Source organism: Protopterus annectens, chromosome 7.part0 (assembly GCF_019279795.1).
Source record: "Protopterus annectens isolate FY-2018-M chromosome 7.part0, PAN1.0, whole genome shotgun sequence".
Classification (NCBI taxonomy): Eukaryota; Metazoa; Chordata; order Ceratodontiformes; family Protopteridae; genus Protopterus; species Protopterus annectens.
Genome location: NC_056739.1, coordinates 1,344,143,323 through 1,344,215,411, shown reverse-complemented (window position 1 = coordinate 1,344,215,411; position 72,089 = coordinate 1,344,143,323).

The window sequence follows — 72,089 nt, the reverse complement described above, 5'->3', positions numbered from 1 at the left end:
CTTACTGATGTCTAATTCATTTTTTTATACTTTATGTATTTGTTAACAAGGTAAACCCAGTTGAAACAAGTATCCCTTTTCAGGGCTGACCTTGGACCACTGCCTAATTCAGTCAGTTGCTTAGTGTGACACAGTTTGCAGCCTAGATCTCAACTTCTTTGCTCAAGATTCTGTGATAATGACAAAAATAATGATATAAGGATCTGGTCTTGAGGATCAGCGGGATACAATCCTTACTGCCCTCTGAATTTCCAAGGTTTGTCTAGTAGTACGGGCATTGGAGGGACCAGATTGGGATCAGGATGTTTCGACTGACATCTAGGTCTGCTCGGGAAATGAAGCATTTAAAAGGAATGTATTTGCACTACAGAAATAGAAAATGCATAGTGTATACATAAAGAGTATACCTTGCTCAGGGTCTATCAGAATGAAGACTGCATACTGGTGCTCTAGGTAGGTATTTTACATTAGATTCTAGTTCAGTACAGTGTGCACAGACCAATGATAGACACACCAGTTAAAAGTGTGCAGTGCAACTGACTTTTGTTTCAATGATTCTTCACATCCAGGTACCACTTTCATGAGCAGCTAGCATCAGTATACGTATAGAATGGTAATTTTTCAATAATATTAAAATTCAAGGGCTTGTTATAAGAAAATACCAACAATTAAACATAAAAGCAAGTTCAGAAAACAGTAACAACACTACTGATCTCTTAGTACAATAAGATTAAATTACTTAATTTTTTTTTTTTTTGGCATATCAGGCCCAGTTCAAGAATGAATAAATCTCATAAATACAGCTGTTGTATATAAAAGCATGATGGTACATAAACATTAAAATATAAAAAAAAACATACCCATGGTTTGAATTAATAACCTAATTGTTCTCTTTCTCTCTCTTGTTGCGACTTGCAAAAATATTAGATTTCAGATAACCAAACATGTTTATGCAGTATGCCTGATTTGAAACAATAACAATAGAGCAGACTTGCTTCACACTTAAATGATTCAATATGACTAATGCTTGCTTTGTTTGTTTTAGCACAGAGCAAATATCTGAATTGTTTGTTTTCTAAACGTGAGAACATTACTATTGCAAGGATTGTTGCACACAGTACACAACTGGGTCAGTACTAGCCCTGTACTGTATCCACTCAGTTTTAGATAATTACTAAGAATAGAAACAATATTACTGAATGTAGTCTATGTCAAAGTTCTTAATTTGTATGCAACTTGTAAATGTACTGTTGATAACCCTACATGTTGCCTGGTTGCATTTATATATTATTACATTTCTATTTGTTCTAAGACTGCATAAAACAGTGAACATATTTTGGTACTGTGTTATATTTGTAACACTTTCATTCAGATGGGATAAGCTTTATGTATGCTGAGCGTGTTTTCTTTAACACATATATATGTAATGTGAGTTGCTGGTGTTCTTGTATACATACTTATACTACACTGTTTTTACTTACTGGTTAATTCCATGAATGTTTTCTAAGTGATGGTGTTATATTGTGCTTATCAGTGTAGTGCCATGGTTTGATAATTTGCTCAGTGCAGGTGAATATTTACACTGCATTACTGTAGTTCTCTCAGTATACTTCCTGCTAAAACTACTTTGAGCTTATATACATACACTTTCTGTCACTCTACTCTTATATTTCCCCTGTATTCTCTTACTTATTCTGGTCCTTCCTCCATCTCAGTTTTGCATAATAAGTACTAACTTTATTCCATCAATATAATTTTCAAGATTAGTAGAGTTTTTTTTTTCCTTTCATTTTAACGCCTGCAGTCACTACATCTGACCTGACTGTACTACATCTATGCATACACTTCTGTTTGTTGTTTCCTTCTTCCCTATTTCTATTAAATGTTTAGCCCCATTCCCAACTCTCTTTCACCCTCTCATGGTGCTTTGCAGCGTATCCATTTATAATCACAACCCTCCCTAACAGTACCTATATATTCCACATTATATCATTTTCTTTTCCTAAATAAACCCTCATTTATTTTTATTTTGACTACATTGTTATTCTTTAGCCTTTAACACTTCTCTATTCCTTGCGTCCCAGAGAAGATACAAGGAGAACTTACCTCTCCTCTTTATATAAAATATTTTCTCTTCTTTATACAAAAATACTCCTCTCCTGGTATCTTCCCTGGAATGCAAGGAATTATCTTTGTGTTCACTGTGATAGGTGGGGCCAAGATTATTTCAGCTTTCAGATTCCACCATCACTGAATCTCCTACTGCCCTGCAACTTCTTGTTTCCTTCTTCATTGCTACTTCTCCACTACGTGACATCCATAAAATATAGATTCATGTACTTAATTATGCTACTGTGCAGCTTCTCCTCTGTCCTGCTCATCCTTCTGTGCCATCTTTCATCCTACCACTACTCAACAATATGTAGCAGCATCTCTCTAACTCTGTTCCAACCACCTATCTATGCTTCCTTCTTACACTCTCCACATATTCCACCAAACCTATTTAATAGTGCCCTCATCTTTATTTGAAATATAGGTTAATTGCACTTCATCTCAAACCAAAACAAAGTACAAGAATCCTCTTCAAAAAACAAATACGCATAATTCCACAGTATACTAAAATCATTCTAGGAGGAGATATACACCCTAATCTTGGCTCCACCTATCAAAGTGAACACAAAGATGATTCTCTCCCACACACTTCTATAATCCAACATCAGCCAATCCCCAACCCTGATGATCTAATTTTTACTGCAATAAATCTTAGAAATATAAGAAATAAAGCTGCAGGACTACATGCCTGAATTGCCCAACATAAGCCTGATATTCTTGCTGTAACTGAAACTTGGCTTAAACCCAGCATAAATGACTCCAAAGTGAAGAAAAGTGGTGGTATTGCTTTAATATTTCTCAATACCTACCACAGTTCCCCTTAAAGCAAGGAAGGGATCTACTTTTAAATTTCAAATTCTCGTATAATCAAAGTTCACTGTACCGAGACAAAACCTCCTTAAGAACAAAACACTGAAACTGCTAAATACCGAACCTTAAAATATTGAAAAACAAAATGATAAACCACCACATACCCAAGACCCCAAAAATATGCTATTTACGGGGGGGGGGCCTACACCCCCTTCAAATTAAATATACCAACTCCGAGATCACACTACATCCAGGAAAACAGAAAACTACTAATACACAACTAAAATACATTCTGGCACTGGTATTAACACTACTTTACTTTTACCGATTTTTGCAAGGTTGGCGGGATTTAACCATAATGTATACTGTACATCCAAAAAGTTACTAAACTAAAATAAAGCCACATTGTCTCAACTAAATGCTAAAGAACTTAAAACTACAAGACTGACACTCCACAACTAGTTTACAAGCAATTTCGCCCAACAGTGTAGCTGTACAGAATATAGCAGTACACACACTACAATTCACCACTTTAACACAAACTCCTGACTCACCATAAAAAATAAATCATTTTAAGTATCCAATACTACCTAAACATAAACAAAATCTTTACCTGTAAAACACATAACAATTAAGTACTACCACTACTTTTATAATTTACACATTAAACTTACAAAAACCTAAACCTCGTCACTGACACCAGTAACTGCAAACTCCACAAACATTTTTTTTTTATGTACATACAAGAATACTTAAAGAGACAGAACACTATTTCATTGCTTACCAATATACTTTAACATTACAATTCGGTATTCTAACCCTTACTATATTAAATTTCCAGTGAACTGATCTTTCAAGATTATCGTCTCAATATTTTGATATTCAGTCTACTAGTAATATGGTATTTAGAAGTAGACCCACTGGAAGATATCATACATTGGATATCCATAGCATTACCACAAGAAAAAAATGTACTAGGCGATATGAATGACAATTGGTTGGATATAAACTTTTAGCTCCCTTACATCTACTATGAATGTATATGATTTCATGAAACTAGTTAATACACAACACATTACAGCAAGACACCAAATTCTCTATTAGACTGGATTCTAGTATCAGAACATAGCAAATACTCTATTACAGGTACAATGTCAGACTCTCTTAGTAACCAGTTTCCAGTCTACACAACTAGAGCATCCAGATAAACAGCATGTTTATAAAACAAGATGTAACCTTTCCATGTTTAACCCAGAAATGTTCATTACTACACTATCTTCTTTAACTAGAACTTCCTAAAAATCCTCCCCTTAGATGATGCTGTAATTGAACTGAAAGCAACTTTTCAAAATATCCTAAATAGTCTTGTACCTCCTGAAAGGAAGAGAATGAAAACAAATAATGCAATTTGGCTATCCAAAAAGAGTAGAATGCTAATGCAGAATAGAGAAAAAGCATGGAAAGAATGGCAAAAATATAAAACACCTCAATACCTTGAAAACTCGAGAATACATCACAATCATACCAAAAAGCAAATAAATGAAAACAAAAAATATAATATAATAAGTTTTAGAATAATATTAAACATGACCCTAAAAAAATTGGACATCCATTGTAGATCAATATGTGTTTATGTACCTTTAAGAAGCTATCCAAGGACTTGCACAAGTGTATAAATACTGAGCATGTGCAAGCCTGACTGCCATTTTGTAGTAAGCTGTTGAGATGTAAGCATGTATGTATGTAAGGTCTGTCTGTTAATCAGTTTGTTATATTTTATTATGCTGTTATCCATCCCCATGTGTTTCCATACAGTAAAGCATCTTAACAAACTAGTATGCCTTCTTGTCATATATGTTAGAGAGGGCCGAGTGAGATCCATTAAAGAAATTTTACATCCTAGCCAAAACTTTAACCCAAATTCCTCTCCTGATAACTCGCCACTCAAAACTGCAATACAGTTTAACTCCTATTTTATAGATAATATAACATCTCTAACTAAGAATTCCTCAACATCTCATCCAAACCCAGCCCAACAGCCACATATCACCACATCCACTTTCACCTTCAAGCCTATGCCTATATTCTATATAAAACTACTCTTAAACAAACTCAAATCATGCTCTACTTCAGCTGATGACCTTCCAAGTGAGTACCTAAAAATAGCAGCCAGTGTTATTGTCTATCCTTAGTCCTTATAAATATGTCAGTCCAGTAATCCCACATTCCCTCTCTCTGAAAACAGTCACACATTATCCCTCTGCACAAAGGAAAACATTCAACAGACATTAATAAATTTAAACCTATAGCAATCATCTCTCCTTGCCAAAATACTTGAAAAATGTATTCAAAAACAATTGCTAGACTATCTCCTGCAGGAAGAACTCTTTTCTCCTACACAATATGGCTTCCGTCCTTCCCATAGTACTAGCAATGCCCTTCTAACTTATACAGATACTGTCAATAAAGCTAGAGATAATGACAAACTAGTGTCTTCCTTATTTCTAAACTTATCTAAAGCCTTTGACACAGTTTGTCACAGCAAACTTCTACTTCAAATGTCCTCACTAGGTCTTTCTCAGCCCACCCTTCTGTGGTTCAAAAGCTACCTCTGCAATAGTCAGTCAGTAAAATGGCACTCTACACTTTCTTCTTACCTCCCAGTCACCACCAGTGTACCTGCCACTAGGATCTATCCTTGGTCCACTCCTCTTTAACATTTTCACCAACACCATATATACTTCCATACAATAGACCACCCTAATACATTATGTAGATGATTCCATTCTCATTTACACATCTGACAACATGGATGCTGTACAGAGCCAAAAACTTTCTCAATGAAACAACTTAAGCTACATTTGCCACTAGTTATAGGTTCATAGGTTCATAGGTGTGTACTAGGCTAATGGCCCTGGAGCCTTTACAGGCCTAGCCCATAGGATTACCCTGACATTGTGCCACCCAACCTTAGTTCACAGTGCCTCTGATGAGTATACCCACTGGGGTGATCCCCAGGGTGAAATTTCTATTTCTCATCCATGCATCAAGATTTCTCTTGAAGAGGGCTAGTGAGGTGCTCTGTTTGACATGTATGGGAAGTCTATTCCATAGCATGACAAGTCTGTGGGTTATGAACCTGTCCCTCCAGCATGTTCTGTTAATTGTGATAATGAGGTAGAGGTCTTTGGAGTGTGTGGTGCGGAGGGACTGGGATTTCTTTAGATGTAGTATTTCTAACAGAGCTGGGTCAGACATGGCTTTGTAAGTCAAGCAGAGATCGCCTCTAAGTAGGCGATATGAGATAGAGAATAGTTGGAGGTTTTCAGTCTGTCCATATAGGACAAGTGTTTAAGGCCTAGGATCCTCTTTGTGAGGTACTTTTGTGGCCTCTCCAGTTGTTCCAGGTGTCTAGTGAGGTACATACCAAATGGGGCATTGTACTTGATGATTGGTCTAATGAGGGAAGAGTACAGGGAGACAATGACCTCTTTCTTCCTGGATGCAAAACCCTTAGTACTGAGATGTGCCACATAGAAGGTCTTTCTGACCACAGTGGCAATGTGGTGATCAAAAGAGAGGTTGCTCTCAACCTGTTACCAGATCTCTTATAACACCTTCTGTGTTTAGTGGACTACCATTGATGTGATAATTCAATGGAACTGGGTTTTTCCCAAAGGGGATGACAACACATTTTTTGGCATTGAGCTTAAGGCCATGGTTCTGACACCAGTCTTGGTCTCAGTGAGGCCTTTCTGTAGGATGTCAACATCACTCTGGGATTTAATAATAGCTGCCAACTTGCAATCGTCTGCGAACTTTGTCAGCCAGAGTCCCTTTGTGTTGGCCTGAACTTCAGAGAAGTAGATACCAAACAGGAGAGGACCCAGGACCGAACCCTGTGGAACTCCACTCGTGGTGGCCGGCAGTCTATTTTGGAGTCAGCTACTTTCACACTGTGCATTCTATCTGTGAGCCAGTTCGCAACCCACCTACTGATATAGGGGTTGATGTCTAGCTTAATGAGTTTTTCTATGATTCCAGAGTGGGGAAAAGTATCAAAGGCCTTGGCCAGATCAAGGTAGGTTGTATGAACCACCTTGCCTTCATCCACAGCTCTGGTGACTGACTCAAAGAAGTCAACCAAGTTGAGCAGGTATGATCTACCCTTCTCAAAACCAAACTGTGTGGGATCCAGAGTTTGGAGATTCCCTATATCCTTGCTTATTAGGTCCATGATGATATGTTCCATAGCTTTGCATATCAAACTCATCAGGCTAATGGGGCCATAGTTCCCAGGATCTGTAATCGCTCTTCCTTTGTGAAGAGGGATGACTGTAGCAGTGCGCCATTCAGTAAGGATAAAGCCTGAGGTGAGGCTGTGATTGAACAGGGCACACAGGTGAGGTGCCAGTTCACTCTATAGTTCATGTGGAATGCAGCCAGGGATATTGTTAGGTCCAATAGAAGCATATTCTTGACCTTGGACAGTGCTCTTTTAACCTGTGTAGCAGTAATACTGGGTGCCTGGCAATCTACTAGTATTGTGATTGGTTCTTTGGGGGGGAGGGGTAAAGCTGGCACTGAATCTGTCGGCCAGTATATTGGCAATATCTTTTGACTCGGTATATAGGAGGTACCATTGTGCAGTAGCTCAGAGCAAATCTGGGTATTGCCCTGGAGATTCTTTGCATAACTATAGAAGGCCTTGTGGTTGTCTTTACTATCTGCTGTAGTCCTGTTTTCATAGCTAGCTTTAGAGGATTTGATGAGGGATCTCAACTTTTTGTTGAGGCTGATAAGGGAGTTTTTCCAGTCTTGGGACTTCACCTTATTCTGCATCAGTTTCCTCCTTCTGTTTTAGAGTTTGTTTATGGCAGAGGATCACCAGACTGACTTTCCTTTTTTGGTTCTATTGGGTATGGTGAGATCCATGCATTTGTGTATGTGTTCATACAGCACATTGGTGTATGATTTGGTGATCATTCAGCTATCCTCCATTTGCATGGGTGCTGTGAATTTAGCCACCTCTGTTTTTAAAAGCCCAAAGTTAGCTTTGGAGACATTTTTCATGGTGGTTGCCTTTGTAGGGGGTGTAGGAGAGATGTGTATTTCCAAGGTGATTAGTTTCTGGTTGGATCTAACCAGGGAGGAGTTGACTATTGGTGTAGAGCAATGGTCACCCATGTTAGTAATGACTAGGTCAAGGATGTTGCTACCTCTAGTGGGGGTAAGAATGAGCTGATCCAGGGCATTGGAATTAATGAATTCCAGGAAACGTTGGGCAAGTGTATTGGTACATGAGTAGTTTTCCCAGTTAATGGAGTGGTAGTTGAAGTTGCCCTGTATGAGAGTGTTAGGCTGGACCCTGATGTTTTCCAGGGTGCTTAGGAATGTGGAGTGTGAGTCTTGGGACATGGTTGGGGACCTATAGCAGGCTACGACCTGAATTGCTGTCTTACCAATGTTAGCTGCACCTGAAGTATCTCTAATGTGTTAGGTTGGGCTACCAATCTGGAGATGTGCACATCCTTTATGAATATAGAAACACCACCGCCTTTGGAGCGTTGGTCCAAGTTCTGTTGCCGAAATGTGTAGAATATGTTATAGCCTGGTAGTGCAGGGGTACTTTCTGCTGCTTTAAACCAGGTCTCTGTTACAGCACAAATGTCGATGTTCTCCATTTTAAGGCATGCTTTGAGTGAATGCATTTTGAGAGTTAGACTTCTAGCATTAAGCAGCATGACCCACAGACTGCATTTGTTTGTGGCTGTTAGGTGGTAATTTGGTCTTTGGAACACTGTCTAAAAAGGCACTATAGGGGTGGCAAGAGCCTTGGCCAGTATCCAGAAGTCCAGGGGTTACAGATGCAAGCCATCTCTGGCAAAGCATTGGGGTCTGTCAATCATGTCATCCCAGGCAGACAGATACTGGATTTCCTTAGAATGACATCAGAAACTTAGCCAACTGTTGAAATCAAACATTTTCTGCTTGTATTATGGTATCATTCTGGGTGATGGTAGGATGCTCCTTAGGGCTAGGGTCATACCTGCCTGTGCTACATAATCAGAGAGCTCCTCCATGTCTCTTTTTATGTAGTCCAGGGAGGTATGTCTCAGGTCATTCACACCCACATGTACAAAGACAGAGTCATATTTGTACCTGTTGTTGAGGGTCCTGTTATTTGGCGGATCCTGGCACCTGACAGGCAGCTGACTGTTACTTTCTCCTTATTCACCCTAGTGAGTGGGACATCAGTGTACCTCACTATCAAGTCAACTACGATTAGTGTGTTGGGCATGCTGTTTTGCCTTAGGGGCTTTGGTTGAGTGGCACACAGTTTAGGAGAGTTATGTGTCTAATGATTAGCGTTGTGTTGTGGTGGTTGAGTGTGTTTCTGTTGTTTGGGTAGATTTTTATTGAGAGCCTCTGTGAAGGTGGATGTGTGGTTTGCGTTTTTATGTGAAGGCAGTGCTGGTGTGTGTTCTGGAGAGCTATGTGTTCCATGTGGTGTGGTGCAAGTGCTGATCTTCTCCTCTTGCCAGCTATTCCGGTCTTGGCTGGAGAGTGTGTGGCTTCCAGTTTGGATATATAAGTGCATCTCTCGCAAGTCTGTTAGGAGGTAAGAGGAGAGGGTTGTCAGTGTACATGAGGCAGTTGCTACATTGCCTCAGGATGCCCAAGTTTACCAGGTTAATAGGAGAAAGCACAGGGAACTGACCTTCAGACATGCCTGGAGGGGAGGGCATTAATAATAATTAATAAGTACTGGAGCTGTTTCCTTGTAGAACGTTTAGTGCTGGTAGCACTTTGTGTGCTACAATAATTGCTACAAGAAGTCTGGTAAAGTGCTAGACTAATAAGCTAGTAAAAGTGCAGGAGAGGAGAGAACTAGCATATCTAAGGTAAAAAATTGAAGAGCAGACTTTGGCACCGCTCAGATGCTTACAAACAGTCCTGGATACAGCAAATCTGTATCTGGACTAGACTAGTTACAGGAAAGGCAGGAAACAAACTCAAATGTTGGCTTTTAATCAAGAAAGTTGAAAGAGATGGAAAATTGCCCAAATGGTCAATAAACTACAATTTCTGGGCCAGAAACCAATCCTCTTGTGGTAGATAGGCCACCTAGTGCTTACCACTCTCACTGATAAGTTAGAAGGCTTCCCTCCAACCACTCTTATTTTTTGACACTCCCATCCTTACTAACCTCCAGGCTTCACAAAAATAAAAACTTGAGCAATGTTATAACAAAGTTGATAAATTTGCAGCAAATACCCCTTTCAGAACCCACCACTGTATAGCACAGAAAAGCCTAATTTGGTTAGAACTGTCACATCAACTAACATTTACACAACTTCTTACCACCTATAAAATTATCCAGCATCCATCTGCCTGTTCAGCACTAAAAAATATTCTAAGCAACTATGTTCCCAGATGGTCACTGTGATCCAGTGACCAAAAACACCTGTTTGTCTACAAAACCTAGCACATTTTCCGGGTATTGTCTCTACTCATACAAGGTTGCTAAGGCCTGGAAGTCGGTCAGGTCAATACTCTCCCTCCCATCTTCCAAAACCACTCTGAAAGACTTCCTAGCTAAAATTTGGCTCTGTTCTTGCTAAAATCCAAGATAAAGTATATTCCTAAATGTGAACAAGTATATTTTCATCCCTTATACTTCCTTAATCTCCTTTCTTCACTTACTTCCTTACTGCTGTCTAATTCTTTCCTGACTTTCTCTATAGATATACCATAAGCCTTTTTCCCTCACTTCATATTGCTGTTCCTATTTGTATTAAACTAATTTACCTTTAATTTCTCTACAAATTGCATAAAATTTCTCTAAATATTAAAAGATTGTCATATAGCTTGTATCGATTTTTAACCAATGTTTTTATATCATGTCTAATATGTTATAATTATTTAAACTGCAAATGTTTTTGTTTTCTTTTTGAAAATTTCAAATTATTGTTCTTAAAATGTTTTATAATAATTTGGAGCTTTCCTCTCCAGGCCTCCACTGAAAATGGGATTCTACACAGTCGGCTTTTCCCAGTCAATCAATCAATCAATAAATAAATATTGCTTTTAACTGTAACTCTTCCCTGATTTTATATATATATATATATATATATATATATATATATATATATATATATATATATATATATATATAATTTACAATAATACTCCAGGTTATATTAGTCCTTACTCATTCTAAGCTATGTGGGTAGAGTTTGAGAAAGGGCAGATATGACCAGAACACTAATCTAATTAATAAAATAACTGAGATATAAAACAATTGTGTATAATTGTACCAAAATATGCCTTTAGATAGAAGAGGTACTCCCAATCACTCGAATATGCATATAAAACGTAAACCAAAGTCAGTGTAGAGTGGTGGAGCACAACAGATCAAATAACCAGGAACACACCAGCTGTACGTAAGGCTTTAATCCACAGTATCGCAAACCACAAGTATAAAACACAGAATGCTGCAGCTGATAAGCGCTTTCACCCAAAAAATGAGCTTCTTCAGATCAACCTGTGTTTTATACTTGTGGTTTGCGATACTGTGGATTAAAGCCTTACGTACAGCTGGTGTGTTCCTGGTTATTTGATCTGTTGTGCTCCACCACTCTACACTGACTTTGGTTTACGTTTTAATTGTGTATAATTATTCTGGTACTTACCCTCTTCACATATAATCACATCCTTTGCTTGTGCCTTGAGATATATCAGATGACATGTTGTTGATGTGTACCCACATCTGGTAACATCTTATTGTTTAAGCAAAACTTCTTAGATTATTAAATATTTCCACAAACAATACATTTTTAAAGTTACACCAATTAACCTATGTAGCATAATTTAAATTTGTAGTGGCCTGACTGCTTCTCATCATCTGTCATGGTGATACACTTTAGTATCTTTTGTAATTATATCCATGTAAAGTGCTTACTATCAGACATGATTTTGTTCTATTACAATAAAAAAGTTTTCTATGATGGTGAATAAAAAGAGTGCAAGGATGGGTATTAATATCCAATATATTTACAGACATTTTATGGTAAAGTTAGAGCTGCTAATTTAATTAATAACTGAAAGAAAATATTAAATAGTATGAAGAAGGCAAATGTGATGGGTGGCACAATATACTTAAAGAATAATATACACTGAAACAAAGAAAGGATATAGCTTATCAAACACATCTTGAAGGAAATAGGTTTTGGGGGAATTTAATAAAGCCTACATGTTTTTTTTCTGTGTAGGCATTGTGCCATGCTGCTAACATGCGCATGAACATTTTTTGATTCATTAAGTGTTGCTGATCAGCATGCATGAGTGCACCAACACAGAAACTGCTGTAGCATGCAAATCACCTCATAAGCAGGTGAATCTTATGCAAATGAGGCAGGTAGAGTGATCCAGCAAGCAGAATAACAGCTCTGCAGACCCTGTGTCAGTGTCCATAGTATACACAGAAAAATTCCATGTACAGGACTTTAGACAGTCAAAATGGGGCTGTATAAATGTAGGTAGATAGACAGAAATGGCACAGCACACACAGATATGAGCAAAACTATCCTCTGTGTGTTCCAAAAGTGACAGTAAATATATTAAAATAAATTATTTTTTTTAATAATCTGTAAGCAGCGTGCAAACGTGTTATAAAAAAACTCTGGAAAAATCAAATATTAATATCACGAGACAGAAATGTTTTACAGGACCTTGCGTGCAGTATCTACAATGGTGCACTGGTGCTGTTGCTAACAAGGAAGGGCTTGGAAGCATGTAGTATCCAGGTTGTGAGCATGGATCCCAATGCAAATGAGGTGGAGTTACTGAATAGCATAATGGGGTAACCCTGTCCACATATCCCCTCCGTGTAGGCAGAGAACCATGTTGGTGTCCACAGAGGAGGTAGCTGACATCAAGAGAGGGTGTGTCCAATAACTTCTAAGCTGATTGGAGCTTAGCTGTGCTTGTTTGTCTGACACACAATTGTTTGTCTGTAGTTAGTAGAATGTATTGATGTCAACATTCAATAAAGCACCAAAAATCCACAAATGTGTGAGAAACAGCCCAAACATATGAGGCAAAACGCTGGACATTCTGTGAAAATCAGGACATTTGAGAGGTATGTAGACTGTCAGCCTGTTGCTGGTGTAACATTACCAATCCCAGTCACATATTTAGTACAGCAGACAGCTGGGGAATGCTGTGGATATTTTGAGTGAAGTGCAGTACTGCAGAAATAGGGGCAGATGTTAATGTCTGTAACGAACAAAATCCTGGACTGGAATACAGGTAAGTGTGGCCTGGAGTCAGATTATAAGTACTGACAGTCCCAATGGGCATGCCTGTACACTTAGTAAAAATGAACGCAATTCTCTTGGCCCTTAATTGAAATGACCTATTATGTATAAATGTCTATACAGGCAGACATATACGTATAAATATCCATCTATCTGTATCTGTCTCTCATTTATATATATATATATATATATATATATATATATATATATATATATATAAAAATGATATATAGACTCCTCCATATATCTACAGAACACATATACATAACATACACACACACACACATAGCTACATTTATACATACATCCCTGTTATATACAGAAATATGCATGTGGATGTTTGCATTGTCTGAAATACCCTAATAATAGTGAGTAAACTGCACTATCACATGGCCATAATTTTGCTCAAAGGATCCAAAGTAAGGGCACAACAGTACATAATCCTCTTACCTATAGACCCCTATGCCTGCTGGATGTCACAATTGACAGACACAGGTGAGCAGGTGGTGTAATGTTTAATGGTGTAAATGCACATATGGACAGGGCACATTGTCCATGACCACAGTGTGACTCTCTAACTGCAAGCAGCCACATATGACCATATTGGTAACTGTGCACACATAGCTAGGATAACATTAGTTATCTCACTGCTAGGCTACTAGATGCAGATAACAGTATGAACCTATATCATTCTGCAAACCACAGATGCTGTTCAACACAAGCCTAGTTTGTGTAATGCACAAGTACTGTGCCTGTCATCATATATACAACAGACTGAACCTGTGGCATGTGCAATAAGTACTGTGATCTATAGTGTAAAAGCCTAGATAGGTAGGGGTTCTAATCTCACTCCAAGCTACTTGGTGCACGTGTGTGTGTGTGTGTGTGTGTGTGTGTGTGTGTGTGTGTGTGTGTGTGTGCGCATGTGTGTGTGTGTGTGTATATATATATATATATATATATATATATATATATATATATATATATATATACATATACCCCTGCAAAACAACTGCCATGCCCTCATGGGCTATCCACTTGCAATGGTTATGCACTTTTTGGCCCATAACTTGCTGCTGGCTTCTACACTGCCCTATTCTACAAGGCTTGATTTTGTCAGCCACCTTAAAACTACCAGCTGACAGTGCAATAGCAAGACTTAAGCTGTGGCACGTGTAATAAATACTGTGATCTGTTGTGTGGAATACCTAGATAGGTAGGGGTTCTAATCTCACTCCAGGCTAATATATATATATATATATATATATATATATATATATATATATATATATATATATACACACCCCTGCAAAACAACTGCCATGTCCTCTTGGGCTATCCACCTGCAATGATAATGCACTTTTTGGCCCCTAACTTGCTTCTGGCTTCTATACTCTGTCCTATTCTACAAGGCCTGATGATGTCAGCGACCTTAAGTCTACCAGCTAAGAGTTTAGGAGCAAGACTTAAGCCATGGCACATGTGATAAATACTGTGATCTATGGTGTGTATTACTAGATCGATATGTGTTCTAATCTCACTGCTGGCTACCTGGTGCATGTGCGTGTGTGTATACCACTGCAAAACAACTGCCATGCCCTCATGGGCTATACACCTGCAATGGTTATGCACTTTTTGGCCCCTAACTTGCTGCTGGCTTCTACCCTGCCTTATTCTATAAGGCTTGATGATGTCAGCCACCTTAAGACTACCAACTGAGAGTGTAGTAACAAGACTTACGTCATGGCTCATGCAATAAGTAGTGTGATCTATAGGGTATAAACCTAGATAGGTAGGTGTTCTAATCCCACTCTGCCCAACATAGTGCATGTGTATATCCATATAGCATACGTATGATAACCTTTGTAAAGTAGACATGGGTAGGGTTTTGCATCAATTTATTTGCAGCATGTGGTGCCCCCCCAAATGACTGACTACAGCAAGGCTTGCTGACATCAACAAGCATTATATATTCTAAACCAATAGTACTATACTGAGCCAGAAGATATAGCAAACCTCCTGGCTGATAAATTTATCTCCAACTTTACCCCTCTCTCTCCCTTAACCTTCCCTCAGGAATTATCATCAAATATAACTCTCCCTACTATCACTAGGGAACAGGTCTTTAATGCTCTCTCTAAGACCAAGAACACTGCATCAATGAGCTCAGACAATATCCCTGGATGCCTTTTAAATAGCATGAAACATGACATATCAGGGCCTCTGGAATTATTATTTAACTGTAGCCTCCAAACAGGTTTCATGTCTCATGAATGGAGAGAGACAACAGTCATCCCCTCTGCACAAAGATGGGCCATCTGCAGACTCTTGAAAATACAGAATCATAAGTCTCATTAGTCTTGAATTATCATGGAGATGATCAATAGAGATATAGTAAACCTCCAGACACTGGACCCAACCCAGTTTGGTTTCGTCAAGGACAGATCATGCCTACTTAACCTGGTGGACTTCTTTGAGAAGGTTGTGAAAGCAATGGATGAGTACAAAATTGTTCACACTGCCTACCCTGACCTGGCCAAGACATTTGACACAAAACCCCACTCGGGCATTGTTGACAAATTCAAGAGATTAGGTACAAACCTACACGTCACCTGGTGGATAACCAGCTGGCTCACAGACAGGACCCAGGAAGTTAGAATTGGGGAGTCTACCTCAACAAAGAGGCCAGTCACAAGAGGAATCCCTCAGGGATCAGTTCTTGGACTGCTTCTATTTTGCATTTAATTCTCAGAAGTCAAGGCCAATGTCAACAGTTTCTAGCTGACTAAATTTGCAGATGTTTGCAAATTAGGAGGTATCATTGAATCTCAAAATGAATCAAATGTTCTCCAGGATAGGGCTGACACACACAAACAGCTGGTGTGAGACCCATGGACTAAAACTAAATGCCAAATAATGACTAATAGTATCCTTTGGGAAGTCATCCATCCATGGTCACTATCATATTGACAACACACCCCTTAGAGTTGACCCAGCAATCAGAGACTTGGGGACACACATACATAGTAATCTAGACTTTGATCATCACATGTCTACAGTGGTGAGGAAATCATTCTGTGTTGCACAACTTATAAACAAAGGTATGGCATCTAAGTCCAAGGAAGTCATTGTGCCACTATATTCGGCATTCATGCATTCATCAGACCTATCATTGAGTACAATGCCCCCTTTGGTATATACTTAACCAGGCATATCCAACAATTGGAACACCCGCAGAGGTTCCTCACTAAAATAATACAGGGCATAAGTAATATGTCCTATGCAGACCACCTCAAGGCCATATCTTTGTATTCTGTCTCTTACAGGCTTTTGAGGGGAGAGCTATACCTGGCATACAGGGCATTGTCAGACCCCATTCTGATGGAACACCTGCATACCCATAAAACAAACAGCACCAGAATTACCTGTCCTAAAGACTTAAACCTTGTCTGTGATATAAATAGGACCTGTTGGAGAGGTAGGTATGTATCCCTGATACTACCCCATCTATGGAACAGGCTCCCCATCCATGTGAAGCAGAGTTCCTCCCTAACCCAATTCAAGTGCAACTTGAACAATTGTATAGGAAACCGGAGATTCTTCCCTGGTTTGGCACCTATGTCTCTAACAGACACAGGTAACCTGTAAATGGTTCATCTCCCAGGCCCATGCTTGCACTTATCAAGGATATCAGAACTTGTCAGAGATTTTGTATGCATGGCTAGGCTTAAAAAGGCCCTTGTGGTCATTAGCCTAGTAAGCACCTATGAACCTATGAACTATGAACAGACATGAGTTGTGCTGCTTGCATCAGGTACTGTGATCTGTAGTGTGTACCAGTGTATAGGTAAGTATTCTAAACTACATACAGCCAACTTTCAGTATGTGTGTGCCTTAGCATGTCCTTTATGCAGTGAGTGGAAGTGGTTCTTGCTTGAATGTGGCCATGTTTGTGTCTGAGGCTGTTACAGCAGTATACATCATGTTATGGGTCCATAGCACATGTGAACTTAACTAGCATAATGGCCATATAGCCCTCATAATCAGAGACATCTGTATACCCCTCAGTACAGAACTAGCACATATTACCCCAGTCCAAGAGGGACTCAGGAAAATGCCATGTGTTGAGATGAATGCCGCCCAGCCAATCAAACAGATGGCATATGCTGAGGTGCACTGAGGTGCTCTATGTACCATTGGATAGGGTCTGTTTCAAGGATGTGTTTATTAACATCACATAGTAGGTTAATGTCCTTACAGTGAGTCATCCATCTACTATGCTCCCTACAGATAGATAGCATATGCCCTCCAGCAAGGTTAAACCTTGCCCTGTAGCAGACTTTATCACAAATTATGAATGCATGAGTACACTGACCACCACCATTGTCCTTGTTAGACTGTCATACAGATGTGAACCTATGAGGCCATGCACATATACTGCTGTACCTTGCTGAAGTCATATTTCTGCTGTGCTGCCATGCCATGCTGTGCTGCTTTACTGCCACCATTTGCCTCTCATACTCCTGTAAAAGAAACATACACAGGTCTGTGACATATCTGTTATTGTGTAACAATACCACTAGTACAACATCATACAACATAAGGTCCACAAAAGTATGTTGCATACTCATGACACATGGCAGCATACAGTATATGTTGATGACCTCTACAAGCTGCATGCAAAACAGTACTGCATTACACAAGTACATGTCAAGTAATACAGTCACCCTGTTCATCAGATACATAGTTTCATTGTCCTGCATTGATGTGAAAGGATGAAAGGGATGTGGCATAAGTATCATCACTTGCACAGGGTGATGTGTGGGAGTGCTGGAGGCTTAGGCTGGCCCAAACGGTTGACAGCATGTGTGTGAGTCAGGAAGGGAGCGGGTTAGATGGGGCATGGAGTGGTGCTGTGTGTGTCTGTAGGTGACCTGCATGTGACAGTGGTGTGTGACTGTGTGCATGTACATAGTCAAGTTCAGTGCTAGCACTACATGTGTGTATATTGGACAGCTGTGGACCGTACATGGTAAAGTTGACAGTTCACCATCTCCAGCCTGAACACAGCAACTGGCTCTGCCAGGAGTTGCACTGGTACTACAATGCCCAAGGTCAGACATGGTGCTAGTACCTGATGGTGACTGCTGTCTGCTGGGACACTGTTCCCCATGGGACTGCCCAGGACCATGTGCTCATAGCCTACTACATCATTGTGTGGACAGCACAGTCTCCCCCATAGCACTGGATGTACTGACACTACAGGAGCGTAACTGTGCAAGGCCACATGGACTCTCAACAGATGGTGTTGCTGACCTATGTCCATGGGTCTGATGCCCAACTTCAACCACACATTCTAGCACAATATGCAGTCCAAGACAGACACTGTCTCAGCCCACTGACTGTCCCCTGCATCAATGAACCAATCCAGGGTGTCCCCAATTCGGTGGAGGTAGTCACAGATGTCAGACTGTGCTGCATCCATAATCCTAAACATACATCTGGTGTTCTGTTCAGAATGTGCCTGTGTCTCCATGATGGCCCGAAACATGCAATGAGTTGCCAATGATGTCACATTTGCAATAGGTGGTGGACAGACAGCAATCCTCCTATAAGCACCCCTGTTAGTCCACCTGTGTAGGACCTCACCAGCTCTCTGGATATGGCCAGTGTCTACACTAACTGAAGCCATAGCTACCACAGTGCCCTGTTCAATGTCACAACCCTCTGATTGTCCCATATATGAGGCCTGTGGGGACTGGGTATGTGTGGCATACTGACTGTATGCAGTGACAATGGGGGCAGAAGAGTGATATCAACCTCTGGGACAGATTCAGCCCCCGACAACCCCACCTGTATCTCACTGTGGCCACCATCATTATCAGAGTTCAAAGTGACACTGACATCAGGTGGTGTGGGGAAGAGACCCTAACCCCCCGGTCACCTGTGGAAACCAAGACAAAAGCAGTACATTACTACCAGTGCAATTATGTATGGACAATCCACAAAGAGTCATAATAATGAGGATCCACAACTGCATTACCATTCTCACATCCTCTCATCTCCGCTTTCATGCACAGCTGACTTTCTCACAACAACATACACATTTGACTCAAGGCCTTTATAACAAGCACGTAAGGTAAATTATGTGACACTTAGCCAGTATAATGTACCTTTTAGGTATGCAGTATGATACTATACCTGATAACACAGGACATAAAACCCAGGACACCTATCTTAACAAATATATACAAATACAACTTTCAGTGCCTAAGGTATGTACCATCAACCTTTCGGTATGTACAAAGCATGTCAGATTAATTGCCTCATGTACAGCAGGAGGCTTATTCACTCTGAACTATAACTGCAAAAGTGTTTCTGCTCATTCAACTACACTCCTGTGATTACCCACTCTAGGAAACTTAGGTAACTGTTCCAGACTGGAACATACAAACATTCTACTCTGGTTATACACAGCATTACCTGTACATAGGGTATTATCCTGGCCCTTACCCTTAATAACGTATGTATGCTCATTAACAAAACAGTATTAAGCTTACCAGATGCAGGACTACAGTCCTGGACAACTCCTAACGTACCTGTAAAAAGGTGATGGTGAGGTAATTTCAGAACCACCGCATGTTGCAGCACAACAAGGTAATACCTGCATATATCCCACAAGTACAGTACGTACTGTATTACCTGATATATTGCTGACATTCTGAGTATGAGTATGAGTGTACAACTCAGCTACCCCCCCCCCACAGCACATAGACCTGACACCCATGTAAAGGTATGTAAACCCTGACAGAATGACTGCTACAGTATCACAATGATGATCAGAGTAAGCTTACCCGCATGCTCCTCTGCTGTAGACACTGTGGCACCCACCTCCACGATGTATGGTGTGATGGATGCCTGGCAGCTGTCATGTGTCTCTAGTTCAACAGGAGTTCCTCAATGGTTGTGATTGGTTATTGCAGGCCCTCTGCTGGTGATGGCATGATCCCTGGCTACATCAGCTGCTCTTCTTCATGCAGCATTCACCATGTTTGTAGTGTGGTGTAGAACCTGCTTATATGTCCTGTCCTGGTGGCCAGTCTCATTCACATTCTGGACAAGGTTAGCCTCCCCCTTGATAGTAGAATGTGATGATGCTGCCATAATCCTTGAAGCATTAATTCATTCTCCACATCTGAGAAGGGGGCATGTCTTCTGCGATACATTAGTCCTTAAACACACCAAAAGGGAAACACATTACTGGATCAAATACATGGATGTCCACTATGTACAGATATAGCAAGAACAAAATGGCCGGCAATATCCACTGCTTGCTCACACATGTCATACCCCACAGTGTGACAACATGCTACGTGTGTGGATACAACCAAGATAGTATCATTACTGAGGTAGTTCCCTGTGTGCCATGAAAGATTCTGCTGTATGATCATACACCCAACACTTCAGTCCACTGTGGTACATCCCCTAAGGCCAGCCACTCGATAATAAGTCATAAGACCAGTGCCAGACAAATAGCAGTGTGCTATTATGACTACTATATCGGGGCATTCAAACAACACCAGTGTGCCACAATGACAAAAGGCAATGCAACCCTGATATATCGTACATCTCCTGTATGTGTAAGACAGCAGGGTATCAATGACATGTCATTACCACACATCTAAGACAGGCTTACTGCTGTGCTCCCTATTCCCCATACATCTATCCCCCCATATGCACCCTGTTATACACAAAAAACAGTTACATACCTGGTGGCGTGCAGTGCTCCTTTGCTGAAATGTGCTATCAGTACTGTTTCTCAAAGGTGTGCCCTGTATGAGGAAAGTCTCATAGAGAATGTTTGCCTATAGCCAACTACTTGCATTTTAAAATGCTGCTCATTAGCAGGTAATTGCCTCTAAACTAGACTGTGACTCTGATATGCTAATTGCAGCCATAACAGCTGAGTTGCACTATTATTAGCTAATGACATGCAACCACTGTGCAATATATAAGGCCTTCATGTAGAACAGGGCCCCTTTCTTAGCTGTTGAGATGGACATTACTGGGGTGAGGTAACTATATTGTCACAGAGGGTTGTTCTGTAGCAGAAACCTTTACATAGAGCTGTGTGTACCGCAGGCTGCAGCTGCTGCTGCAGGTAATAGACATAGGCAGTGAGTGTGAACATTTTGGAGGATGACAGGCTGTAAGTGTATCTGTGTTAACTGAGTCAGCCTTGTTGTAGAGGCAGAGAGAGGGTGAGAGTACCCTTTATACTCCAATTACGGCATGTGTTTAAGGTATGTATGTTAGGCAACTGTGTTAATATCAGAGTACTAGGTGACATATAGTAATGCTATATGGATATATGATGTGTGTCCCTACCTGCAGGCCCATGACTTCCAGCAGTGAAAAGTAGTTATTTACTTTGCAATGCTTTGTGTGGATAATGAGAATGCTTTGTGTGGATAATGAGTGCATGAGTCATTCATTAATTGCTGTCTTCACAATAATGTAATTGAAATCCAACACAACACTGGATTTGAAACCAGGACTGTGTGGCAAAATCTACTGTATGCAAGGCATTTAACAGACTGAGCTACTGAGTCACTGCTACAGTGGTGTATTTGCAAGATATATGTGCATACATACAGGCTGTGACAAACATTTACTACATCCATCAGTATGTGCATGGCTTTATACGGATGTATTTCTGCACTAGAGTCCCAGTTGAATATGTACTTTGCCATGAATGCCTTAGCAGGTGACTTTCTACATGTTGCTGATAAAAGGGTACATTTACCTGCTATCACAGGCCTCAGTTACATCCATTATCATGCCTTTGGCTGAATAGTGGTATACTATTGCACCAGAGTCCAAGATACACTCCCGTTTATTCCATTACGTTTTATTCCAGTTTGTGTGGTGCAGTGTGGTGTACAGCTCTGCTGGAACATCCCTAATGATAGTAATTGGCAATTACTATGTTTTGTTTAAAACACCTATTTTAAGTAAGAGTTGCAGAGTATGACAGGCTAATGCAGTGTACTGCAGTTGTGATGGGCTTAGGTTTGAAACATAGCATAAGTGTTTATTTTGTACATTTGTCTTACATTGCTGGAAACAAATATTGTCATTAAAGCTCTATTTAGCTGAGCTTAGCAAAGATGCTAAAAAAATAAAGAAAAAAAAGGGGAGACAGGAAAGTGGTGAAATTGATGGAAGCACAGGGAAAACATAGTGAAAGGCTGGGAGGGATGTGCAGGAAGGGTGTAGGAAAGAACCATAGCTATCCATTTGTTGTACAGCAACAACTGTGCACTTTGACAGAAGTTGTAGATGAATTTGGATTCACAAACCCCACAGAGAGGAGTGAGGACAACATAGCTGCATTGTCAAGCCAACTGGATCGAATAATGTGTGTCTAGTGGGCATGTGTGCAAAACAGAGAGCTATGTATGGGGACAGGTGCCCATTTTTATTTTTTTTAGGTAAGAGTGGAATGTTGGTGAAGAGATATAGGTACATATGGGGGAGGTAAGCTGGGTAGGTGAGGATGCATTTGCAAACAGACAAGACAGACAAGACAGCAGACAGAGCCAGTGTGTGACATATGAATGGGGGTTAGCACCTTGGATAAAAGAGGGTGTTGTGGAATCTGAGTCCCACGTCCCTCTAGATGGCAGCAGTGTGACTCACATCCCCACCCATGAGACTGTCAACACTGCTCCATCACTGCCCCAAGGGTGGCTCTGCTGGCAGCTGGACACCAGGATGACAATGCCCCACCAGGGTGGCCAGCATGCCCTCAATTTGGCACAGGAAGTGGTCCTGCACACCAAGACCAGCAATTCCACATGGGTGACAACACCCCCTCCACCACCACTTCCAGAGGATGGCCGGGCCCATCCCCTGGGGTGGTATTACCCGACACCACAGGTAGTGCAGGGGCAGCAGAGGGGGCACCACCGGTCTAGGTCCCAGACATGCTAAGACCCAGTGACACAGCCAGTTAAGGCAAAGTAGGGAGATCAGCTGGAACTGGTCTACCTTGATGTGCTGTGGTAAATGGAGCATAGCAATACGTTACAGTTAGTAATAACCAAAACCAATGTTAGTATTTATAGAATTGAAAATCATATTTGTTCATCCGAATACATATTAATGTATATCATACAACACAGGACCAACAAAACAGTTAGTTCTACAAATATGTTAATATTGCATCATAATAAAATATCACAATAATCAACAACATTTTCCAATATATACTTAGTTTAACAAAATATGTTATTATTAAATCATAATAAAACATATCAATAACGAAACACATTTTTCCAAACTATAGTTAGTTTAACAGAATATGTTAAAATTAAATCATAATAATAAATAACAGTAACAAATAAATGAAAATATTGGGTGTGGAGAGAGAGAGAAAAACATTCCATTACTGACATTGCAGATTATATCCGTGAATACACTGAATATATACTCTACAGGTGTGTAGTGTCAGGTTTAAGCACAATCACTACAATTCTCCTATAACTGATGAATGTAGCACATATATACCTCTCAAGCTGCTAGCATGGATCAGTATGGGATAAGCAGTAACAAATGCAGGTACACCACTACACAGAACAGTTTCACATAATGTGGACTTATATAACTACCCGAGTGTTCTGTAAACGGATTTGGTAATACACTGCATTCCAGGTAATAATTTATCTGCTGATCATGTCACAGACATATTATGCAGTTTTAATTACATTATGAGAAATTGCGACACTTGAGAGGCATGTTTATGTACAGTAAGTAAACTAGACAGCTGTCATGCCTTAGTTGGCAGGCATGGGAGTAGAACCCAATAGCTGTAACTGCAGAGGACATCTGCAAATAATGTAATAATTGACTGCAGCAACTTAATACAGACATGCAAGGGATACAGCCATACTGGGATTATACAGCTTTATTTATGACTTGACAATGCTGATGAACACAGTCTTGGTACTGATGTTAATATTCTGTGAAATCTAAACACACTATCTGCTCATAATATCGACCACCTCACCTATATATTTGTTGTGTTCCTGGTGAGAGAGAGAAATGTGAGCATTATGTGATTGATACTGAAAATTTAGTGCTACATACTACTAGATTCGAACCCAGGACTGTGTGTGGCAAAATGTACTGCATACAAAGCATTTAACAGACTAAGCTACTGAGTCACTGCTGATTATTGAGTGACTGATACTTGACTAGAGATCACCTGGAACTATACTATGAATTGAGCAATACAAGTTACAGGACACTCCCCTGGCATTCTAGTCCTATTACAGTGTTACAGTAGATGGCAGTGACATTAGAACCATACTGCATATATGTAAAAAGCTGTAGTTTAGAACCAACAATCCTAGTGAACACATTTTATTGTTATTGGTTTGAAATATCTGTGAAGTCCACATACAATATCTGCCCATGGACTAAGCTATCTCACCCATATACTTTTATTATCTGATGTCTGAGGAAGAGAGAGGATTATGTGACTGATACTGGCCCGGAGACAGCCCTGGACAGTACAATGAGTTAAACAATACAGTTTGCAGGCCATTAGATTTGCTGGCTACAGCTATTACAGTGTTAGACTTAACTGCAGCAACCTTACCATAGACAATCAATGCATACAGCTCTACTGCAATGGTTTTGACAACACAATCCTGCTGAACAACATTTTCCTTACTGTTATTGGTACTGCTAATGTTTTATTGAAATACAGTTCTTATTGTTCATTTATTGCACTATAGCTCTACAGCTCTAATTGCCCATTTATTGCAGTACAGTTTTTCTTATGTATACTTTATTTCAGTAAATGCTTTACTCTTTCTTGCTTATTGCACTGCAGTTGGCATACTAAATCTGTACTTATCATGCTCATGGCACAACCTGGACAGGTGCCTGGCATGGGACTCGACATTGTGAGCCATCTCAGCTGTAGCTGTTGGGCGAAAAGCACACCATTATGCATATCAGTTTTGCAGACATTCAACTTGCATTTGGTTAGACAGAGGAAGACATACTTACATACTTGTGGAGCATTCCCAGCGTGAGCTTCCTGGACCCAGGTGTTCAAGGTTCCCCTCTTCTTCCTTTTCAGGTCATGAAAATGGCAACAACACCTCTCACCTGTGTTGGGGATACCAGTAACACTGCTGAGTTCCCTGGCCAAATGGTCCAGGGCCTTTGCCCTACACTCTGAGCCCTGGAATTCACCTTGCATCAGCTGGGGTTCATGGTTTTTAATAAGGAGCCCAACCATGACCCTGGACACCTGAATGCCCCACCACTGCACCCAAAAGTGCATACCTTCACCAACACCACCAGCCATACCACAGTTGATTGAACTCCAATGACTGTTGCAGAATTCCTGCCTATTGGGCTTAATATAAGCTGTTTTCCCACCCTTACACATCATTCAGCAACATTTAAAAAACACTGCGTCACTTAGCAGGGTGTAAACCAGCTAAGTGAAGCTGAGCAATGAGAAGACTCGCAGAACCATGGTTTTAGCAAGGCTTAGCACCGTGCAAACATTGGTAGCCATTAGCATGTTTATGCACTGCTTAGCATGAATGAGTAGTGATTAGCAGAGTGCAGCTGTGTCAAAATTCATAATGCTGTAATTAAATTAAAGAAAAATAGTACATTAATTTACAGAAATATTCTGCCTGTCATGGATTCGAACCCAGGGCCTACACATAAGACTGTAATGCTATTCATGGAGCTCGTTGGATGCTATAAAAACTAGTATACCTTCATATATACTACTAGACTACCTGGTAGCATTGTTGAGCACTGTGCTGTGCTATGCAAACATGCTAAACACAGCTATAAATAAATAATTAATTATATCTGGTTTCTATTCTTAGATGTCTGGCACGTGTCTGCCATGTATGCATTAGTTCCGTTCATGCTCCACACTGCACAAACATAAATGAAAAAAAAAGTAAATGTAATTAAATTATGATAATTAATTACATCCGGTTTCTATTTTTAGATGTCTGCCAGGTGTCAGCTGTCTATATGCGAGCACAGCTTGGCATTGCTGCACTCCATGCCACGCTGCTCAAACATGCAGTAAAAGAATTAAAAACATTAAAAAAGCATAACACATCATAAAAAATTGCTTATTATACAGTTGGCACACTTTACAACATTACAGCATTGGCAGGGAGCATTACAGGGAGACTCACACTCATCTGCAGCCACAGGTAGCCACTACATCTCTCCCTCCACTGATTTAATATCCATGTTTCTCAGGTCTCCCTTGGCAGCTTGCTATCATTAATATGTATGGCGGGCTGCCGAGGGGGAATCGTGGCCCTGTACACTGATACATTCCATGTAGCCTCTACACTGTACCTACATGGATTTTATTAAATCCTAGGGTTTGTCTTTTTTATGAATGTTAAGACATTAAATAATCCTCTAACATATCACCTGTGACGGCATGGATCTTTTCTGAGGGATGGTTCAAATTCTTTTGCAAATGACTCTTGAATTTCATTTTTTTTCACACAGTTTATACTAAAACACCTCTTTCTCACAGCTTATTATTAACCAAGGGAAAAAAAAACAGTGTTTCATATTTCATTTCTTAATGCTACAGACAAATCATGTTTTACAGAAAGAACTCTGAAGTGCCAATGTTCTTCAGTTTTTCTAAGAGGAGTTTCTTCATCTCAGCTCAGCTCAGTGTGAGTGTACTTCAACTGCCATCATCCTGAAGTTTTATGGTAAGTTGACTAAAACAAGGAACCTTTAGATTCCAAAGTTTGAGCTTCATCTCACTATGTGAGGAATTACAGTTAAACTGGAGAAAGCTTATTGGGCAATCTTTCTGCATACCACTGATGAAGTTTGCAGGAAGCATTTTAAGGTATTTAACTCCTGATATGGCATTACAAGCATCTCTGAATAGGAACTTCAGCAAATGATAAAGGAATAAAATGCAAAACTAAAGGGACACAGGATAAAAGTGAGTACAGACGAAACAGTTGCCATGGAAGGGAATGGAGGAAATCAGAATAAGCTGAAATTGAGAATGAAGGGAAAATAGTGGAATGGGTTAACAGTTTCAAGTATCTGGGAGATGTGGTTGAGGGGAAGGGAAGTTTGAATGAGGAGGTTAAAGTCAGATTCAGAGTGGATGCACCCAGCTGTCGCAAAATGGCAAGGGTAGTGTATGATAAAACCGGTATCTCTGTATGGTACAGAAACCTGGGCAGTGAAGGCAGAGCAGCTGAGAAGCTAGGGGCGATAGAGATGAAGTGTCTCAGATGGGTGGTAAGATGCACATTGTGGGAAAGATGAAGGAATGATGACTTAGAGAAGAAGCCAAAGTAGCTCCAGTTGCAAAGAAGTGCAAAGACAACAGATTGTGGCACTTCAGGCACACAAACAGGAAATCAGAAGGCAATTTGGTGATGAAGAAGGAAGAAGGAAATAGGAAATAAGGATGTCTAACAAAGAGATGCACGAATTGTGCGAGATAAGACCAAATACACTCAGATAAGATCGATGAAGAAGGTAAGAAAGCGGCATTGAATCAAGAGAGGTAGCAACACTTGCTACAACACTTGGATGCCATGTAGAATATGGAATAAAGAGCGCTGATGATGAGGACATCAAAGAGAAGGACGTGTTAGCAGAAATGTGAGAAGGAGAAAAAATATCCACATATAAAGCAATTGTCTAATTGAAGTCAAGGAACTCAAGAGAGTAAATGTTTTGCAACTGAATTCAGAAATAGAGGAAGCAGCTTTGAATTTCATAATTTGCATGGTTCACTGATAAGATGAAATTGTTTGTGCATACTAAAAGATTATGTTGCTGAAAGATTCAGATTTAACATTTTGTAAAATAGCGGATGTGTACAGGGCAAGTGGAATAGAAAGCATCAATTTAAAGTGTTGCACAAAGAGATAACAGGCATACACAAATGCAAAATCTGGTAATGAAAAAATAAAGCAAAAGTTTAAAAATGAAAAAAATGGAAATAATGTTACAGAGCAATCCAAGACAGTGCCCAGAAATAAATGTATAATTAGAACTAAAACACACATAAGAGGCATGGTTACAACTATGAGAAATGTTATACAAACACATATTTTAAACTCTGTGGGGGGTCTTACTTATTTTTTTAAAAGATTGTAAGCAAAAAAAAAGTTAATTTATGAAAGTTTTGCTGTTTAAAGGATCAATTAAAATGAAAATGTTCATGAATGAAGCATATATGTATAATGAGAACACACAAATCATAGAAAATACATTTTGGTCAGAAAAGTTGACTATTTGAGTCAGTTCCCTGGCAAATTCACAAGACCTGATAATGTGAGGCACAACACTTTGAAAAATAAATTGTGATTCAGTTAAAGTAACAGCAAATTCAAGGCCTTGCTGCTTCAATTTTCAAATGCTTTTTGCAGGGGCTTCCATCACCAGTACTGCCTGATATGGAGGTGCTGTACTCACGATATTGTGCTGCTTATATATACTATTTCTGACATGTCTGTGCTTTCAATAGTGGGGATACTCTAAGATACTAGAATTTTAGTGTGAATACGTAGTTCACATTTCAAACTTACAACCCTACAGTTTTAAATACTGCAGATATAGTCCTCAAATATACAACAGATGCCTGATTATTCAAACTAAAAGTATCTCTTATGATTAGAAGAATTCATAGTGTACAGGCACAAAGTAATTCATGTTTGACCAGGGTACTTCTGAAATTTATGTAAGACAAGCAGCATGAGTGTTTCTGATGCTATTACAGCTGTTAGTATCAACACTTATGGTTAGTCTTTTATAAGAGGAAATTCAAAAGATTTTCAAGTAAATAATCAGAATGTTTGCTAGAGCATCTTCACACGGCTACTCTTATGGGTGCATTCTTAAAAGACAGCTAAGCAAAAGCTAAGAAAGAAGCGAGTCATTTGGATATATCCAAAATAGAAACTCAAAACATTTGTTTTAGAAATATGCAGCTTTATTTGATGCCATGGATTACTTGCCAGGTGTATATCATTTTAAAATGTATCCATTAGTATTTCCTGTGATACCTGTACCAAGGGAAGTACCTTGCAAATAATAAAAAAAATGATTGAGCAAGATTTAAAGTTGTCTAATTAATAATCAAGCTGAGTAAAAATAAATAGCCATGATAGTGAATTCAAACTAAATAAGAATATGCATATGTCCACAAGATTTAAACATATGATTCAAAAGGAATTATTGAACTAGTTGTGGAAATAATTCCAGGTTTCCTTTTTGATAAATATTTTTTAGTTCTACATGCAAATAAAACTGTTTGGCAAATTAAACATGGCAACATTAAAGCTAGGTACTGTTGATGCTTTCTTGGACAAATACAGATTTGTGAGTTTACCTTTCATTATATCCACAGTGAGGTATTTCAGAAAGCTATCTATGAAATAATTGAAGATCAAATGGTCCTTTGAAAATCACAGATTATCTGCTTGTACTGATGCTGCAAAGCAAGAGCATAATTTCATTCTGATAGTGCACAGACTGAAGTAGAAAGGTCTGACATTTAAAGAAACATGTCTAATCTATTGATCTTGCCTTGAGTTTATATGTCTCCTATTCTGACTTCTGAAGATCCCATATCAGAGGATGAAAACACTAACACTATTTAATATACAGAAACCACAAGATAAATGTGCTGTTATACAATTCCCAGGAATGGTCCAATATATTTCAAAATGTATTCCTAATCTGGCAGATAATACAGTATTACTTAAGAAGCTTCTAGACCATGTTGTCAATTGATTTTATATTTCAATACTCACAGAAGTGCTAACCTTAAATTTTCTGTGGTAAGTCTCAACCAGTTTCAGGCTGAAGCCAGTCAACTATGCTGGTGGCAAAAATTTTCACAAGAGGGAAAACTAACTGAGTATGCAATCAAAGCTGTGAATAAAACATAAATTGGATGTTCTGAAATAAAGAAAGAAACATTTGCAATTGTTTATGGAAGGCACAAATTCTAAGAATATATGTATGGCAGATCAGATGTTCATAATTTGAAATACAACGTAACAACCTTGATTATATGGGTTATATCCTGTACAGGATATTAACAGCCAGCTGGCCAGCCAGCTTCCCAAGTTTAAGGATACCTTCCATAAGCCCAAATCATTGACAGCTCAAGAAGAGTTGTAGAAAATTTACATTCTGGGCTCCAAGCCCTTCAGACCTTTTATGCCAACTTTAGGCTAGAGCCCTGAAAGAAGACAATACTAGGCAAATACAATTGAATGTCCACATCCTGTCCACAAAAAGCACACCAAAAAATAAGGGGGATGGAGAGATAGAATGGCTGTTGTAGCAGTGATCATTTGAACATCTACTGTTATAGAAAGTTTACTTACACAACTGTACTACGTTCATCATATGATGACCGCTGCATTAGTCTTAGCTATATAGGTAGAATACCATACCATATATAGACTAGGAGAAGGATAATGGTTAAGGAGACAGGAGTCTCTGTAGAATGGTCTTAGCAAAGCCTACTCTAGGCCTGGAAAAGGAGTCTGGATTGTAGCAATGTATAAACATTTGTACAGAGGATCAAGTTGCTGTTTCTAGAATGCTTCTAAAGTAAATTTCTTTCCAAAAAGCCAATAACATTTTTTAATAAATATATAGTATTTTTCAACTCACTATTTTAGGTTTTAATTTTTTTGGCAAATGGTGAGTTAAAAACACATGCTTCAGTTGCATGTAGGTAAACATTATTATTGTCACTATTATTATTATTATTATTATTAGGTTAGAAAAAGCAAATTGATTATAAAAGAAGGGGATACTATAAGGATCCAAGTATCTGCAAATACAAGGAATTGCAGCATTTCTGAAAAATCAGATGAAGTTAGTGTAATTACAGATGCAGATGAGTAAAGTTAAATATATACAATGGATGGTACAGATCTATAGGAAGAGTCACATACACTTTCCTTAAATGCAGAATTCTACTTCATATGCCCCAAGTTGTTCCATTGCCATTTTTAGAAAATAAAGTTGATCACAATGACACTGTCCACGTGTACCATCAAAATATACAGCATGGGAAAGTGCCCAGATCAGAAGTGCTGAGTTAAGTGTTTCAAGGGGAGATAGTATGAGAGACTGGTTGCAGCTTCAGAACATGCTATCAATAATTATTAAAATGATGATAGCAAGAGTGTCATACAGAGGTCATGGTTTCCTTTTATAATAATAATAATATGAATATGAATATTATTCAATATTTGGTCAACTTAGAAAAATATGTGCCTGGTCAGGTACATACTGTTACAATGCTGTACATAATATAAAACACTTTTAAACAATCTCAAACCATGCTCTACTTCAGCTGATGACCTTCCAAGTGAGCACCTTAAAACAGCAGCCAATAGCATTGCTACACTGTCTATCCTTATAAACAGGTCAGTTCAGAAATCCCACATTCCCTCTCTCTGGAAAAAAAATCACACATTATTCCTCTGCACAAAGGAGGAAATTCAACAGATATCATTAACTTTAGACCTATAGCAGTCTTATCCCCCTTTCCAAAATACTTGAAAATGTATTCAAAAACAATTGCTAGACTATCTGCTGCAGGAAGAACTCCTATCCTCCACACAGCATGGCTTCTGTCCCTCCCATAGTACTAACACTGACCTTCTAACCTTTGTAGACACTATCAGTAAAGTTAGAGATAACAATAGTCTCCTCCTTATTTTTGACTTGTTTAATGTCTTCAACACAGTTTGCCACAGGAAACTAGTACTTCAAATGTCCTCACTAAGTCTATCTCATCCCACCTTTCTATGGTTCAAAAGCTACCTGTCCAATAGGTATCAGTCAGTAAAACAGTACTTCACCCTCTCTCCATATCTTCCAGTCATCTCCGGTGTACTACAAGGATCTATATCTGGTCCTCTCCTCTTTAACATTCTCACCAACATCTTCCACACCTCCATGCAGCAGGCCTCCCTAATTCAATATATAGATGACTCCCCACTCATATGTATATCTGGCAACATGGTGCATCTCTAAAAAATACTCAGGAAGCTTTAACAGACACTGAAACATGGCTTTGCAAATCACAAGTCATGTTCAACCCCCCCCCCCAAAAAAAATAGTTTTTTTCCTCAAATCCCTTTCTCATGAAAAAAAAAATAAAATCCTTTTTCTTAATAATAAAAACTTCTCATAGCAAATGATAGTTTTAAATTTGATCTACATATACGAAATTGCATAAAAAAACCTCTCACCCAAAACTAGGGATGCTTTACACAGCCCAAAAATCCTCACCTCCGCAACTAACGCTACACTTGCTATTCCGCCACCCTCCCTACTTTATGGTGCTGCCATCCATACTAACTGCCAGACATCACAAAAATCAAAATTTGATCAATGCTATAATAAAGTGGCTAAATTTGCAGCAAATATCAATTTCAGAACCCACCACTGTATAACACTAAAAAGCCAGAATTGATTAGAAGTATCCAGTCAGCTAACATGTACACACCTTCTTACTACCTATAAAATTATCCAGCGTCCTTTCTACACAACCTTGTTGCCAATTGTTTTTTTACAATCCAATAACCAAAAACTCCTCTCTGTCCACAGACTCATCAAATGTGCTGGGAATGGTCTATTCTCATAACATCTGGCTAAGGCCGCAAACTCCTTTCCTGTATCCATCAAGTCAATACTCTCCCTCCAGTCCTTTAAAACCATTTTGAAAGACTTTCCAGCCAAAATCTTGCTCTGTTCTTCCTCAACCCACGATAAACTATAACCCTAATTATAAACAAGTACCCATTCATAACTTACATCTCCTTACCATCACTTCTTCACTCACTTCCTTACATCTATCAATTTCTCTCCCCGACTCTCTTTCAGAATATTCCATAACCCTATTTTTTTCTCTCAAATCACATTGCAAATGCTGTTTATATTATACTTACCTTTCTTTTCTCTACAAACTGGTTACAATTTCTCTAAATATTAATTCATTGTCATATAAGTTCTATCTATTCTTACTAATGTTTTACATTATCTTTAATTTGGTATAATTATTTAAACTGTAGATTTTTGTTTTATTTTTGAAGATTGTAAAATGATTGTTTTTAAAATGTTTTTGTAATACTTTGGAGATTTTCTCTCTGGGCCTCCATTAAAAATGAGCACCTTCCCAGTCAGACTTTCCTGGTAATGAAATGTCAATAAATAAATAAATACATTTCAAAAACTGATGACTATTGGAAATATTACAAAATGACTTAATAAGTACAGTTTATTGGGATTTTAAATATAATAATAGCTTATGATATTTTAATATTAGTTAATGATTTGGTTAACTTTAGGGCTGAAACAAACTGGTTAGTTTTGTTCAGTGCTCTGCCTCAGTAAAGATGCATACATAAATAACTAAACTGCTGCATAGTATTTATTATGTTATTTCATTTAAAAGAAGGGGCTGTGACATATGAATATATTAGTTAGTGCTGATTTAAGATACTCATTGTTAACCATAAATCAGTATGTAGATCATGTTATGGCAGTCATCACTGTGTTAGAGTAAAGCTTAAAGTATCAATAAGTCTTCTTGTCTAAACTTCTTTGCTTACAGGGTCTTTTTGATAATACTTTCCCAGAAGTACATATTGTACACAGATTAATTTTGCAATCAGATCTCATTATTCACAATCATACTAATAAAAGCATAGAGACAGCTATGTCTACCAAAAATAAGCTCAGAACAAACTCAAAAAACAAGCCACCCTAGTGGAATCCAAACATCAATAGGCTAGGCTGTACAACGTAAGGATCAAAATTTTAGCAAAAGTCAGGAGCTACAACACACAGTAGGATAAAATTCTATCATCAGTCTAATCAAGCAAGTTGGGGGGCAAATCAGATCTGCCAAAGGCTGTACTCAACGATGTGCATAACTAATTATGAATGGATCCATCTACATGTAGCTGGAAGATACAGCAAATATACCGGCTGACAAACTGAACTCCAATTTTAAACCTTGCCATCATCCTTTAAGAAATAACATCAGACATAACCTCACAGCCATCACTGGGGAAGAGGCCTTAAAGATATTGTTCAAGGCCAAGAACACCACATTGATGGGCCTTGATAATATCCCAGGATGCCTCCTAAACAGCACGAAACATGACTTATCAGGACCACTGAAATCACTATTTAACCATAGCCTCTATTCAGGATTCATGCCCTGTGAATGAAGAAGTCATTCCTCTGCATAAGGGTGTGCCTTCTACAGATCCCAGAAACTGCAAACCCATTAGTCTGCCTAGCCTCATGTGCAAAGCCACTGTAAGAATTATCATGGACATGATTGACAGTGACATTAAAAACCTCCAGACACTGGATCTAACCCAGTTCAGTTTTGCCAAAGGAAGATCATGTCTACTCAGTCTGGTAGACTTTTTCAAGGAGGTCACTAAGACAATACATGAGAGCAAAATGGTGCATACAGCCTACCTTGACTTGGCCAAGGCATTTGATACAATAACCCACTTGGCCATTGTAAACAAACTCACAGACTTTGGCATAAACCCCTATGTTACATGTTGAATTGAATCCAGGAAGTTAGGATAGGGAGTCAAACTCCACAAAGAGGCCAGTCACCAAAACCCTCAGGGCTCAGTGCTGGGTCCTCTCCTTTTTGGTATCTACTTCTCAGAAGTCAAGGCCAACATCAATGTCTTCTAGCTTACCAAGTTTGTAGATGATTGCAAACTGATATCAGTCACAGAATCCTCCCACGTCATGGTTTACTATTATACTTGCAGTGACAGTAATGTTGAACCTGGGAATAATAATACTGCAGACCACAGAAATGAACATCCAGACTTGGGCCTTTCTGAGCTCATGTTACCACATATTTCTGTGTCCTCACAGGTTGGAATATTCGATGTTTGACATTGTCATTTTTTGTGGTCACCACAAAACAAACTCGCAGACATCAAGTAAGTACAAAAAAAGTATGAAATGTCTTTTAATTCATAAGACTTTCATCCACTAGAAAGTAATGTGGACTTCATCAGATAATGTCACCCCCATTTGTTGTCTTTAGGCATCGGGCCTCTACACCCATGGAAGGGAGTTGTTTCCAAACTAACACACACCCTGGAGGGGATTATTGAGCTTAGAGAATGGGTTGCTTGTAAAATTGTTTTGTTTTAGTTATTATTTTTTTTATTACTATATATTTTTTAATATATTTTTGATGTAAAATAATTCCTCCACCTAATGATTCAAACTCGCTGTAGTGTATGTTAATGGTGTTGGTGGAAGCATTTTACATCCAAAATATAACACTTAAAAATATGCAGGCATTTACTTTATTTTTTGTTCCCTTACTCCTAAAATGTTTGGCTTGTTGCTAGTCATTACAGATTGAAGTTACTAAATAATGGCATACATTTGAGTTTCAGACTATTATTTTCTTCAGAAAATTCATACTAAGACAAATCCTTTTATTTAAACAAGTGTTTAATTTTATAAGAGCAATAATTAAAATCTGTTTCTATTTTTGAGCCTTTGTTCCCTCTCTATTTTAGGCTTTATCTAGATTTCTTCAGAGATATGCATGCCTCTTTACTGTCAATCTCACTTACTCTCTCATGTACACCTCTGTTTCAGAAAATGCATGCTAACACAAATCCTAATAATCCAGTAAAATATTTTGAGCCTTTCCCCCAGTTTATTTTAGGTTAATCCAGATATTTTGAGCTTAGAGTTAACAGAGCATACCTTTCAAATGTCCAGATTTTTGCAGAATGTCCATATTTGTGGCTCATATGTTTGGTCCAATCTTTATAAAATGTGTAGTTTTCTGGCAAATCACTGGGGATTGAAGTTATTAAATAATGACAGCCACTTGAATTTTAGACTTCATATCCTTCAGATAATACATGCTAATGGAAACCTTGTTATTCTTGCAACTCTCTAGGTTTATGAGCAATATTTATAATCTGTACTTATTTTTGGTCATTTGTCCCTCGTTATTTGTAGCTCTTTCCAGATTTCTTGTGCTGAGAAGTTGAGAGGTATGGACCTCTTAACGGATGCTGCTACTGCCAGGGATTGCTTTCACTCTTCACACGCACACACACACACACACACACACACACACACACACACACACACACACACACACACACACACACACACACACATAGATTGTTTTGCTTTCATGCATGTATTCATTCACACATGCAGACAGAAACAAAAACACACATAAAAAACACACATAAACACACAAACACACACACACACACACACACACACACACACACTTTTTATTTACAGCTAAAGTACTGCTTAGTGAGTGTAAGATAATGGCTTGATGGATCCCTCAGTCATACATGCACACAGTCTCACACACAGACATAAACACACAAGTTTTTTTTTATTTTAATTTTTTTTCTTTCTTATTTTATACTCACTAAACAGCAAAAGCGCTGATTAGCGAGTGTAAAATAATGGTCAGAAAAAAGGGAGAGCTACACAACAGACATAAATACAACTAAGAAATTTAATAACAAAACAGAAAACAGGATAAGCGCTTTTGGCGTATGCCTTCTTCAGATCCTTCTGGCAAATGCTAAAATTAACCTATTTAAAAGCATCCTGGCAAACCAAATAAGCAATAATTAGAACACTTAAGCAAGCAAGTCAGTCACAACCATCACATGGCCCCTTTAGATAACATAGACTCAAGCAAAAACCCCATTTCCAGCAAAGACAAAAAGATATAAAATAAAAAACTACTTACATTTAAAAAACTTGTCAACCCAAATAAAAATTTTGACGAAAACAAAATGAATAACACATTCAATATTTGAAAATAAACGAAAATAACCCATGTTATAAAAACTACTCTGAACTCAGTTTCACTATTAACATACTAAACCCAGGAGTCACCCAGTGATGACGTAAATCTCACTGAAGCGTCAATCTTAAAGAGATGAAGCACTGTAATAGCATAACTTACTAACAGCACCAGAAATACAGGCTATGCTATAGTGAATCTACATCAGAACTTATGAACCAATCTTCGTTCTTTCAAGAACAGTTTGAGTGGAACCATACCATTAAGCCCCGGGGGGGGGGGGCAATCCACTCTCAGATTCATTATCCATTTAGATTCTTCCGTTTCTGTCCTGTTAGTTATATCCCCTTCCCTTATTGCTAACCTAACCATTGAGAGCACCATAAACCTAAAACTATGAGTAGCATTGTCTCTAATATGAGTATACAAAGCATTGGTGACCACTTTATTATGTATGTCAGAGTGGTGCTTATAAATCCTTTCTTTCAACATCCTGTTAGTCTAGCCCACATAAAAACATGGGCAAAGACTACAGGTATCAATATGAACAACATCTTTACTGTTATAATTGGCATTCCCAAGGAACTGATATTTTCTACCTGTTATGGGATGAACAAAAACATTGCTGGTATTAATAACAGAAAAGACTTTGCAACAGCTACATTTCTGGGTGCCAAAATGTCTGGACTCAATCATTTTCACTTTGTTACACATAGATGAACCTTGGTTGCTGCCACATAGCAACCTCTTTAGATTTTTCTTATTCTTAAAAGTAAAACGAGGTGTGGCACCTACTATTTCTTTCAGCCTATTGTCAGATGTCAAAATAGGCCAAAATTTCTTGATGGTTTCACAAACTGTGGAATGATCAGTGCTATACATAATACTAACCCTTACTATTCCTTCTTCTGTGCTAGTGGATGTCCTTTCATTAACAGTTTTTACACTTCTCCTTCTATGGACTGCATGTTGGGAGTTGTAGGGTCTACCTTTATTCCCTCACAACTGTCTCATAGTTTCTGTTATAAAGTCTTCTCTGACTGACCTGTAACCATGGTCCTTAAAACCTTGCAGCAATCTGTTATTTTCTTCAAGGAAAACTTCATCCTGGGTGCATAATCTGGATACACAAGTGATTTGATTATCCACCACATTACAGAAAATGTGCCTAGGGTGCATACTGGAAAAATGCACCATGTGGTTCCTCCACATAGGTTTTTTTACACAGCATTGCACTGATCCCTTGAATGGGATCCAATAAGATCTTGACATCCAGGAACTCAGTCTCTTCTCTAGACATTTTGACATCAAATCTCAGGAACATGGTGGTCTCTGTTAAGAAATCTATAAATTCCAGGACTTCTTCCTCTCTTCCAGCCCATAAGATCATGATATCATCAACAAATCTGTTATAATGTGGCTCCTGGGTTTAGTATGTTAATACTAGTGAGACTGAGTTCAGAGTAGTTTTTTATAACATGGGTTATTTTCATTTATTTTTGAGTATTGAATGTGTTATTCATTTTGTTTTCATCAAAGTTTTTATTTTGAGTTGACAAGTTTTTTAAATGTAAGTAGTTTTTTATTTTATATTGTCTTTGCTGGAAATGGGGTTTTTGCTTGAGTCTATGTTATCTAAAGGGGCCATGTGATGGTTGTGACTGAGTTGCTTGCTTAATTGTTCTAATTATTGCTTAATTGGTTTTCTAGAATGATTTTAAATAGGTTGATTTTAGCATTTGCCAGCAGAATCTGAGGAAGGCATACGCCAAAAGCACTTATCCTGTTTTTTGTTTTGTTATTAAAGTTCTTAGCTGTTTATAAGTCTATGGTGTAGCACTCCTTTTTTCTGACTCTTATTCTGTGGTTTTGAAGCATTCTTCAGTGGTGTTTTTCTGATTTTGCTACAGATGTAAAATAATGGTGGCCATTTTTTCAGTCTGAGCTCCACTGCAGCTTGATATGCTGCTGTGAGTCATCAGACTCATTTTTCAGCAGGCATTACCTGCAGATTAACACCCTGATGGAGAACATTCTTTTCTCCAATCATGGTACGATCAACAGGTCATCAATTATCTAATCAGTTATCATTATAACACGTCAGAAAGTAAAAATATAAATTAAAATACCTTGTTGAATTGCAAGGTAAAACAATGTTATCATTAAAAGTAGTTTCAAGCAATAACAATAAATCTAAAACTAAAATAGAGCACAACAACAGAGGTTGGAATCTCAGTTGGAGGATCATTGGGTTCTGACAGTGGTGCCTCGACCTGCCAAGAAGAGGATGAAGAATTGAAGACAATGACGGAGGTAGTACTGAATGTTGGCCCTGCATGTCAAGATACTGTGCTTAATTTTAAGAAATTTAACATCTATAATTACAGATATTTAGAAATTACCCCATTATATGGTGATCTTTTTTGTAAGGGGTTTACTTATATTCCAGATTCTAAGTTTGATATAGTGGAAAACTTGCTTGATGTTAAACTTTTTGTCCAAAAATTGAATTTGACTTTATTTTTTAAAGACAATGTGCAACTAGGAGAGCAGTTTATGCAGACCAGGTTTATTTAACACCCGGTTGAACCTCAATCTAGCAGCATGTGAAAGGGACTTGAGAGCCTTTAAGTTTACTCACTGCAATTATAACTTAACAAAACATAAGAGGAAATTGTTGAAAGAATTGAGTGGCACCGTATGACAAGAATTATAAAACCTGACAAAGGGGGCAATGCAGTTCTAATGGGTTGTTTTATCTATTCCCAAAAAATGTTGCAGTACCTTAACAACTGGGAATTTTTTGTGGGTATTAACAAGAATGAGATAAACATAGCATATCCCAGAATGATTTTTGGTTGGAGGACATTACTACTAACTACTGGTTGGATGGTGCCACTTTAGAATTCTTGAGAATGGATAAACTGGTGACACCAAGTATTTTCGATAGCCCGAAGGTGCACAGGTCAGTTCAAGATCCTCCACTAGTGGCAAGGGCTGATCCAAACACTGACTGTTGTCTAAATTTGTGGATTTTACATTTTTTTGCTGACAAAAAATATGTTTTAAAGGATACTTTGCATTTTTAAATGAATTACAGCTAACTGATTTTGATAAAGATGTTTCTTTTTTAGTTATTGATGTGAAGGATTTATTTTAGTTATTCCCCACCAGGAAGGTTTACAATGGTTTCACAATTCTTTAGTAAATGGTTCAGACTTTTCTTATAGCATGGTCAATTTATTAGTGGAAGCTATGGAATACTATTAACAAACTATTATTTGTCCTTTTTGAATCTAAATACTTTAAATAAATGTCAGGTGTTGCTATGGTAGCATCAGCTGCTCCAATGTTTGCTAATATTGCCTTATGGTGGTGGGAAAAGTTATATGTTTTTTATCTGACTTTGCAGGTAACATAAAAATTTATTTGAGATTTTTGTATAGCATTTTTATTCTTTGGTCAGGTGATTCAGATAAAATTGTTGAAGTTTTGGATTACATTAAAAACACCACTTCATTCTTGTTTTTTTAAGGAACAGTATTGTGCAAATGAAATTAATTTTTTGGACATTGCAATCGCAAAGGATTTAGCCAAAAGTTGTTTTTCCTCTACTGGTTTTAGAAAGGAGACATATACCAACAGTTGATTACATTTCAACAGTCACCACCCTCTTTGCAAAAGAGAAATATACAGGTTGTCTGGACTTATTACTGATGAAACAAGGTTTTTGGATGAAGTAAAAAAGATGACTCAAATGTTTCAGGATAGACGTTAGCCCATTGCTCTTACTGAGGTTTTTAAGAATGAAACAGGCCTCACCATTATAGACCAGTATTAAAATATGGTCTTTACAAATTTGAATGTAAAAACAATGGGGCTGCAAATGGTGAACAGAGGTTGAACCATAATTTAGGTAAATATGATTTGTTTTCTAGGGATATTATATGTGGTTTCAGTGGTACCACTAAGGAGGTTGGGGTTATTATACTGAGGAATTGGCAGACCTTTATAGCATCACAAGGTCTGGGTACATTTTTGGGTAATGGCCTACTTTAGTGTTTAAAACAGGGACCAGTTTCAAAAAAGATATTTTAAAAAAGGTGGTAACAAGAAGTTAAAGGACAACTTAGTTTCTAAATGCATGTTTAAATGTGATGCCTGTACCCATGTAGGTATATTTTCGAACAGGTGAATGTTATTGTTGGCAATTTTCCAAAACCCATCTATCCCAACAGGAAGTTCAATTGCAGCTCTAGGGGAGTTATTTACTTAGTACAGTGCAGTTCTTGCCCTGCTTTTTATGATGGTAAGACAATCAAAGCGTTTAAAGTTAGAATCTACTAAAATGTATGTGCAATTAATAAAAGGGACCTTAACAATGCGTTATATAAGCACTCTCAGAATTGTCAACATTTTAAGAAATGTATTTTTTTTTTTTGTTGTTTTGGAAAAGGTCCCTTAGCTTAATGGGACAGGAACTGGGATTTCTATATTGAAAAGTGTTAACTTTATTGGCAGGTTCTGTTGGATGCTTCAAACCCCCATGTATTAATGATAGGGTTTCTATTAATAGTTTGTTGATTTTTAAAATGATGTGCCTATAGTGTTTCTTGAATATTAAACTGGTGGTAGAAGTATTTAAATATTTGTGAATTTTTAGTTTATTGTTGTGGTTCACAACCATTTTAATGGCAACACTGTTTTACCTTGCAACTCAGCAAGGTATTTTAATTTGTACTTTTACTTTTTCAAGTGTTATAATAAACTATGTGGCTATATGTTGTAATTTAATTTCACATCACAAGATGGCAATGTTATAATGGATTATTTAAAGATGGCAAATGGGAGGAGACATTATTTAACATTTGTTTACTGGGAAAGTCCGACTGGGACAGAGACCATTTTCCACATTATTTTGTAGTGGATGAAAGTGCTTATGAATTAAAATACATGTTGTACAATTTTTTGCACTTTCTTGGTGTTTGCAAGTTTGGTTTGTGATTACTTAGTGTTGTTACAGGCAGGATTTTTGTTATGGTTAGTTTCTATGGTCTTTGACATTCTAATCTTATGATCTTCGGGACTCGTTATTCCAAGATGCAATGTTGTTATGATCACAAATACAAACAATAGTAAATGCAAGACACTAATATCCTCCAGGATGGACTAATACAGACAAATGACTGGTGCCATACACACAGTTTAAAACTCAATGTGGAGAAATACAAAATAGTACCCTATGTGAAGTAGGCTACCCCTGGAGCTTACCTAATTGATAAAACACGCCTAAGACTAGACCCAGTGGTCAGGGATTTGGGGATGTATGCAGATGGTGACATGGCTTTTATCCAACAAGTGCCTAAGGTAGCAAGGAAATCATTCTATGTTGCTCAACTTATTTGCAAGGGTGTGATTTCTAGGCCCAAGGAAACCATCATAGTACTGTATTCAGCTCTCATCAGGTCCATCATTGAGTACAACTCCCCCTTTAGTTTGTACCTGACCAGGCACATGCAACAAAATGGATGTCCACAGAGGCCAGGCACAGGCAACAAAATGGATGTCCACAGAGGTTCCTCACAAAAAAACAGTACAGGATGTTAACAACATATCCTATGCAGATTGCCTCAAAACCCTGTCCCTGTCTTCTCTCTACTACTGACTACTGAGGGGTGATCTATATCTGACATACAAAGCATTCCAGGGTCCCGCTGTGATGAAACTCTTGAATCTATTCAAATCAAGTTGAATCAAAATTACCCAATCCAGGGACTTAAATGTAGCTTGCAACAGAAATATGTCATGTTGGAGGGATAGTTATGTGTCTCAGAGAATACCCCTTCTCTGGAACAGACTTCCTATCCATGTGAAGCAGAGTTCTTCTCTGACCCTATTCAAGCATAACTTAGACTAGTGGGTGGGAAATCAGAACTTCATCCCAGTTTGTCACCTGTGTCTCTAATGGATAGAAGCAAACAGTAAATGTTTGATTACACATGTCCTAGCTTACATATAACCCTAAGAATAATCCCTAAGGCACCAAATGTGTTGTATGGGTTTATATTAGATCGGCAAAATGGCATTACAGCAAATGTGATTTCGCCGACACATATAGACCAAAATCTGAAAATAGCAAAGGCTCAGGTCAGATCTCTTGACCTGAGCCATGACTTTGCCCTTTACATCACTGTAGTGTGATAGTGCAATCTCAGAGTTGGTATATTTAGTTAGGGGGGTGTGAGGGGCACAGCCTCCCATGTTGGGGGGTGGGGGGTGAAGCCCCCCATTTAGTTATGTTTTAAATTGTGTATATGTGTTTTTGGTGCTAGCAATTTCTTTCCCAGGAAAAGAAATTGCTGTTTTGCACATTCGTAGTTTTAGTGCAGTCATTGTTTATGTGTCGCTGAGGAGGTGTTCAATGTAACACCTCTTCAAGCATTTAATATAGACCCGTGCTATATACATTTGGTATGCATGGCTAGGTTTAAAAAGGCTCTTGTGGTCATTAGTTTAGTACATACCTAAGAACCTACATGTTTGTGGCTAGGATGCATATCCAGTTGTCAAAAATATGTAAGAACATGATTGTATTCTCACAGTTTTCTGTTGGCAATTGCTCAGCAAACTGATGTTATGACAACTGATGTTAGACATATGACAACTGATGACATAGCTAACCTGTTGGCTGACAGGTTCTGTGAAAACTTTACTCCCCTGTCCCTGCCACACGTACCTCATGACATCCCTACCACCTGTCCCCTACCTTGTATCTCTAAAGAGCAGGTCACCCTCTTTAAGACCAAAAACACAGCATCTCTGGAACCTGATAACATTCCAGGCTTCTCCATACATGGGCTCCAGCAAGAATTAGCAACACCATTGTATACTCTTTTAAATCATAGTTTAAGCACCAGCTACATCTTAGCTTAATGAAAATGGCCACCATTACTTGCTTGCACAAAGGTGGTGTTCCACTGACCCCAGGAACTATAGACCTATTAGCCTGAGTAGCCTTCTCTACAAGGCCATGGAGTGAATCATCATAGACCTTATCAGCAAAGATATAGGTAATCTCCAAACACTTGACCCTACTCAGTTTGGATTTGTTAAAGGGAGATCATGCCTGTTAAACCTGGTGGACTTCTTCAAGATAGTCGCCATGGCCCTGGACAAGGTAAAATCTATGTGTACAGCCTACCTAAACTTAGCCAAGGCTTTTGAGACTATCCCCCACTCAGGCATCATTGACAAACTCACCCAGCTAGGTGTCAACCCTTATATCATAGATGGGTCACTAACTGGCTCACTAATAGAACACATATAGTCAAAATAGAGGAATCCACCTCCAACAGCAGATCTGTAACCAGTGGTGCTCCACAGGGATCAGTCCAGGGACCTCTACTGTTTGGAATCTTTTTCTCTGAAGTACAAGCAAAAACTAAAGGTTTGTGGCTGACAAAGTTTGCTGATGACTGCTAACTGGGAGCGGTCATAGAATATCCAAGTGATGTCAGCATCCTACGAGAGGGTCTTACACAAACAAATGATTGGTGCCAAAGTCATGGCATTAAGCTCAATGCAAAGCAATGTATTATCATCCTTTGTGGTAAGAGCAATGCTCCTGCTAACTACCACATCAATAGCAATACCCTAAGCAGACACTCAGTGGTGAGACACCTGGGCGCACAAGTTGACAGAAATCTTACCTTTGATCACCACATCTCCACAGTGATAAGAAGGGCATTCTATATTGCTCATCTCATAAGTAAGGGCATTGCAGCCAGAAAACAATGAAGTGATAACCTGCCTGTACTCTTCCCTCATGAGGCCAATAACTGAGTACAACTCCACTTTTGGTATGTAAGTTTCCAAGCACTTACAGCAATTGGAGAAACCTCAAAGGTTCCTAACAAGGAAAATTCAAGGTCTTCAGCATCTGTCCTATGTAGATTGCCTGAAATGACTGTCACTTTATTCTGTTTCATACAGACTACTCAGAGGTGATCTCTGCCTTGCAAATAAGGCAATCTCTGACCCTGCTTTATTGGAAATGCTGAATATCCGCAAGTCAAATGGTACACGGGTTACTCACTCTAAAGACCTTAACCTGGTATATGACATTAATAGAACCTGCTGGAGGGACAGATTTGTCACCCAGAAGTTACCACACCTTTGGAACAGACTCCCACTTCATGTCAAACAGAACAACTCATTGGCCCTCTTCAAATACAATCTGGAGCTAGGCTTGTAAGGGCCATAGGGCCATTGGCCTAGTAACTTCCTATGATCCTATGAAAAGCTCTGAGTTATGTTAAACCAGGTGTATCACCATGCTCGTGTAGTATTATCTCCTAATTTGAGTGTTAGCTTTGCTACACATTGACAAATATGCCACAACTTTTGCAGATTTGCCTTTTAACTGAAAACTGTCAATGGTATTGCTGTTACTGTAGTTTCCTATTTGTATCCATTCATTTCTTGGTGGAAAGAAGTCATCTGAACAATGATATTACATCACCAATGCTCCAGACATGGTATGCTGAGTATCTTAAGTCACAAGTTAGAATGAATATGGGCTGCTTTACTGATTATATGAAAGAACAGCATCATCAACTATATGCAAGAATAATATAGCTGAACACTGACAGAAAACACTCACTTCAGATGACATAAACGACCTTGTATTATACTGATTCTTAAGTGTTTTTTATAGCAAAATTTGTCAACAGTTATGTGTAGTACAGGCATACATTGTCTATGACTCTTGTTAGTATTAGCCTGTCAGATAGTGACATAGCTTATGACTATCTGTTCTTTTCATAGTTTTCAAGATCACTTCTATACTCTGCACCATATCATCTGTGTCTTTCTATATGTGTTACATCACTGTTGATCATATGTCTCTCTTTGTCTGATGACATCTTTCCAGAAATGCTTTGCACAATGACAATGGCTGTTTGCATGTCAGTACAGCATGTTGCTTAGTTTGGTGCATCTCATCCCTGTGAAATTCCCTTTTGAAGCCAGCAAAATTGCATACAAATGTGAGCCATGACTTTGGCATCTCCAAAATGGTTCAACTCAGGAGGAATATTCCCACTTTCTGTGTCCAGCTTGAAATGTCTGCTTTGCTCTATTTTGTAATCTTTATATACACCAACTCTGAGAACACATACAATGGGGGTGAGTTGAAGCTTCCTTACCCTTGCAGATCTGTAGTCTCTCTATCTCTGTAAACACTGGGAATTCAGGCATTAAAATGGGAGTTAATTCAACCTAAATGACTAATTCTGTTTTAAATAATGCTAATGTAATGAAAACCATGTATCTCAAATCTCTTCACATTCTCTCAAGAATTTATGAACATGCACAGGCAATGCAGACTCATACACACCAGCAAAAACACACACATTGCCATTACATTTGCCAGGAGGTGTTATGCATGTTCACTTACTCAAATTAACTTTTCAAGTGTTTTACAGATTAGTTGGGTCCACTCCATGTTGCTCTTTTTTATTCTAAATATATTTTGGATTTCTTTATGCAGACTGCACTTAGGTAGAGTGAGATAGAGATGCCAGGGTATATCTTATTGCCTTATACAGACTGGATAATATCATGCAACAGAGGGCCATTCACAAGTACAGACACTGACAGACAAAAACACACTCACTTGCAAGTGCGCACATACACACACACACACACACACACACACACACACACACACACACACACACACACACACACACCATGCTGATTGTTCTTTTCTTTATGAACATATTTTTGATTTCTTTATACAGACTGCATCTACATAGAGTGAGATGGAGATGCCAGGGTATATCTCACTGCTTTGTGCAGACTGGATACATATCATGCAAAAGAGGGCCATTCACAACTATATACATGTGTGTAGACAGACATTGACACATACAAACAGACTTACCCACACATGCGTGCGCGCAAACACACACACATACACACACACACTCACAAGCACACACACGTATACACAGACACACACACACACACACACACGTATACACAGACACACACAGACACACACACACATACATGTATACACACACACACACACACACACACACACACACACACACACACACACGTATACACAGACACTCTCACACACACACACACACACACACACACACACACACACACACACACACACACACACACACACACACACACACACACACACACACACACACACACACACACACACACACACACACACACACACACACACACACACACACACACAACACACACACATTTCATGCTGATTGTTCTTTTCTTTATAAACATATTTTTGATTTCTTTATACAGACTGCATCTACATAGAGTGAGATGAAGATGCCAGGGTATATCTCACTGCCTTGTGCAGACTGGATACATATCATGCAACAGAGGGCCATTCACAAGTACATACATGCGAGTGCACAGTTATTTTTAGTATTTTTTTTTTTTGTGGTAGGGGGGTCTACACCAAATGCTCACATGCTAGTACCTCACAACAGACTTGCTCACTATACTTGCTTGAAAAAGTAATGCCAAATAGTCTGATTTCCTGTAAATCATTTGGGACTTGACTGCTTGTAGCAAAGACATTTGTTTCTGGCATAGGTGGTAATAGTGCCATGACAATGCACGTCAAGTCTTAATGGAAAGTTTCTATCTTACTGTCCATTCTAATGCAATAATTTAGTATTACATAAAATTAGAGCTTGTTATGCAAGACAGTCTACCTAATGATGTTAATACCACGCATTATAATTTTTAATCACCATATAACATTACATACCTCTCAATTGTCCAGATGTTTGCATCATATTTTTGGTCTATTCATGATAGAATTTGTGATTTTATGGCAAATTACTGTGGACTGAAGTCCATAAAAAATGATAGACATTTGAGTTTCAAACTTCATGCCCTTCGGAAAATGCATGTCAACACCTTTTATTCTAGCAACTTTCTAAGTTTATAAGAGCAATATCTAAAAACTGTCCCTATTCTGGGGCCTTTGTCCTCCTGTTATTTTAGGGTTGGTCCACATTTCTTGCACTAAGAGGCTGAGAAGTATGCTACCTTACTTTGCCCAAGATCTCAAGATTAAACATAGATATTGGGACATATTATCAGAGGTTCTTCTACACTCATGCCTGACTTTCGTGGGGCTTCTCTTTCATAATCCATCCACTGCTTTGTTGGATGGGGTCCAGTTCATAAAAACAACTTTTCAGAAAATTGTGCTTTGTATGGTAAAGGCCATATATCAAATTTCCAAAAAGTCAAAGGTTTTGTATGGAGATCGCAATACAGCAGGGAAAGGGAATTTACCTTTTACCCGGTACAATGCAATATAATATGCAGGGGTGTGTGGAGGGGGGGGGGCTTGCTCCCCTTGCAAAAGCATAGATTTTTGTTGTTTTGTGTAATTCAACTTTTCGAAAAATTGGTTGAATGGTCTCAACCATATAAAGTTCAACTTTCTGAAAAGTCAATTTTCTGACATAGATCTGCTGGAAGCCCTCATTTCCTGTTAACTTCCCGTTGTCTGTCTCAAACCTTCTTCATCAGATTGTCTTCTGCCTGCACATTTGCCCAAACCACCGTAATATGTTCTCTTTGACCTTTTCTGCCATTGGAGCTACTTTGGCTTCTGCTGTTATGTCCTCATTTCTTCATCTGTCCCACAGTGTGCATCCTACCACCCATTTCAGGCACTTCATCTCCATCACCTCTAACTTTCTCAATGGTTCTGCCTTTATGGCCCAGGTTTCTGTGTTAATACAGTAGTACTGGCCACACCACTGTTTTGTACACATTACTTTTCAGTTTCTTTGGAATTCTGTCATGCACTACACCTGACACTCTGTGCCAGTTGGCTGCAGCCCCTCTGATTCTGGCTTTGACATTCTCATTCAAACTTCCCTTCTGCTCAACCACCCCTCCCAGAAACTTCAACTGTTAACCTGTTCCACTATTTTCTCTTCTTAGTTTTTGGCTTCTTCTGATTTCCCCCATTTGCTGCCATTACAGCTGTCTTATTTGTACTTAGTTTCATCCCATGTGCCTTCAGTTTTGTATTTCATTTCCCTACCCTCTGTTGAAGTTCTTGTTCAGAGTCTGCCTGTAATTCCTCATCATCTGCATGCAGCAATGTTCTTGATCTGTCCCCTCTGACCTGTTTGCTGATATAGTCCATCACCGTTATGAATAGCAGTAGGCTCAGATCTGAACCCTAATGCACATGCACTCCCACTGGAAATCACTCTGTGAGTCTGGACATTATTCCTACTTGAGTTATTGGGTCCTTGTACATAGCTTGCACTAATTTTAACAATGTTTCTGGGACTCTGAAGCACCACAGGACTGCCCAAATCAGCTTTCTTGAGACCTTGTCACATGTTTTCTCCAAGCCTAGGAATGCCCAGTTGGATTATTTCCTCATTTCTAGTTTCTTCTCAAGTATCTGTCTCACTGCAAAAATTGGATCAGTTGTGCTGCAGCCTGATCTGAATCTGAATTACTCATTTCCCATCAAGCTTTCCAGAACTCTGCATATTCATGTATCAATCACCCTCTCCAGAACATTCTTGCAGTGTGGTAGGAATTTGATACCTCTGTACTGCACCCAGTTGTGAATGTCTCCTTTGTTCTTATACACACTGGCATTAGTACACCCATTCTCCAGTCACCTGGGGTACAGCTTTCTCTCCATACTGCTATGAGTACCCTCAGGAGCCATTTCTTCCATGTGTTACCCAAAATCTTGATCATATCTACTATGACCTCATCTGAGCCTGCCGCTTTCCCCAACTTCATTTTCCTTAGTGCTGTTCTTACTTCTTCTAGGGTGGGCTCCTCCTCTTCTCTTACTGTAGGATGTGTCTGATGCAGTACAGCTTTTGTGGGATTTTCTACATTTACAAGTTGCTTGACATTTTCCTTCCATCTGCCTTTGATGTCCTATGAACAGGTGAGTAGGTTGTTGCAGGTATCCCTTATGAAGGGTGTCTGACTATCTTGTTTATCTTTCTGTATTTGCCTTGCAACGTAATATAGTTTCTTTGTGCAATCTAATGAGTCACTTTCCAGAAGCCAGTCAAGTGCATCTGATGCCTTGTCCTTTGCTATTGCAACTCCTTTTTTAGCCACTTTGTTAGCCAACCAGTATTCCTTCCTAGTCTTGTCAGTCTTTTCTATCTCCCACTTTTTTCTGCACTCCTTCTTTCTTTTAATGACTTCCTAGACTTCTGCATTCCACCATCAGCTTTCCTTATGTCACTTATTTCCATACGTGAATGGAATTCTTCTTCAATTCCACCTAGTTCTTCTTCTTCATGAGCTGCTAGAGCCCTGAGTAACTCCTTGAACTGTTGTGCTTTCTCTCTAGTCAACTTCCAGGTCTTCAGCCTAGTCTCTGTTGACATTAGAGCCTTCTGTGACCACTGCTTGCAGCTAATTGTGACAACCAGTTGTTTATGCTATAGGCTGACTGTTTCACTTGGGGATGAATTTGCACTTGCTGATTCTACCCCCAGTGCCCTTACCTTACTAGGAGGAATTCTACCTGAGTTGCACATTGGCTGCTTTTGTATTTGATCTTGTGACTGTCTCTCTTTCTGAACCATGTGTTGGCTTTCATCTAGCCATTTGCAAGTCAGAAGTCTAGAATGGCCTTTTCTTCTTTATTCCTGTTGCTCCACCCATGTAGACCAAGGCAGTCCTCATATCCTGTTCTGTCTGTCCAGATATGTGCATTCAGGTCACCTATTATAAGCATCAGTTCATGCTGTCCTGCTTTATCTGGTAGGTCATACAGCTACACTCTTTTCCTCACTATCACAAAATTTCTGTGGGGCATAGGCTGAGATTATGAGTAGTGCCGTATCATTACAATGGAGTCTGATTGCCATGAGTCTGTCACTAACTCTGATGATATACCTCACTGTCTTCTGAAGCCTCTCCCTCACCACAATTCCCACACCATTTCTAGCCTGTCCTCCTTCTGAGTAGTAGACTCCAGATGACAAGCCACGTGGCTTTGCTGCACTGCCCTTCCACTCTGTCGCCTGAATACATAGGATGGCCAACCTCCTCCTTACTATCATATCATCCACTTCCAAGACTCATCCTGTTAGTGAACTTACAATGAGTGTGACAATTCTTAGTTTATATTTGACAGGTTGATTGGTGTTATGTCCAGCTTTCACTCAACAGAGCTAGCCCAAGTAACCCAGGTTGTGCAACTGGACACAAGCCTGCCAGTAGCTTATTGAACCAGGGCTGCTGGACTTTATGGTGGGCACACACTGACTATTGGGACACATACACTCCTCCCACTATTAGCATAGGTTCCAGGTGTAGGTCGGAGTAGGCTGGGTCCTCAACCCACTTATCACTGGCAAATACTCATGTCCATTATGGAGACATCTCCTAGACCCATATTTTATACCCTCAAGTGGCTATCCCTCTCACAGTGTGCAGACTGTGACCTGTGCTCTCCAATCAAGAGGATACTTTGCACCACAGTAGATGTCCAAAGCAGTTGGGCTGTACAACCATTCCCCCTATAATGCACCATCTAGATTCTGCGTTGCTTCCCACAGCTCCATTCTTAGTTGAGTTTGACATTGAAATAGTCAGCATGTTTTTTGGAGATGGAGTTGGGACAAACCCCACAGAGACACAGAAAGAACATGCAAATTCCAAACAGGCAGGTCAAAAATCAGGATTGAATCTTGTATCCTGTGCATGTGAGGCAAAGACCTTAACCATTCTGTCAAGTGGTCTCAGTAATATATTTATCTATATATATATATATATATATATATATATATATATATATATATATATATATATACATAGATTAGACAGATATTGACCCAAGGAAGGCTAGATAGATATTGACCCAGGGCAGGCCACTCTTTCATTGTAGAAATTTCATAGGTTCACTTCCATGATGCCAACCACAGGAAGTACATCACTGCATAAGGATGTCTTAGCTTATGTGCAGAAGCAGCACATACTCATAGGTTTGTGCTCCACAAGTATAATATGTAGTGCTCCCACTAGGTGTCAACCATGTGGTGAGCCAGGGCTGCCTCCTTCTCCCCCTGAAATGAGTGAGCATACAGTGACCCTTCACTCCTATCCTCCCTTGCCAGCTCCTGTAGGCACTTGAGATATTGGTTGTACTTGGGGTGCCTTCATTACAATCAGAACTTTAACTTTCAAGTGCCAGAGAAATGGCTGTAGAGGAAGTATGTCTAACAGTTCATGTATTTGCCCTGTTTTTCACACCAAACAGATATTTCTGAAAGAGGATGATGTAAAAATAGACAGCATATAAACACAGACACATACTCAGACATGTTAGTGCTGTCACACACACACACACACACACACACACACACACACACACACACACACACACACACACACACACTGGACAGAATGAAACATGAATGCTATTTTTGCATTACGTTACTTTATAGCTTTTCTCATTAGAATAAGAGTTATGTCTCAGTAGATTTCTTTGGATGTCTTAGCACTTTGAATATGAATTTCACATGTCTGCCTTAACAGAAAGCATAAAAAATGTTCATTATGTTATTAAGCCTAAGTGTTTTCACCATCAGGACATCATCATCATTTGTTTTGAGCACTTATCAACTGTCTCCTGCACTTGGTTGCTGAAGGAGCTTGTCCGTGTTCACCATTCTTTTGGATTTTATTGGTTTTACTATTTGGTGTTTCAACTCTCTGTAATTTTTGTATCATCATTTGTCATCAATACTGTAATGCTTTAGTTACATGGTCACTTACAGATTAATGTTCCTTGAACAACGCCCTTCACAGTAGGTTCTGGTGACTGACTTAACAGTGATCCTGCTAAGACTCATAAATAAGTAAATACTTATCAATTTGGTATTACAGTGCAGAGACAGAAAAACACTTCTGGACATTTTGAAGGATCTCACATGACACTGCATTTTTAAGCTTATATGAAAAATATATGAATGCTAAAGTCAGTGTACACATTATTTGAAAACAATTTGCAGCTCCACTATTTCTTTATAAAAAAAATTCTTGTCAGTTTGTTAAAAAAACACTGGAGGGGGATTCAATAAAGCCTATATGATTATTTTGGATGTGCACATGGCCATAAACAGTTTTAGATTCAGTAAACTCTGCATGGTGGTGAGCAATCATGCACAAACATGGAAAATTCTGTGGCATGCAAATTACAGCATAAGTAGCTGAATTGTATGCTAATGAAGGAAATCAACACAGGGAGTGATGCAACAAGCTGTAAAGCAACTGTGTAGACTCCATGCTCATGCTGCCCATGTATTCGATAAGTTTCCAAATACAGCCACAGAAAGGATTCTACACGGAAACAACAGCAAGTAGAATGTCTGTATATTTGTATAGAACAGACCCTAACATGTAACCCCACACACGTTATGGCATTATCAGACATGTTGGATGCTAGAAAATTAAATTAACAATAGTGACAATTCCTTTTTAAGTGTCATGACATAAATGCAGCTTTGCATCCCCTACCCCAAAAAGAACAATGTACTTGTAACTAATGTAGTCTGTTAAAAAGTGTAAACCCCATGAAACACAGAATTCAAAACCTGCATTCCTCTGTACAGATATATACCTCAGTAATACCCTTCCTTGACTCCACAACATCGGGCTCCCCTTCAGTTTCTCTTCCTACATGGTTACCATCCTTATTGATTCCGGGCTGTCAGCATGGTGAAGATGCAAATGAGGTCAAAACTCATTAGAATTGCTGAATCCCAAAAACATGTAACCATGTAGGGATGTTCACTTCATGTAGGCACTTCCACAGTGTCCACTTTGAATGCATGGCAACAGTGAATGATGACCTCAGGAGGGTGTGTCAGGTTACATTTACAGAGGTGTATATGTAGGTCTGTGAAGTGTGCAAGTGCATGAAAGCAGTGCACAATTCACAAGTTCTGTTTCATCCTCTTTATTGTTTGTTAAAATGTATTGTCTCTGCTTAAGTTCACATTTAATTTTTAATTGCCTTCCTTGTTTGTGCAATGTGGCTCTTAGTGCAACCACAGGAAACAGAGGAATGAATGGCAGGTTTCTTTGTACTTGTCACATAACTATTACTGCGGCAGTGTGTGTATGTGTAGGACTAAAGTTTAGAAGGTCCTGGGTTCTAGTACAGGGTCTGCAACCTTCTCTCCACTTTTTAAGCAGCATGTTTGAGCAATATCACAGGCACGGAAAAAGGTAATAACAACATCACCTGTGTCCACCTTATTTCAGCATCAGTGCATGCAGCGGTGTGTAGGTGTACATTACGCACTAATGCACACCAACAGTGTTGATATATTTAGTGAAGTAGCAGATGTTTTTCATAGGTGCTAATTACAGCATAAACAGGTGATTTTCAGTATGGTTGAGCTATTCAACAAGCTATAAAGCATCCATGTAGCCTTTATTCTGGTTTTCCCTGCATACTTCAATACCATTGGCGTAAAGCCAAACACATTCTAGGCATGAAATAAAACTGTGTCAACTGCTGCATTTGCAAGGTAAGTCCTGAACTTAGAATGTATTCTTTAATATTGTTATGGCATATCCTTTTATTGCTTAACTTGATGCAGTAATGAAGTAAATTGTGGTGAATTTGTGCAGAAAGTACCTTAACATGTGATAGCAGACACTTATTTTACTTATATGTGTTCATTACTAAGTTTTTTTCTTATTCCTCTTATTTTTTATTGAACTTTTTTCATGATATGCTGTATAGCGCAAATAGTGTAAGTGGGTAATGGCTGTGTTTATCTGGTTTGCGGGAAGTGCAGAGGAACACCTACAAAGCACATGACTAAAATAGTAACTGGATGCATTCAATTAATGTCCTTGGCCATCGTGAAAACCTAGTTTGGAGTACAGATGGTACTGGGTTCTAATACAGAGTGTGCAACCTTCCTTTTACTGTTGTGACATTGCAGTTAACAGCAATGAAGTGCAACATAGGCAATTGTTTCCTCAACATTCTTGTGGCAACAGGTCTAAGTGTAGGACTGCCATACACATGGTCCTGGGTTCAAATGCACTATATTCCATATAGTATTATTTTTACTGCTAGAGTAATTTATGTATCATTACATTTATGATCAAATGTATGACAGTGGGTATACTGTGTAGTGTAGTCCTGTAAATGTATTCCTGCTATCTTAACCAGCATGGTTTTAAGTTTTACGTAAAACACAAACACAACTGTCTATACATGAAATTGGAATAGATGGTGCAGTGGTGCAGCGGTAGCATTGTTGCCTCACAGCAAGATGTTTGCCTGTTTGGTTCTCAGCTGGGGTGCCTTCTGTGTGGAATCTGCATGTCCTCCCTGCATTCCTATAGGTTTTCTCTGGGTGCTCCAGTTTCCTCCCACATTACAAAGACATGCGGGCCTCTGCTGAAATTTGGCTCATTCAAAGTTGGACTTTCCCAGTTAACAAATGTAAAATAAAAAATAATAAAATACAATTGTTTGTCACTGTTGCATTTTGCTTGGCAGCCATTAGCAATGTGGCTCACTTTTGCTCATTGCTTACCTACTTGCAAACAGGTGTAATTTGTATGTGTACACTTTGTTAGCCATTGTGCAAATCCACTGCACTATGAAACTGTATATATGATGCTTTCTTATTGGTTTTTATTGCCCATTTCCTTTGTATGACATAAAACTACATGTGGAAACATTGCAAAATCAAGACACATTCTAAGCATATGTGATATATTCACAGTACATACATGTGTTGTCTCCCCCTCAACCATTGCAACCCTGGGAGCTCAGTATTTTTTACACACATATATTAACTACAATACAAAGTGTAATATATAATGTTGTGTGCTGCTTCATGGACAGGGCCAGTCGGGGGTGCTGACCACCTTGCTCTGCTAAACTCAAACATCCAATTATGCTCAATAAGGGCACACATGTTTTTACACAGATAGGCTTATACACACCTAGGACACACTATACAGTTAGTTTACTGGCCTCATATGAACCTATGAAGCTATGTGCCTATGCAGGCCCCCCAACCTGCTATGCCCCACATGGCCTGCTGATGTCATCTACCATAGGTTTACCTGCAGCAAAGTAAAAGTCAGACTTGTGCTGTGCTGCTTGTATAAAGTACTGTGTTTTGTAGTCTGTGTACTTAGATATGTAGGGGTTCTGCTCTCACTGCATTCAAGTGTGTGTGTGTGTGTGTGTGTGTGTGTGTGTGTGTGTGTGTGTGTGTGTGTGTGTGTGTGTGTGTGTGTGTGCATGTGTGACCATCCAGCCAGATGAGCAAGTGTTTATTCTGCACTTACTGGCCCAATCCTATAAATTGACAGTATTTTTTATACTTGCACCTGCCTACACATCCATTTCAGGCAGGCTTCCTACCTTCTTCTATCAAGCATGCACTGCTGATGTCATCTACTATAAGTTGACCTGCAGTAGTGTAAAAGTCAGATTTTTGTCATGGAGCGTGCATAGAATACTGTGCTCTAGAGTCTGTGTACCTAGGTAGGGCTTCTGTTTTCACTATAGTCAAGTGTGTGTGTGTGTGTGTGTGTGTGTGTGTGTGTGTGTGTGTGTGTGTGTGTGTGTGTGTGTGTGTGTGTGTGTGTGTGTGTGTGTCTCTATTTAGCAGAGTAGGTGTGCTATCCTACAGTTACTTCTCCAATGGCATGGCTTGCCAGTATTTTGATACCTGCACCTGCCTACACATCTATTTCAAGCAGGCCTCCAACCCTTCTTGTCTCCAAGCATGTACTGCTGATGTCATCCACTATAAGCTGACCTGCAGCAATGTAAAAGTCAGATTTGTGCCATGGTGCTTGTATGGAGTACTGTGTTCTAGACTCTCTGTACTTAGAAAGGTAGGGGTTTTGTTCTCACTGCAGTCAACTTTGTGTGTGCGTCTCTACTTAGCAGAGTAGATGTGCTATCCTACAGTTACTTCTCCAATGGCATGGCTTGCTAGTATTTTGATACTTGCAGAAGCCTGCACATACATTTCAGGCAGGCCTCCCAATCTCTGGTCTCCTACATGGCTTGCTGATGTCATCCACCTGCAGCCATGTAAAAGTCAGACTTGTGCAGTGATACTTGCATAAAGTGCTGTGTTCTGTAGTCTGTGCACTTAGATATGTAGGGATTTTGTTCTCACTGCAGTCAACTGTGTGTGTGTGTGCGTGTGTATCTCTACTCAGAAGAGTAGACATGCTATCCTACATTTCTCCAACATGGCTTGCTAGTTTTTTGATACGTGTGTGTGTGTGTGTGTGTGTGTGTGTGTGTGTGTGTGTGTGTGTATCTCTACTCAGCAGAGTAGACATGCTATCCTACATTTCTCCAACATTGCTTGCTAGTTTTTGATACTTGCACAAGCCTTCACATTAATTTCATGCAGTCCTCCCAACCTCTTGTCTCTCATATTGCCTGCTGATGTCATCCACCATAAGTTGACTTGCAGCCATATAAAAGTCAGACTTGTGTCATGGTGCTTGTGTAAAGTACTTTGACCTGTAGTCTGTATACTTAGAAAGGCAGGGGTTCTATGCTCACAGCAATCAATTGGGAGCGGGTGTGAGCTGTTACTTGACATTACAGAGAGCCGTTTACACTAGCATGTGGGACACTGTTATTACCAAATGCTCAACAGAGAATTCTGATGTAGTCATCTATAACATATTATTGCATATGCAGCCATCTCACCAGGGTAAGATCAGATACTGGCCTGGAGCCCAGGCAGATATCACCTTAGGTTCCTAAGAGGTTAATAGGATATTGGTCATAGGGCCCTTATAAGCCTAGCCATGTTATACCATTACTTCCTTATTGGTCAAGTTGTATGGTCTGCATTTGCAGCGCAAGTCTATGATAAACACTGACTGCCCTTATCCAAGAGGGACATGGGTCATACACCTGGTGCAAATTTACAGTCTTCCATCCAGTTGCCTAAGTTACACGTAAATAGGGTCATTGAGTAGTTCTGTTTTACGTGAACTGAGAGTTTGTTTCAGATGAGTGGCAATCTCTGGGAGACATATCTGTGTCTCCAGCACCCTGTCCTGTTAATGTCGCAGGCTAGGTTAAGATCCCTAGAGTGAGTGACTCTTATCCAATGTGACTTGTGGATGTGCAGCATTTCCATTAGGTCAGAGTCTGAGACTGCTCTGTAGGCCAGACTCAAGTTGCCTCTCAGCAGCCTATAAGATACAGAGTACAGTGACAGAGTCTTCAGTCTGTCCATAGAAGTCAGGTGTTGTAGACCCTAAATTTTCTTGATGAAAAACCTCTGAGGTGTCTCCAGCTGCTGAACATGTTTGGTGAACTGTTGCAGGTGTCTGGTGAGGTACATACAGAAGGAAGCATTGTACTCTATTAGTGGTCTAATAAGGGATGAATACAGGGGAGTTATAGCATCCTTAGCTCCTGATGTGATGCTCTTATCTATGAGATGTGCAACATAGAAGGCCTGAACCAGGTGGAGAAGGGACAGCAAGACCCCTCTGAGCATCCCCTATCAACCCTACTGTGTGGCTCCAAGCCAACACTTTGACTATAGCCAGACTCAACAGACACTAAAACCACAGTAGCCACACTTCCCTGCTCAATGTCCTCATCCTTCACATGTTCTATATCTGTGGGGTCAGTGGAATGGGTAGGCATAGGCCTACTGGCTGTGACTGGGGAAAATAAAGGGGGTGGCTGGATGTCAACCTCTGTGTTATATTCAACCTCTGCACCCCCCCAACTGTGCCTCAGTTTTGCCACCATCATTGTCAATGTCTGATGAGACACTGACATCACGTGGCACAGGGCCCACACTCCTGCTGTCATGATCACCTGTGATAAAAAGGGAGAAGCACAGGTATACATTAATATCTGCACTACTATGGTGCAATATATTTTAAACAACTAACAGTGCTGCCAGTATTACAGACAATACAGCAATACACACAACAGGCTTAAAATGACACATAATGATATTTCTTTAAATTGATCTGCAGTACTGAAATAAATTTATTTGGCTTACCATCTGCAGGAGGCATAAGTTGCTGGATGATGGTCCTGAAATAAGTTAAGGAAAAGGTAAGGGCAACATCATCACATTTAACAGTAAGACAGGAGTACTACATGTATGCTTCTATATCTGCAATAGGTGTACATTCAACAAGAAAGTGGCTGACAACTCCAAAATGAGCTTATCACTGTACCAATCTTCAATCCCCTCCCAAAAAAAGACTAGTGAGATGGAAGTAAATTTTATTTCAATTGTTTTACTATACAACAGTACTCAATTGGTCGTATAACAAAGCCTACCTGGAAGCTCCTCCTGGGACTGAGAAGGAGTGGCACCTACATCAGTGACATCTGATCCATTCTGCTGTGAGTTCTCCTGTTGGAGGATGTTTGCCAGGAATTCCTCATTGGGGTGAGAGGTGGTTCTACAGCAGGCCCACCCCTAATTATTCTCTGGTCTTGGGCAATAGCAGCTGCATGCCACTGTGCAGAGTTAATCATGTCAGTGGCCCTGTGGTTCACCTGCTCATATGTCTGGCTGTGACCGCCCACAGAATTTATGTTGGCAATAATCTGCTCCCATACTCTGAGCCTTTCTGGTATATTGGGATGACCCCTTCCCAGAAGAAATGCACCATGTTGATGGAGCAGGTAAAGATTATATTATTTTTGGCTTCACTGAAGGGGGATCTCTGTCTCAATGACATTTTGTGTCCTAAATGACAACAGAATGATAATACACATAAGTATCACATAACTACAAAGTAACTGTTACTAGACAAAAACAGTAAAGGTAGGCAGTCAGTAGTACCTACTAGAAAAACATGAAACACTCTACAGATTTGAAATACTAATGAGGGGCAGGATGCAAAACAAGGAGAGTAGTGAGAGCAACATATCCTTGTATGTGCCATAGCAGTAACTCAGCTGTGCTCCCCACCAAAGGAACAGTCCACTCTAGCCTGTGACATAAAAGTAACATTTCTTTGCTACTCCCACTCTCCGACAAAATAACAGGCACATGAACCATTTTATTAATAAAACATCTTTGAAATGGTAAACATGCTTTCAAAGGACCTGTCCCTGAAACATTTGTATATATGTATCACACAGCTTTCTATTTTCATGTATTGTCAGTCATTTGTATCTCTGAATTGGCTTGGCAAACATGGCTATGCCATCAGTACACTTCTTACTAATGCATATAGATAGCAGTGTAAAAGGCTTTGCTTCATATTATTCATTTATATATTCCAGCATATGCATTATGCAGGTTGTGATGACCTTGCCCTGGCCCAGCAATCAAGGAGCCTCAATCCTCACCACTAACACCAGGGAGGTTGTCTCCTAGAAGAGGCAAGGATAACTAATACACACAGTAAAGTACAATTTCCCTTACGTGCACACAGAGATCACAGTCAATCTGGGGCTGGCTACTCCCTTGTTCACCAGGTCCCCAATAAGACTCCCCACTGGCACAGCTATAGGGTCCAGGTCTCAGCCTAACTGGGCAAGCTAGAACCTCCAGTACCCTCTCTGTCCAACCAGCGCTTCATGTCCCTGCCCAAGTAGCTGACACAACACACACACACACACACACACACACACACACACACACACACACACACACACACACACACACACACACACACACACACACACACACACACACTTTGAGATAAGTATTTATAGAACTTCACAGACCCTCCTGGGAAAGGCTGACACAGATTCTCCAACTGTGCCCCTTTACCCAGACTATACGGTAGTAATTACTGCCACCACCCAGTTAATAATATCAGCTACTAAAAGGCCCTTAAAAGGGTGTCCAATTATTACTGTGCAATATTAATATCCAATGGTAATGTGACTATACAGTCTAAGGCTTATCAGAGTGGCCTATTACAATAAACTCTATATAAATATGCAATGTACTCTAGAGCTTATGTCTACACAAAGCAGCCACAGGTAGAAGGTTTTAAAAATATTTAATAATAAATAATTAAAACACAACACAAAACTACTACACCACAGAGATATCCAAGAGTTCACAGATCACACAGAAACTTAAAATAATACAGTAGGACAGGTCTGGTTTCAAATAAAAATACCTAATTAATCTTTACTAGCTTCAACTATTCCTACAAGATATCACAGTGCTACAAACTTATATGTGAGCATAAGCAGAGTGCTGATAAGTTAGATGTCCAGATCAAAATGCTTCCAGGTCTCTTGTGAGAAATAGAATTTAAACATTACTAACAAACATGTCTCTAAGGCACTCCCAAAATTACATAAATTTTTACACTTAGGTTTTCCCAGTATTCATATTGCATCATCTTAACACCTGGTCTGAGTTCTCAGGCCACAAACTGCATTATTTAGCAATCTAACACCTGCACAGAAACTTTCAACAATAGAAGACATTTCACATGTATATACTAACAGAAACTAAAGCAATAAAGCACCTTCCATATCTAAATTCTAGTCATAAACTTTAGCCTTAAAACAATGGGCATGAAATCTTTATCCAGCTGCCCTCAGGCCGAATTCTAACATGAAAGGATACAACATGCTTCACTGGGCCATTCGAGTGCAATGTTGTCACATATTTTGCAGTTCCACATTTCACAGTGTTTTCTTACATTTAAAAACACAAGCCTGTATTTTGTATTTATTTATACAGTTGATAGAATTATATATCAAATTCTATTTGACTAGGCTGGCAGAATTTGCCCATATCTCCCCAATCGTCAAACAGGTAACAAAATGGGAGCCTACTTCCTGGAATGTAATACTCCTCTGTAAAGATATCTTTGGTGGTAGGCATTGTGCAACTCCTTCAAATGTTGCAAAACCAAAAAGTGCACAGTCCCAGTAAGCGAGATACCTGCTATTGGTGGGAAAACATCATTCTACATTGGTCTTGATCTGTGGTGTGCATGCCAGGTGTTCCTGCAGATATTTTAAAATTCCATGCTCAAAGTTCCTGTTGGATGATAACCACTTCTGCCACTGCTCCCGGAGGGAGCCACAGGCCTATCTTCTGGGGCAGACTTACCTGTGGGGCTGGGTAGTGCAGGGGCAAAGAGGGAGTGCTACCAGATTGTGCACCAGACGTGGGGCAGGAAGATCCTGTGGAACAGGCCTACCCTGGTGTGCTGTGAGGAAAAACAAAAAATAAAAAATAAAAAAATAGAAAAGTATTGGGGGTGAGAGAAAAAAGGGAGAACATTAGTAGCTTCATTTGTGACATACAAAGCATAATACAATTACTTAACTCTCTTCTGTTTCCTTTACTTTTAACACCACAAACTCTTAACAAATTTCTGCATTACTTTTAAGACTACTCAGTTCATAACAATGGCACATCATAGTACAGATTGCAGCTACCAGTCCTTGATGTGTGCATATATTGCATATATGCATGTTCCAATTATACTGATTACAGTTTAGAGATGGCCATTTGTGCCACACTGGGATAAAAGTATGAAGCTACATTCCAATAATGATGAAACTATAACAGTACTGTATATTTGGGAAGTGTGGTTTTTGAACTCGCAACCAATGACTACTCTCTCATACTGCATAATTATTTTGTCCTACAGACTCCTGCATGCAGACTTTCATTTACAGTTTAGAAATACATGCTCACTATTTGAGAATATGGCACCATTGCTTTGTGCTACAGACTAAGGCATGCATTGTTTCTTTTACAGTTGAGAGATGCATACCCAATTTGATGCAACTGTATTAAATATCAAGTAAGTGGCCCTTAACTTTTAATGCTACTACATTACTATACAAATTCTTCTTCTTATTATTATTAAAATTACTATTTCGACAGTACTGTTCTGATGCATGCATACCATATGCTTCCCACATCCTTAACAAATGCGTGGCATGGGGCCTGACATTCGAGGCTTGCTCTGTAGCTGCTGTAGAAAAACAGAGCAGAACAGAATACCATTATAAATACCAGTCTTGACTATATTGAGCTTTTAAGCTCTTACAAAAAACTATCACATTTGTGGGGTGTCCCCTGTGCTAAATCCCGATCCAGTGGTAGAGGATATCCCTCTTCCTCCTCTGGAGGTCATCGAAGTGATCTCTGCATTGCTAATCAGTGCTGGGAATACCTATAGCACTGGTTAAAGACCTGACAATACTATTCCAGGGTTCAGACTTGTATTCTGACCCTGAATGATCCTTCTGCACAACCAGTGCCCATGCTCTTTAACTCTTAATCCAAAATAACTTTGTGGACTCCTGGACACCCCACCTCTGTGCCCTGAAAGCACACACCCTCACCAGCAACTCATGACAAGCACAATGTAAAATGAGCATTTTCCCCAATTGCCTTTTATATCCTGATGTTTTTCCACCGATTGCACATCACATGATTACTGAATTGTGCACATTTTGGTTTTGCAACATTTGAAAACGTTGCGCATCTCTTACTATCTCTTACTATTATAGTAGGCAAGGGTGTGAACTGCCAGGCACTGTGTTTGCTCAATGTTAAGAGATGCACAACAGGGCAAGGACTGAATTTTCAAGATTATTTGGTATACAGGCACTTGTGTAAATGTAATAGAGAAAAAAAGCAAAACCTCTTGGTTAAAGGTTGGTTACATACAGCACTTAAAAATAAAATAACAAATGAAAACCAATCAACTCAGCAGAATGAAGTACGAAATTTTAATAAAACTGGTAAGCACATTCACAAGATATCTCGCTTCATTAGAACATAAAATCAGAATAAAATGCGATACATTTAAATAAGAAAATCAATTAACATTAGAGCAGTAAAATTTAAATTCAAACAATTAATTAATGAAGTTAAAGAAACATTCTACAGGCCTTTAAGGCTGGCTTTAAAAGGCATATTCCCATTTAGTCATGGTGTGCTGTGAGCCTGTAAAACTGTTATCCATTTGATCTTAGCTATTTCCAATTTATTAGCAACATCATCCATCTGGATATTATCATATATTATTTGTAATACTAAAAAACAGAAACTTTAATCTCTATTTTCTCACTATGTCAAATACCATACTGGGTCTATATTACATTACCGAAGTTTCAGAACTTCGAATACCATATGGTCAACACCATATGATCAAAATTTTGAAACTTCAAAAATGTTAAAAAAACAAAAAAACAAACAAAAGTAAGTACTTTAAGCAAGCCCCCCTGCACCCCCCACACCCCCCGCTATTTAAATATACCAACTCCGAGATCACTCTACATCATAGGAAAGGGAAATCTTCCCTTTCCTCACCATTCTCTGTTAAAGTGGGATTTTGGAGTTGGTATATTTAAGTTGTGGGGGGTGTGGGAGGTGCAGGGGTGCTTGCCTCCCTGCTAAAACAGTTTTAATTTACTTTACTTTGCTTTTTTTTTTTTTTTTTTTTTTTTTACATTTTCAAAGTTTCAGAACTTTGATCATATGCTGTCGACATACCTCTCAACCTGGAAACATCAAAAATCTGGACAAGGCCCGTGAAAAATAGGTACAAATCTGTACACTGATTAACATAAAATTTGCATACATAATTATGTAACCCCGCCCACTGCAATGGGATTGTGGGATACCAACTTTCAAATGCAAACTGAACAAATAACCAAAATATGGCACCGGAGTCCCCCTGCAGCCATTTGTCCCATTACCTAGCTATTTCGCCCCACTTACCATAAACACTAATGTGTGCATACTGCTTTACTAATACAATAATTATTTGGATTTTATTTTTACATTTTACAGCCCAATGCACAAACACCAATACACATCTGCTAAACAAAGCAACACTGTCTCACAATGAAAATAGACTTGACATTAAAACTTCTCTGCCCTTGAAACTCTCATTCATTGAAACAGCATTGAAACCCACACCACAGTCAAAGAAAACCCATTTGGCCAATGGTGGATAAAGATTACCTTTGGACTCCTATTTTCAAATCATTGGCCCCTTGCACACAAAACAAGAAACATACATGTTTTCTTTGATACACCTTCCTGACTTTATTAAATTATATTCCTTGTATAATACAGCACACTTGTTAGACAGAACAGAGCGCATTTTACATTTATTGTTTGAACATTTTTCCAGTAGGCTGTAGGCAATTCCAATTCAGAACATTTCCATCGTAAACATCTACTTCCAGTGTCCACACTCACACTATAAATAGAATGACAGTGGTGTAAGCCATAGGTATCTCGCACAGCTTCTTGCATTTATTTTTAATTTCATTTTTTGGGGGGGACTACAAAAGGCGAAAACCCAGGGACACATTTTAAACATTGCTTGTATAATTTTGGAAAGTTGCTAGAATAAAATGTGCTACCACCATGCATTTCACTGGCAAGTCTCAAATACAGGACCCTGTACACTACAGTCAGAGCAACATACCACTATGCCAAATCAGCAGTTTCCTGAAGGATAGGAAGACCAACTTAAAATGGCTATCATTTAGTGAATTCAGTTCTCACTTCTCACCATAGCTCTCAACTCTTAGCACAAAAAAACTGGACAAAGCCAATAATGGGGCAATACAGACCCAAAAAAGGGACACATTTAAAATACCGATCTTATAAACTTATAAATTGCTAGAATAAAAAGTTGTGTGTTACCATTTATTTTCTGAATAATATGAAGTCTAAAATTCAAATGCCTGTCATTATTTAATGAATACAGTCCTGCAGTGATTTGCCACAAAAATTCTGAAAACCACAGATTTTATGAGAAACAGTCTCTGATCAAAAATATAAGGCAGGTGTATGTGTAATGTTGAAGAAGACATGTTGTGTAGCACGGTAATACCAGCTCCACGCTAGAAGTAATTATAGTATACAGGCTGTCTGCAACTGTAATTTTACAAAACAGTAGTAACTCATGCTACAGAAAATACATTTAAAATGTAGTATTAACCTGGAGTGAAGAGAGAGCCATACTACCACTACATGTGAACTGTTCAGTAGCTGGATGGGAGTTAGATGGGGAGGAGAATGAAAGTGATTAAGCCTAGGTATTTTAAGATGGTAACCAGAAAGATATGAATGCTGTAGATTTGAATGGGTAGTATTGAACAGAGCCAGACCATCCTTAGTCCATGCATAAACAACCTGAAGTCTGTAGGTGCCTCAAAAAATCGGTTTGCTGAAAAGAAGTGCAAATCTGAGTAAGCAGGTTTGAAGATTGTAGAAGCCTTATCTGTCCTGCAGAGAGTAATTAATTGCTGAAGGAAAGAAAGAGTTACTTTTCTTAGGGAGTAAGTAACAGTTTAGAGGAAGCTGAATAAATGCATAAATGCAAGTTTTTGAAAATGTTTTTTTTCCGGAATTAGGAAATACACTGAACAGTAATGCAGCTGTAACGTAAGCAAATTATAACATTATAACTCACTAGATCACCAATCCGACTACAAGATGCACAATTCCCCAGAGTTACAACACTCCTTTAAAATAATTCAAACAAATGGCTATTCCCAGAACTTAAACCCTTGTGCAAACTAAGGATACTTATTGGTCTTCCTAAGAACAAAGTCCATTTCCAGAAAACTGCCAACAATTCACACAACAGCTGGCAGAAAAAAAAAAAAACAAGATAGAATAAGGTAAACTTTCTGATAAATACACGCTGCAAAATAAGAAAAATAATTTGAAACTTTCATCAGTAGTATCACAAGGCAAACACAATGATATGCCCACACACACGCAAACACAATGATATGCCCGCAAACACAATGATATGCCCACAGACACATGCAAACACAATATGCCCACAGACACATGCAAACACAATATGCCCACAGATACATGCAAACACAATATGCCCACAGACACACACAAACACAATGACATGCCCCCCCCGCCACACACACACCCTTTCGTTTCACTTGCAATGCACAGCTAGGTTCCTTACTTCAGCAAGCCTTCTAAATACTACTGCACAGCTAGGTTCCTTACTTCTCCATTTTCGAGTGATCCTTCCGATTATAAACTACATCCACAAACAGCAGCGAGCGTTCTAAATATAAAATACATCCACAAACCGCAGTGAGCCAAATACTTGCATTGCACAGCTAGATTCCTTTCTCCATTTTAGAGCGAGCGTTCTAAATAAATCCAGTCAGGAGCGATAAAACATTCACAAACAGCCAGGCAAGCTTCTAAATAAATCCTTTCTGTTTTTGCCGTTCCCGCTTGCAAAGCATTCAAACCAGAGCCGGAAATGTGTGCGAGCTCAATTCCGACTGGCTGGTAGTCCTGACGGAGCTGACGTCATTCCGCATGCGATGACGTCAGCTCACAAAGCGCGAAAAATAAAAAGTGCGAAAAATAAAAAAAAAAATCGGAAATGAAGGGGTCCACTCGTGAATCGTGGCACCCCATTATTTAGACTCCAAAACCCGGTAAAAAACGAGTAATTCGGGACAGTTGGGAGGTATGGCTGTCGACCATATGGTATATGAAGTTCTGAAACTTCATTAATATAATATAGACCCTACCATACTGATGTCATTCAAATAAGTAAATATTACTTTACTTGATTCATTCCTGTATTGTTTAGGCCTTGTGGAATAACGTCTAAAGGAAAAAAATAAGGATGTGCTTCCTCTCTTACAGTCAAATCAGCTTTACAAAGGGACTCATCAAGTTCACTTTTAGACTAGCCCCTGTTCATTAGATTTTTATAAAGGCCTTTCAAAGCTGTATTCAAATCCTCATCATCTGTTTGCAACTTAGACATCCTCATAGATTGTGCCTTTATAATCAAAAGATGAACTAATTGTAAATGTCAAAAAAGTAGAACTTGATTCTAAATACTACACAAAATTCTTTAAAACATCTGTCGAACCTTCCCAAAATAAAAAGATGTCGTTCACAAGCTGGCCATAATATTTCATACAGGAAGTGAAAGTGCGAGGATTTAATACATGACCTTGCTCCCACTGCTCCATTACTATGCTAATTTACAGTTAGTTCATTTTTTGAAGTTATTTCCTTGATTTACGTTTATTCAAAGGCAGAGATGGTCAGCTGGATACTTCATTGTTTAGGAAATCTTGTTGGAAACGTGATCTCCTATATTCCCAGTAGTATATATTCTAATGTTATAAAAGGATAAATTTGTCTAGATTTCTTGCACTAAAAGATTGGGTGCTACAATCAGTATTCAGACTACAGGTTTTGCAGCCAGCAATACCAGTGCAAAATGCAAAACCTTGTTTATGCATGCCACACATCATTAATATTCATGGCACGATGCCACACAATAAGTGGTATAGTGTACACAAAAACACTCCATGTAGGCTCTGTGCAGAACCTACATGGAGTTTATTGAATCTGGACCTTTGATAAACAAGAGACAAATATTCCAGTGACTGTTGACGAAGTCAGAATTTATTGTGCATTTTTTCTTATAACTGATACTAAATAATGGGGTAATTTTTGCAAAAAAAAAAAAATAAAATAAAATTAAAAAAAAAGTAAAATAAAAATTACAACATGGATGTGTACTCACTTCTTTAAATCTTGGCTGAGTTATAAATGTGCTGGGCTATACTGTTTACTAATTTTTCACTGCCTTCTTGTTCCCCTCCTTTTTTAACCAGGAAGGAAGTTTTATCCAAAAAAATACAGTATGTAAATAAAACTCTATGAACATCAGAGGAATGACAACATTTATCTTCTAATGTCCTTGTTACATTAGTGCATCAGATTATCTCAAGGCCTTATCCTGTTTGCTGTGGTTAACTCTTGGCTACATTAACATTTATTCTTTACAGGTGGCTGCTCTCATTCAGACCATTATCCTCTGGCAATATCCCAGATTATGTCAAACTCATATTTTTATTAGCTTTCTTGGCCTTGACATTATCCTTCAGTTCCTATCTGTTTTATCTACTTTTTCTATATTTGTTTCTCAGACTAATCTATCTTATTCTGTGACACACGCAACCTTGACTAAAGTAATCTTTGCTTGTCTGCATCTGCATCATCATCTAAGATCTAGACCAGTATGTCTCTCTTCTTGAATAGAAACTGTCTGTGTGAAGTTTGAGCCAGGACATAAAACTGGTTTCTGACATTGCTTGATAATTGCTGTCACTGTATTTGAAGTTGAAACAAAGCTAATTTTTAAAAAGTGTTTAATTAGAACTCAACAGATGTGTGGTTTATAAGACTATGCCAATGAAGACAATTTAGAAATCTTGATATTGGCACAAAACACTGATGTGTTTCCGCTGTGAAATTATGGCAGTACCTCCAATTCTCATTGATTTTGTGAGCTCACTCTCTATATAAATTATAAATGTAGTTCTCATATTTTATTGCATTATTGTGATTTACAGACTGTTTTTATGTATCTTAAGGTTCTGAGCACAAAAAAATATCATTTTCTGTCGTGCGCTAATCAGGTGTCTCTTATATATCAACACAATTTCTGAACCATTTTTATTAGCCCTTCTATAGAAAAGTTGGATTGTTGAGGAGAAAAAAACATATCCCCATCCATTATTTATTTTCAGCAGTGCACCTACATATACATATTTAGAACTGGGGAGTCCACCTCTACAAATAGTCCAGTGACAGCAGAGTCCCTCAGGGATCAGTCCTGGAATCGCTCTTTTTTGGCATTTACTTCTCTGAAGTCAAGGCCAACGTCAAGGCCCTCTGGATGACCAAGTCTGCAGACTTTTGCAAATTAGGAGCCATCACAGAATCCCACTCCTGACACTAATGGTCTCCAGGAAGGGCTGACACAGAAAAATAGCTTGTGTCAATGCCCTAGACTAAAACTAAATGCCATAAAATGCATAATAGTATCCTTTGGGAAGTCGTCCACCTCTGGTAACTATCATATTGACAATACAACCCAAAGAGTCGACCCAATAGTCAGGGATTTGGGACACATATAGAGAGTAATCTAGCCTTTGACTATCACTTGTCTACAGTGATGTGGAAATCATTCTATGTTCATAGGTTCATAGGTTCATAGATTGGTACTAGGCTATCAGCCCTAGAGCCTATAAAAGCCTAGCCATAACAATTTCCTGGCTATTTCTTCTCACAATATTTAATTCCCTGGACCCCTGTCTGGCAGGGTGACTGAAGTGATCCCCGGGGTGAATTTCCTATCTCCCATCCAATCATCAAGGTTCCTTTTGAAGACGGCTAAAGAGGTACTCTGCTTGATATGTATGGGCAGTCTATTACAGAGTCCGGGGAGTCTCTGGGTCAGGAACCTATCCCTCCAGCATGTTTTGTTCATTGTGATGACAAGGTTTAGATCCCTGGAGCATATGTCTCTGACAGATTGGGATTTCTTTAAGTGTAGCATGTCCAACAGCTCTGGGTTTGACATGGCCTTGTATGTTAAACAGAGATTGCCTCTGAGTAGACGATATGCCACAGAGTACAGCTGGAGTTTTTTTAGATGGTCAGCATAGGGCATCTGCTTTAGGCCTGTGATGCTTTTAGTGAGATATTTCTGCTGCATTTCCAGTTGTTGCAGATGTCTTGAGAGGTACATACCAAATGGGGCGTTGTATTCTATAATGGGTCTAATGAGGGATGAGTACTAATGGGACAATGAACTCCATCATCTGTCTGTTCAAAGGGAATGCAAGGTATTCTGTATGACTTGGGATGAAACTCTCTGCACAATTAATTTTACACTTTCCCTCACTTCTTAATTGCTCCTGGAACAGAATTATACAATATAAAACAAGTCGTAGATTCCAATGCCAACAGCACCTCTACAAGCAACTCCATGACAAAGCTTGCAAATTCTTCCTCTGAAAACAGAGATGTCTCTGTCTATTCAGTGATTTCATTCCTTGATGACTTGCCAGAAAACCATAGCTTTTACGATGTATACAACAAAAATATGAAGCAAACATCTGCCCATTCTGTCAAAAATTACACCAAGATGTATGCTACATGGACCAGCATACTTACATATATTTAGGTTTATAGGTGGGTACTAGGCTATCTGCCAGAAGGCATTTATAAGCCTAGCCAGAATGTGTTTGCTTTCGCCGCTCCCTTAGATTAGTTCCCTGTGCCTCTGTCCAGCAGAGCCACTGAAGTGATCCCCGAGGTAAACTTTCTGTTTCCCATCCACTCGTCAAGGTTTCTTTTGAAGAGTGTTAGCAAGGAGCTCTGCCTAATGTAGATTGGGATCTTGTTCCAAAGCATGGGAAGTCTCTGGGACAGGAATCTATCCCTCCAGCATGTCCTATTTATTGTTGTGGTGAGGTTTAGATCCCTAGAGCATGTAGCTCGAGGGATAAGGTTTTCTTTAGGCAGAGCATGTCCTTCAATTCTGGGTTGGACATGGCCTTGTATGTCAGGCAGAGATCACCTATGAGTAGGCGGTATGCAACCGAGTACAACTGTAGTTTCTTCAGATAGGGCACCTGTTTGAGGCCATTGATCCTCTTGGTGAGATACTTCTGTGGTCTTTCCAGCTATTGCAGGTGTCTTGTAAGGTACATCCCAAATGGGGTGTTGTACTCTAATATGGGTCCGATGAGTGATGAGTAGTGGGGCACAATGACCTCTTTTGATCTGGATGTGAACCCTTTTGTGATTAGGTGGGCCATGTAGAAGGATTTTCTAACCACTTTGGCAATGTGATTATCAAAGGTGAGATTACTATCTACTTGGGTCCCCAGATCCCTTATTATGTCTTCCGTATTTAGGAGACTACCACCTATGTGGTAGTTTGTGGGTACTTTGTATTTTCCAAAGGGGATGACTATGCACTTTTTGGCATTTAGCTTG